The sequence below is a fragment of the Melospiza melodia genome, unplaced genomic scaffold (genome assembly GCF_035770615.1).
Source record: "Melospiza melodia melodia isolate bMelMel2 unplaced genomic scaffold, bMelMel2.pri scaffold_37, whole genome shotgun sequence".
In the NCBI taxonomy this organism is placed as follows: domain Eukaryota; kingdom Metazoa; phylum Chordata; class Aves; order Passeriformes; family Passerellidae; genus Melospiza; species Melospiza melodia.
The window spans coordinates 6,632,528-6,703,996 of NW_026948690.1; the positions used below are offsets into that span (position 1 = coordinate 6,632,528).

General features: G+C 49.4%; 2 protein-coding genes across 2 annotated transcripts; one reads left to right on the top strand and one right to left on the bottom strand.

The window, feature by feature from the left end:
- Positions 1–12,851: 12,851 nt before the first annotated feature.
- On the top strand, positions 12,852–13,390 carry LOC134434439 (olfactory receptor 14J1-like; the record flags this gene model as incomplete). The annotated part of the gene is made up of 1 exon (XM_063183096.1): positions 12,852–13,390. A coding segment is annotated over one exon (537 nt), but the record flags the coding sequence as incomplete, so codon positions are not given.
- A 27,235-nt stretch (positions 13,391–40,625) lies between these two features.
- Positions 40,626–40,904, bottom strand: LOC134434501 (olfactory receptor 14I1-like; the record flags this gene model as incomplete). Its single annotated transcript, XM_063183160.1, has 1 exon — positions 40,626–40,904. A coding segment is annotated over one exon (279 nt), but the record flags the coding sequence as incomplete, so codon positions are not given.
- Between the last annotated feature and the right edge of the window lie 30,565 nt (positions 40,905–71,469).

Consider the following 71,469-nt stretch of genomic DNA (forward strand, 5'->3'; position numbering starts at 1 on the left):
CACTTAGGATTTTCCACACCGGGGTTTACTCCTGAGTCAGGGGTCTCATCAGCCCGTCTAGAAATCACAGCCCTCATTCTAGAGAAGCAGCAGGCTGTATAGAGGAAGGTTACCAGATTGAATACCAGGAAGATGGTTTCTTTAAAATTGAGGGGAAACTGAAGATCCTTCACTAGTGATGCAACTGATTCATAGGAGAAGGAGGAAAGCAGAGGCTGAAAAAAACCTCATTCCCTCCTGCTCCTCCTCCAACAAACTGGATGCATAACCACAGCCATGAACCATTCATACCTGGAGCAGACCCTAGCATGTTTATAAACTTCTTGCACATCATTGCCACCAAGCCCAGCAGGATAGCTACTCTGGTCACTGCCCCTCTGATGTAAAAACTACGTATTAGGGGCAATACTAAAGCTATTTCTGGATAGGAAAATAAACCTAGGGACCAGAGAGGTATTAAAATCTCAAAAAACCCTAGGGACCAGAAATGCATGCAAAGCTTCACCCCAATAGACATTATGAATTCAAAAAGCATGGCTATTAGCTGATTTAAATGAACACAAAGTAATAGCAACAAAAATGCAGTCAAAATAGGGTTTTTCCACTCTCTCGAGCCCCCAGGATGGGCGCCAATATTTGTCCTGGTTTAGGGCAAATTTGTTAAAGAATCTGGAAAGGAGGGCCCCTCCAGAAAGCAAACCACACGGCCCTTCCCCTCAACTGGTTTGGGAAGAATTCCTCGGAGAGAGGTAGAAAGAACCTGTTTATTGACAGGCACAGCACCCCCCAGCACACAAAATGAACAATACCAGATGACACCACTCTGAGAAAGATGACAAAATCAGAAAGTCTCTTTCGGAGGTGGTTGCTCTGTTTTCAATCCCTCTGGCGCTGGGGCAGCTGCTGCAGCCAAACGGTGCCAACCCTCGGTGTTCCCAGGCCCCAGTCCGGAGCAGGTTCGAGATGGTCGAAGAAAAGGAGAAGAGAAAGTGTCCAGGAAGGAATTTGGACTGTTTAGCTAGAGCTAGCTAATAAGCAGAGGCCAAAGCAGAGCAGAAGCGAGAGCAGAAAGAGAGCAAGAAAAGCAGCAAGCCGAAAGCAAGAAGCAAAAAACAGCCCTATGTACTGCCTGTCTCTGTGTCCCTGATAAGAAAAACCCAAAAACAACTTCCGCTCTTCAGAGCCGGTCTTAAAGGCACAGAACAGATGAATGGGGATACAAGCATCATAATGTCACCCCAGGACAAGCTGTCACAAGGTGACAGGACAAGGACGGACAAAGAGAAAAATGATTCTCACATTTGACAAAGGCCCCCAGCCTGTGAAAGAGCAAAGGAGGAAGATCAAGGCAGTGAGAGGGACAGAGCACTCCCCTGACGTGGGTGCAAGTGTGATATTGTCCCCTGTGTGTGTGGCCTTCCCAGGGTGGGGGTTTACACCTGAGCCAGTTTGGGTAAGGGGGTGGTGTTCACCCCCTGAGCAGGGATTACCCCACTGTTTCAGGTTGAAATGTAAGATGTAACCAAATGCATGTTTTCAATTACCATCTTCATCAACTGTTATAAACAGGTGGGGCAGTGTTCTTTATCTCTTCCATGACTCAGCCCTGATAACGCCCTCCAGGGGACACATCTTCTGTGAATGGGCCATTGAATGCCACTGCAGGACTGATAAAATTCCATCATCCCATTGTGGGAGGCTCCACCCAGGCGGAGGATCCAAGCATTCTTACCTGGATATAAGCTGAGGCTTGAAGCACCAGGAGCACCTTGCCTACTGGATTCCCAGAGGACAAGAGCTCCATAACCACCACTGGACCTTGAGAGAAAGACCAGACCCTTCTGCAGGATCACTGCTTTGACAGAATCACCTTGATCACTCCAACAGGACTGCAGCCACCATTTAATGGGACTGCTGCCACCACCCTGACCAACAGGGTGTCAGGTTATATCCTGACTCTGTCAGTTTAAGGCAGTGTTTGTTTCTGTATCATTGTCTTGATCTAAATTTTTTTATTAAATTGTAATTCTGGTTTAGACCCTCCCCAGGTTTGCCTTACAACTAGTACAAAAAACAGTGTGCTCATCCCTTGTTTTCCTCCCGAAACAGGATTTCCCATCCCCAAACCTTTGCCAGATGGAGGAGGAGGATGCGAGGAACAGGAAGGAGCCCTGGGATACCCAGGCAGGTGAGGAGGAATTCAGTGCCCCTTTCCCTCTCTCTCCTGCTCCATCTCCCAGCCCAGCACAGCCCCCAGCTGCAGGACAACCCTGCTGCCAATGCCGTCCTCCCAGGGATGCACTGGGGGAATCTCGTTCCCCTTCCCTCTGGCACGGAGGCAAATCCCATTGTCTCCTTGTCCTTCCTCCCCCAGACAAGGAACTGGGCGTGGAGACTAGGCAGGACAAATCCCCATGGCAGAACCTCAAGGAAGAGGCTATTTTGAGTGACTCCAGGGAACCGGAATCCAACAGGGAAGAAAAGCCAAAGAGATCCTGCATGAGGGTGGGCTCCAAACCCAGCACAGGATGCTCTTAGGAGGAAAGACCCACCCTGAGCCAGGAAGGTGAAGAGATCTTCAGCCAGAGCTCAAAGCTGGTGGTCCATGAGCAGCTTCATCATGGGGAGAAGCCCCACAAGATCCTGGAGTGTGGGAAGAGCTTCAGGCAGAGCAGCACCCTGATCAGCCACCAGATGATCCACACCAGAGGATGGCCCTATGAGTGTGGGGAATGTGGGAAGGCCTTCAGCTACCGATCCATCCTCGTCATCCATCAACACATCCACACCAGGAATAGGACCCATGAATGTCCCAAGTGTCAGAAGAGGTTTCCAACCAGCTCAAATCTCCTCCTGCACCAGCGGATTCACACCAAGCAGAGGCCCTTCCACTGCCCCGACTGCAGGATGGGCTTCAAGCAGAAATCCCACCTTGTCAGACAGTGGCGCATCCACACTGGGGAGAGGCCATTTGAGGGTCGGGAATGTGGGATGAGCTTTAGCCAGAGCTCCAACCTTATCTACCACCAGAGGACCCACAGCAGTGGGTAATGTTGGTAAGAGCTTCAGGCAGAAGTCCCACTTGATCTGCCACCTAAGGATCCACACTGGGGAGAAGCCCTACAAGTGTCCCCTGTGTGGGAAGAGCTTCTCCATGAGCTCTCAGTTGACCAGACACCACGGACGCACCGGTAAGGGAAGCCCTGCAAATGCCCCAATAGCAGGGAGACCTCCATGCACCGCTCCAGCTCCATCCCCCATGGGAGGATCCACGTCAGGCAGAGCCCTGGTGACCTACATTCCCTGTGATTTGCACTGGGAGGACACTTGGCTGGTTATCCTTTTGGTTTGGCCCCAATTTTCTTCTTATTTTTCTTTATCACTTAAAAACACCTGAAATAGGACTAAAATGAAAGATATTGATCAAAGACATCTTAAGTTCCATCAGTTAACAGTTACTTGAGCAGGAATTTATTATTTTGGGGCATATTCTGGAAGATTTGTGGGTTCTTGGGGGATTTCAGGAAGTGTTCTCCATATCTTTGCACTCCAAAAGTCAAGATGAATTGATCTGTCACCTCAAAACGACTGAGTCCTACTGAAAACACCACAATCTTACCCCAAAGGACTCAATCCAACTTCAAATTGCCTTGTTCCCACCTCAAAAAAACTCTGTCCCATGCCAAAATTACTCAGTTCCATAGCCTCCAGGATGAGATGGGGTTGGAAGGAGATTGGGAGAAGTGGCATACAAATTTGAGGGTGTGGGATCAGGATTCTGTAGGTCTGGGTGTGTGTGATCTATTTTGATAGTAAATAAAACTTCCAGAATTATTGATTTCTGTCCCATTCCTTTTCCATCAATTCCGGTTTGTTTTTCAGAATGCCACCTTCTCAGCTGATTGTGTTTGTGCACTCCTTTCTCTCCTGCCTTTCTTTCCATGCTCTGTTTCTCTCTCATTGTCTTCCTTGACCAAGGGCAGCTCCCACAAAAGACCCTGTCCTGATTTATTTCCCAGTCCACGAGCTACAACAACCATGGGAGAAGTTATGAAGGCTGGCAGTGAAATATCACTGTAGGATCTTGCTCCACTTGGCTTTCAGCCCTTTCTTGAGAGCTTTGTCTTCAAGGGCAGGAAAATCTTTTCCTGGCTGGGAACTGGAATTCCAGCCCCTGGCAGTGTGTGAAATGGATCCCTTAAGGGCATTTCCGAGGCTGGGCATTCCCAGGGTGCTGCTCCGGCCATGCCTCCCAAGGAGCTGTGCAGAGCCAGGGCACAAGGTCCACAGCTCTCTTGTTCTGCAGGGCCACAACAGCCCCTGGTTCCATGAGTTTCCCTACTGCCAAATGCGGTTCCTTGGTTCCCATGGATGTGTCACCATGGATATTTGGTGCCATGAAGTTCTTCAGTGTCACAATGGCCTCCTTCGCTCCATGAGCTTCTGCAGTGTCACAATGGACTCCTTGGATGGGCAGTGTCACCATGGACCATTGGCTCCATGCAGCCCCGCTGGGTCCCCATGGACTCCTTGGTTCCATAAGGTTCTGGGGGTGTCTCCATGGTCTCCTTGGATCCACAGTGTCACAATGGACCACTGGATCCACGTGGCCCTGCTGTGTCACCATGGCGTCTTGGTTCCATGGGACTTGAGTGTCACAATTGACTCCTTCCTTCCACATCACCCCCTCACTGCAAAAAAGGGCCTCTTCGTTCCTTGAGGAACACAAAAGCTTTGTAGAAACAAGGGCAAATCCTGCTTAATACATATGGAAATATTTGTTTGTATTCAAGAGAGATGTTAACGGTGAGGATGGCACCAGCAGCTTCTATCTGCAACAGAGATCCAGGGAAAGGACAGGGACAGAGAATTCAGCTGCAAGACTCAGAGAATTCTTCTCCCAGAGATCATTTCTGCTCACACTTTCCCTTGGAGAAAGGTGACACCATTCCAGGTAGCCTGGACTGAGCAGGTGGTTCCTGAGTGGTGTTTGTTGCTCAGGAAACCTGCTCAGGCTTTTCCATTAGTTCTGGTTTGAAAGAAAAACCAGAGAGAGACTCTAAGTCAGAAATACAATTTATTAGGAAAAGAAATCAATAAAAGAAACTAATATGCATGTAATAATACAAAAGAAAACCACTCAAAAATCAGAATACAAGCTAAAACCCATTTGGTCAGGGTGTTGGTAACAGTCAGTTGGAATGGTGGCTGCAGTCCTCATGGAGGGGCAGATGTGGTTCTGTTGAAGCAGTGATCCTGGCGAAGGGTATAGTCCTCCTCTGAAAATCCAGTGGAAAACGAAATTTCTGGGAAATTTCGTGGAAAGGCAGCTTGTTCTGTCCCAAACCCCAGATTATATCCAGATGGGGATGCATAGCTCCTTCCCCTTGGGCAGAGCATCTCACAATGAGCTGATATCATTCTATGAGTCATGGGGTGGGTCCATTAAACAGAAATGGCTCCTGGAGGGAGTTATCTCTGAGTCATGCAGAATGACATTGATGGGCCCATTAACAGGAGATAAGGAATAAAACAATGCCCCTCCTGGTTTAAACTGCTCTTGAGGATGGGAATAGAATACATCTTTATATTGTAACCTATTGTATGCCACCCTTCCATCTATTACCAATTGAAGGGTGGAACGGAAGAACTTCATATTTGGTGTCATTTTGTGCTCTGCTGGGAGTTTCCCAAGGGCTGGTAGTGCTGTTGGCTTCAGGAACAGTTTGGGTACTGGCTGTGGGACTGAGGGCTTGGTGAAAAATGAGAACGGTTGTTATTCTTGTATTTACAGTCTTTTGCTACATGTCCAGTTTTCTCACAGTTATAACAGTTTCCACTGCCTTTATTAAATTTTGTATTGTGGGGAAGCACATTTGCTGCAACCAGTGCTTCCACTGCACCCTGGCTTGTGGCCTTTGCTAGGCTGGAGTCACGGTCTGAGACTGCTTGGCAAACGCAAGCATCAACCATCTGAGTGATGGTCGGCTCAGGGTCAAGGGGGAGGGCATGCAGAACCTTTCTTCAGTCAACACTGGCATTACAGAAAGCTAATTTGCTAATAAAATAATCACGGACCTTTTGATCACCTACCTGTTTTTCCAGTGCTTTCATAAGGCGATCTACAATCTTGATATAGCTCTTGTCCAGGCAGTGGCAAATGTCAGTGAAGTCACTGTTGGGTGTAGAAGCATCAGGTGTTTGGAGGAGGGTAGACCATGCAGCACCTTTGAGATCTTCCGGTATTGACTGGGGGAGGACTTCAGCCTGATATTTCAGTCTGGTATAGTCCCTTCCCTGGTAATGCGGTCCATTATGAGTTGTTGTTGCCCTTCTTCCTTAACATAACCTTTTGGTAACTCATTAAGTTTGTTTATCCAAAGTCCTTTCCACAAAATAAACTCGGCAGGGGACAATATAATTTTCGTACACTGTTTTAAATCATACAGTACCATCGTGTGGGCAGTAAATGTTGCATCCAGCAAATTGTTAAAATAGGGAGAACCCCTCCAATAATCTTTTGTGGCCTTTACTAAATCCTTCATTTCCCTGTGGGGAATAGATTCCCATTTAGGTTTTGGCCCCTGCTTATACTGCACAGGTGCCACCTGAATCTTGGATACTACCTCCCAGTCTCCCTCCTTTGCAGCTTTTCTTCGCATCCTCTGCCAAGAATCCTCGGACTCATCCTCACTCTCAGATAAGCTATCATTCTCTTCCGATGTGGAGGAAGCAGGTCTGCTGGCAGAGGCACAGGGCATTTGGCCAACTGGCAACACCCTGTGTTGAAGGCCTTTGGTAGCAAAACTGGCTTCCTTCCAGTTGGCCCCATGTCCAGTTCCAGGGGCGGAACCCAACGTCAAGGTGGGACCTGTCACAGGGGAGGTACCCGGAGCAAAGGCGGGAAATGGGGATGAAGGCCAAAGGGAATCTAAAATGGCTGTCTCTCTCATAGGAGCATTGCCATCTTGTGATTTATAGGAAAGGGGGATTAGGATCAGGGGATGAAGGAATGTGGACAAGGGAATATCTCAGGACAGCATGGCCACTATCACCCTGAGGTGAAGACAGAAAAGGAGAGGAGATGGCAGGCAGCAGATGGCTTGTCTGTTCCAAAGGATGGGCTCCATCTCCCATCCTGTTCTAAGGGAATGTGGGTTCGGGAACCTGGGGGGCGGGTTGAATAAACCAGGACAAAGGGTTGGAACCATGAACTCGTGAAACGATCCATTAAATTGAATGAAACAATGGATAAAATTTCCCACCTTTTAAAACCCCTTGTGTTTGTAAAATATAAAGATTTTCTTCAAGACAATCCCAAAACAGTAACTGATAGAATCAACAGAGATATCAGGAAGCTCCTCAAATAACCATGAACAATACCTTTTAAACTCCCCTCAGAAAATTAACTACCCTCTAAATTTAGAAGTCTCCAAAACTTTACAAAAACATCCTTTTCAGCTTGGGAATGAGTATTTCCCATAGCTGCCCCCAATGGAAGAGGGAATTCCCAACCACAGGAACAGAAAATCAACAGCTCAAACCCCTGGGAGCTCTCTGCTACTCAGTCACTCAGTCTCACAGGCACAATCTTCAGTCAAAGTGGAGCTTATGGGGCTGTCAGTGAAGTTGGTCCCATGGATCTTGAAGGGATGGTCAACTTCTACTTTAGTGAGATTTGATAAAACTCTAGTCTCACTTCAGTGTTGTGGCTGACCCAAAGGCGTACAGCTTCCAGTGACATCTGGCTGGCAGGATCACTGCTGAAGATGCTCACAGGAACCTCAATGAATCTGGTCACCGTTCGGGTGCCATGTGTAGAATTGTGACTCTACTGAGGCCCTTGGAGTGTCCAGCACTCATGAGCCCAAAGCTCACTGCTACCTTAGAAAGCTGATAGAATGGGTAGCATGGGCTTTCATATGATCTCCTGCAAACTGGGTTTATTGGTACAGGAACAGGGTACACAGCGGAACAGGCTCCAGGGACAAAGACAGGGTGTAGGCTGAGGGAACAGGGCCTTATATGGGGTAGTGAGGGTGGAGCTGAGGGTCAGGGTCCAATGGATATGGGGGAAAATGGTGCAGAGGAGGGGTCAGAGGTCAGGTCAGCCAATAGGGAAACAAGGGTGAAGGAATGCAGCAAACTAGGGTCAATGGAGGGACACAGAGAGAAGAACATTCTAGGACTAAACAAACATGGGCAATAGGAGTTGAACTAGGGTAATTACACCAATGGGCCAATGGGGTAACATAACATGCCATAATTCATGTGTCTGCAAAGATCAATGGGAGAAGAAAGCATCTCACCCTAACCTGAAAGCCTACTCCTCTTATCTGGAACCAGTCCTCCATGTCTAGGGGATTGAGACTCTGATGGTGGGCCCCTGGGCCTCCACACACCCTCACAGGTGGCCCAGGGCAGGTCTGGAGTGATCTTGGTGGCACGTGGGCTTGGCACACATGTGAGGAGGGTGTCTGTATTCAATGGAGAACTCAGGAGTTTTAGATTACTAAAATACAAAAAGAAAACTCCTCTTAGCCTGAGTGCAGCCAGTTCTCCAAGCTAAGCTGGCCTCAAGTAACAGAGGAGGGACAGGATGGGGTTGGCGAATGTGGAGTAAGGTGGTCCACACAGGGTCAGATCTCAAGGCACAGCTTCTCTGATCACGCCAGACCACTTGAGGAGAGCCCCTGCGTCACTATCAGTCACTGAGTGCTGCGATTACCTCTGCTCTAAAGAGAACAACATACCTTTAAAACAGGAATGTGGATTTATTAGAAGCTCTTTGAAATATTTCTCCATAACTATATAAGAAGAAATTCCTAGTGATTTGCACAACAGAAGATGGAAAACAAGGCAGAGCCATGGTTTGTGAGGACTTGCTTGATCCTCATGAGCCTCATCGTGCATTTGGAGCTGAGCCCTTGAACCTCAGGGTCTGAGAAGAGATTGCACAAACCTTTCCAGGAGTCAAAGACAGACAAAAACCCCAAAGTGTCTTCAGGCATGAATGTGTCCCTCTGAGGTCCATCCCCAACACAGGCTCCTCATAGAATCAAGAGTATTGGAGGCCAGGATGGCATGAAACCCTCTCAGAGACTCAGTGCAGAAAGGAAAATCCAAAGCACCTTAAAAACCTTGAGTATCTCAAAGTATTAATGAGCACTACTGGGTGTCAGTGCAAAGCTCTCAAGGGACTCGTTAAAGCAGAAAATTTGGGCTATGATTGCACAAAGCTCTCACAGACTTTGTATCAAAAGGGAAACACCAAGTACCTTAAAAATTCTGAAGTACCCTGAAGTATTAATGAGCCCCACTGAGTGTTGCTACTGACAAAGCCTCTCCAGAGACTAATTACAGCAGATAATTGGAGGCCATGATTGCACAAACCTTTCAGAGACTCCAAGACAAAAGCAAAACCTAAAGTCCTTTTAAAAACCTGCAGAGAGGCTCCTGGCACAGAGGCAGCTCCTGGCAAGGGCAGTGCTGCAGAGAGACAGCTCTGGCCAGGAGCAGCTCCTGTGCACAGCCCAGCAGGGCTGGGGCACTGCCTGCAGCCACCCCGGGCACAGCACAGGGGCACAGAGGGGTTAAACTCAGCCTGGGCTGGGAGCACAGAGCAGAGCTCACTCAGGGCTCACTAGAGCAGAAATCAGCCCAGGTTTGAAGCAGTCATTCCCTGGCTGTGGGAAGAGAAGCTGCCGTTCCTGCAGGGATCTCCTGGAGCTGGCACATCCCACAGCTTTGAGGACCTTTCAGGAGGACTCTCAGAGCTGCTCCAGGGCAGGGCTGTGGCCCTAGGGCAGGGCTGGCTTTCCCTGCACAGCCCAAGGCAGCTCCTGTTGCCAGGCTCTGCTGCAGGGCTGAGCAGCCGGGGCTGCAGCCAGGGGTGCCCAGGGCTGTCCTGCAGAGCAGGGTCCTGCAGCCCAGGGCGCTGTGCTGGGGCAGGGACTCTGCTGCCTGCCAGGGACAGCTCTCAGCCAGCCCGGGGAGCTGCTCCCAGCACTGCAGAGAAGCTGTGGGGGGAAGAAGCCACCCCGAGCAGGGCAGGGGCTGCTGCTGAGAGGGGCTGGGTGGCTCAGGGCTGCTCCCAGCTCCAGACCAGCCTGGGCACAGCTCCAGAGGACACTTCTTAAAAGAAGGTAAGCCTGGGATTGCTGGAAAAATCAGGAGCTTTTCTGAGAGTTTTCAATTTCCTACTTGGAGAAGAATGGGAAGGTTGGGGTGATGACAAAAAGATTTTTGTATTTTTTACATTTTATATATTCATAGCTCTCTAAATTACTATCATATAGTTACAATACTATAATCCTTACTTAACTCTATTAAACTCTTAACTCTATTAAACCACTATTATATTCTTATATAGCTTTAATCCTGAATTAAATCTAGTATGTTTCCTTACCTTTCTCTTAATAACCTGACTGTCTAAATATATTCCTAAAATGCTGTATAGTCCTATTCTTTTATATAGCCCTGAAATACTATATAGTATTCTAGGAACTGGACATATAGGAACATTTTGGGTTTTGAGAATGAGCAGAATATGAGCAGTCATTATAAAAAGTGAAGGCAAAGAAGCCTTTGGACCTACTCCAATGGGTTGACCAGGGGTGTGTAACTAGGGAAACTGAATCTCCTTTTGGATGTTCCTGTTAAATATCCTAATTAATCAACCTTAATAATTTGTTCAAATCAGGCCCCATCCCCACTGGGACACCTGGAAGCTTCCAATAAATGTCTGGTTTTTACTTTACTGTTCTAACACTGCTGCAAGGTTTTTTTTTTTTTTTTTCTCTCTTTGGATTATAGACAGCAGAGGGATGAGAGAAGCAGAACAGGAATTGTAATCTCAGAATCACAGAACATTTTGAGTTGAAAGGGACACATAGGATCATCAAAGGAATGTTTGAACATTTACACAGACTCCAGAATTGTAACTTTGGGTGGTCAGTCTCTCTGCTGGGAGCCTCCCAAAGGGCCCTCAGCCACTCCTCAGCCCTGGACAGCAGCAGCATCACCTCTGCAGGGCCCAGAAGGGCTCTCCTGAGCTGCCCTTGCCCAGCTGCACACAGAGCCTGCCCCAGCCAGGGCCCTGCACACAGGCAGGTTTCTGTAGGGCCCCGGCCAGGGCACACAGGCTGGGATGGGCTCTGTGAGCGCTGGCAGGGACAAGGTTCCTCTCAGGAGGGAATGTCCAGGCCCAGGGAGAGGCTCAGGGAAGGAGAGGGGGCTGAAGAGAGCAGTGCTGGGGGCAGGATGACAGCACTGTTGGTGTGTGGGAGGTGCCAGGCACAGCTGGGCACGGGAACACTGTCCTGAGTGCCCGGCTGTCTCTGCCCTGCCCTCTCAGGCACAGCACCACAACATCTTCTCTTGGTTCTGCCCTGCCCTGATATTGACCCTGTTATCTGCTGCTCTCAGGGAGACTCTGGCATTTGCAGCAGCTGAGTCAGGCACTGCCCTTGGCATTCCTGCCAGGCAGGGCTGTCCATGGGAATGGGGTGTCCAAGCTTCCCTGGCACCTGTGGGGCTGTGGGCAAAGCAGTCCATGGGAAAGGGGAATGAACTGAGCCCCTCCCTGAGATCCCATCATGGGCACAGCCAGGGATCTCCTTGCTGTGCCCTTCCAAGCTCTGAGCAGCCCTCCTGGGGGCAAATCTGTGCCAGAGCCTCTGGGAGTTCCCTGAATGTCCCACGGGGAAGGACAGAGCTGCCAGAGCTGAGGAAATGCTGCTGGGTTTGCCCAGGGAGCCGTGAGTGTCCTTGGCACAAGGGGGTGCTGAGACCTTGCCCAGAGACCTTGAGAGAGGGTGAGACATTCAGGGATCCCTCTGCTCTGGGCAGGGTCTGGTTTGTCCCAGGGTGATCCAGGAGTGTGACTGTGCTCTGATTGCAGCCTAAGGTGCAAAGCCAGGGCAGTTTGGAACAAGCCCATCCAGCCCCTCATCTTCCCTCAGCCACAGGGAATCCTTTGCCTCTCACATCTCTCAGTGGCAAACTCTGAGTGCAGCAGGAATGCTGGGGATTCCTGACCTCAGAGAGCCAGAAATGATGTGTGGGTAGGAAAACAATTCCTAAAAAAACCTTCTGCTATTCATGTCTTATAGGACTGTGAATGCAGATGCTACCAAGCCTGTCTGCATTAGAAGCGATTCCCCTGTCAAATCTTGAACATCCAGCCTTGTCCCTCTGCCACATGGCCACAAACTCAGGGCAGTGGGGCAGGGATGGCTCCTTGAGAGCCCCCAAGCACAGGCCTGGCTGCTCCTGGCACACTCAGCCAGCACAACTGGAGCTCAGGCAGGGACATGGCTGAAGGTTTTCCCAGAGCGGGAACAAGGCTACAGGAACAGTCTGCGGGGAATAGCCCAGGCTTGGCTCAAAGCAGCCTCTCGTGACTTGTCACTGCCCTTTCTCCATGAACAGGTCTCCATGTTCAGCCCCAGCAAATGTCCAACAGCACCTCCATCAGCCACTTCCTCCTGCTGGCATTGGCAGACACGCGGCAGCTGCAGCTCCTGCACTTCTGCCTCTTGCTGGGCATCTCCCTGGCTGCCCTCCTGGGCAATGGCCTCATCATCAGCGCCGTAGCCTGCGGCCACCACCTGCACACACCCATGTTCTTCTTCCTGCTCAACCTGGCCCTCAGCGACCTGGGATTCATCTGCAGCCCTGTCCCCAAAGCCATGCACAATTCCCTCTGGGACACCAGGGACATCTCCTACACAGGATGTGCTGCTCAGCTCTTTTTCTTTCTGTTCTTCATCTCAGCAGAATTTTGCCTCCTGACCATCATGTGCTATGACCGCTACGTGTCCATCTGCAAACCCCTACACTACGGGACCCTCCTGGGCAGCAGAGCTTGTGCCCACATGGCAGCAGCTGCCTGGGCCAGTGCCTTTCTCTATTCACTGCTGCACACAGCCAATACATTTTCTCTGCCCCTGTGCCATGGCAATGTCCTGGGCCAGTTCTTCTGTGAAATTCCCCAGATCCTCAAGCTTTCCTGCTACAAATCCTATCTCAGGGAATTTGGGCTCATTGCAGTTAGTGTCTGTTTTGGTTTTGGCTGTTTTGTGTTCATTGTTTTCTCCTATGTGCAGATCTTCAGGGCTGTGCTGAGGATCCCCTCAGAGCAGGGACGGCACAAAGCCTTTTCCACCTGCCTCCCTCACCTGGCCGTCGTCTCCCTGTTCCTCAGCACTGCAGCATTTGCACATCTGAAGCCCCCCTCCATGTCTTCCCCATCCTTGGATCTGGCCCTGTCAATTCTGTACTCGGTGGTGCCTCCAGCCCTGAACCCCCTCATCTACAGCCTGAGGAACCAGGAGCTCAAGGCTGCAGTGAGGAGACTGATCACTGGATGCTTTCAGGAACATTAAACTACTGGCCAATTTCTGCCAATCACTTGTACTAAAAGACGTCTTTCATACTTCTTGTTGCTTTGGTTGTGGTTTGTTTTTTTTTTTTTTCCTTTGTATTAGTTTTTCATATTGTCCACAAAGAAATGTCATTGTTTGTGCAATTTCTCATTTTGTTTCTCTCCACCTTCCATGTGGCCAGAGACTGTGGCAATGAGGGGCAGCACTCTTGGTGGCTTTAAAGGACCTAAAGGATCTCCCAGCAAAGTTTTCTGCAGTGATGCCCTTTTGTTGCCTTCTCAGGAGCTGCAGCAGCAATGTCTGTGTGCAGAGCTGGGGTCAGATCAGTGCTAGCACAGCATCTCTGGTACTGCTGGCCACACCATTCCTGAGCCAGGCCAGGAGCCATTGGCCTTCTTGGCCACCTGGTCACACTGATGGCTCATGTCCAGCCTGCTGTCCATCAGTCCCTGCAGGCCCTTTCTGCCTGGCTGCTCTCCAGCCACTCTGTCCCCAGCCTGTAGTGCTGCAGGGGTTGTTGTAACCAAAGTGCAGGACCCGGCACTTGGTCTTTTTAAACCTGACCTTGTTGGATTCATCCCCTGGATCCAGCCTATCCAGGTCACTGTGCAGAGCCCTCCTATGTTCCCACAGAATCAACACTCAGATCCAGCTTGGTGTCATCTGCAAAGACGTCCTTTGTTTCGTGGAGCCCCTCAGTGTCACAATGGCCTCCTTGTTACACCAGGCCCTGCACTGTCACACTGGTCTCCTTGGTTCCATGAGACCATGCAGAGCAACAATGGTGTCCTTGGTTCCATGGGGCCCCAAAATGTGACAGTTGACCCCTTGGTTCTGTGGGACTTCACAGTGTCACAATGTTCTCAATGCCCTAATACTGCCTTGTCACCCAGACCATGCCACTGAGTGCCACTGGAGAGGGACAGGGACTCTGCCACCTTCCCCCCTGGCCAGACCATTCCAATGCCCACTCACTCTTTCTGTGAAGAACTTCTTCCTATTGTCCAGCCTGAACCTCCCCTGATGCAGCTTAAGGCTGTGTCTTCCTGTCCTGCCCTCCAGCAGATCCACACTCACACCCAGCTTGGTGCCATCTGCAGTTTGTGAATGCTGGACTCGATCCCCTCAGCCAGATCATTAGTGAAGATATTAAACAGGACTGGGCCAGGCACAGATCCCTGGGGGACACCACCAGTGCCTGGACACCCAGTGGGTGCAGCACCATCCCCACCACTCTCTGGGCCCAGCCTCCAGCCAGCTCTTTACCCTGGGAAGGGTGAACATGTCCAAGCCATGGGCTGCAGTTTTTCCAGGGAATTCTGTGGCTCATGGCTTTAAAGGCTTTGAAGTCCAGGCACACAACATCCACAGCCTTTCCTGCATCCACAGGCAGGTCATCTGGTCATAAAAGGAGACCAGGTTGGTCAGGCAGGACCTGCCACCCCTAAATCCATGCTGGCTGGCTCTCATCCCTTGGCCATCCCATGGGTGCCCTGTGATGGCACTCAGGGTGATCTGTTCCATAACCTTGCCAGGCACCCAGGTCAGGCTGACAGGCCTGGAGTTCCCCAGCTCCTCCTTCCAGCCCTGCTTGGGGATGGGCTCACACTGGCACCTCCAGTGCTCTGGGACCTCCCTGCTGAGCCAGCACGATAGTAAATGATGGAAAGCAGCTTGGGGAGATCATCCACAGCTCCCTCATCCCCCTGGGGTGGATCCCATCCAATCCCATACACCTGTGAGAATATGAGAGGCTCAGCAGGTCACCAGCTGCTGCCTCCTGGATTCCAGGGGCTGTTCTGCTCCCTGTGGCCATCTAGACGCTCAGGAGAGCACTCGTCCTGAGGACAGCCTTTCCTAATATTGAAAATTGAGACAAACAAGGTGTTAAGTAGCTCAGCCTTGTCTTTATCTTTAGTTACTGTATTTCCTACTGCATCCAATAAATAGTAGAGGTTCTGTTTGTCTGGTGTTTTTTATAGAAGCATTTCCTCTTATTTTTCACAGAAGTGGCCAGGTTAAGCTCTAGTTGAGCTTTCACCTCCTTCCTTTTCTTGTTGCATAACTTAACAACATTCTTAAACACTTTCTGAGTTGCCTGTTCTTCTTTCCAAAAGTGGTGCACCCTCTTTTTACCCCTGAGTTCCCACAAAGGCTCCATGGGCAGCCAGGACAGTCATTTTCCTCACTAGATCATGTTTTGCCACACTGGCAGAGGCTCCTCCATCCCCTTAAGATTACTTTCATGAAGTGTGTCCATCCTCCCTGGACCCTTTTGTTTTTAAGGGCTGTTTCCCTTTAAAGAATCAGTACCTGATTTGGTACTCCCCAAATCAGCATCCTAAATAGGCCAAAGTCTGCCCTTCCTAATTCCAGTGCAGAAGTTTTGTTGCTGCCCCTCCTTCTTTCACAGAGCATTGAAAACTTGATTATTTCATGGTCACTGTGCCCCAGGCAGCCTCCGAGCCCCACATCTCCCACCAGCCCTTCTCTGTTTGTGAACAGCAGCAGACAGAGCTTTCCTTGGCAGTGGGAATGTTAAATTCTGTAAAACAGAAAAGTCCTTAACCCTAGTGTAGCATTTAGAAACACCATTATTTATTCAGCTGGATGCACGGGGAACAGCTCCTCTCAAAGCCGTGCATGCTGAGTACAGTAAAGTTTCTGTTTATATTCTGTATTTTGCACACATATTCATTGATTGCCCTGGACTAAACATGCATATGATAATCATTTCCACAAAATCATTAACATATTTCTTCTCCCCTTTACCCATGTGCTCTTCTGTCCTGGGGGTCTCTCTGGTGGTCTCTGGTGATCGTGGACCCCAATGTTCCAGTGGGCCTGGCTGAGCTGGCAGGACACTGAGGCTGCTGAACTTCCAGTTCCCCTTCTCACACAATGGGCATTGTGTGGTTTCCATAGGGCTGGGGTTGTGGAGAACAAGCTCCAGGTGTCAGCTCAGCTGCTGGAGACAATTGATCATCTGGTAACATGAGGTTACAGAGTGGGCTATGACATCACAGAGTGGGTTATGCGAGGTCACTGAGCAACTACAGCATCATAGACTGTCTCTGTGACATCACATAGCCAGTTGTGACATCACAGGGCAGAGGACTAACATCACAGAGCAGGCTGTGACATCAGAGACCAGCTGTGTGACATTAGAGAGCAGACTATGACATCACAGAGCAAGCTGTAACATCCCAGCAGGGCTGTGTGAGCTCACTGAGTTGGTCACTCTGCCCCAGCTCCCCCTCACAGTTTCTCCCAACAACTCCAATGCTGTCCATGACCAGCAGGGTCCCTGTCCCCTGGGATCCCCCTGGCCCACCTGGAGCCACAGCCTCCACCAAAGGATGTTCCACACGATCCACCCCAGAGCCTGACATGGGGACAAGGGGCCAGGGCTGTGTGACCAGGACATCAAGGACGGGGACTATCCAGGTCACTGTGGCCTGGGTTGGGTTGCCCAGGGCAGGAAAGATGTCTGGCAGCTGGAGCAGGGTCTGGGAAGGGCCTCCAAAGTGGGGCTGGAGCCCTTGGGCTGTGAGCAGAGGCTGAGGGAGCTGGGCTGGTCCAGCCTGGAGCAGGGAAGGCTGAGGGGCTCCTCATCCCAGCCTGGCAGTGTCAGCGAGGAGGGGATGGAGAACACAGAGCCAGGCTCTTCACAGGGGGCTGGGGGGAGACAAAAGCCAATGGGTGGAAGGGGAAGAGGGGAGATCAGCCAGGGCATGAGGAGATGAAATGAGTCAAGCTGGTTTCAGCATTTCCTCAACACCAAGAGCAGCCTGAGCCCCTTCTCCATCCATGACTGAAAGCTTTGCAAATCAGGAATTGTTCAGGCTGCTTTGCCCCCATTCCAGGATGGGCATCCTGATACAAGAATTTAGGTGTGTTTATATCCACCACAAAACCATATTTTTGTAAAAATAATTTTAATATGGAAATCACCTGTGGATTGCAGACTCATCAGATACTGCTGGGATGTTGCACATTGCTCAGGGAAGAGCTGTGATTGTTATTGAATTGTATCCTGTTCAACCATGGTCTGTTGGCCATGAAGAGAAACTTTCTGTGCCTCTGAGTCTCATCAGTTCCTGATCCCCAAAGGACACAAACCTGATGAGTTGTGGTTCCCACTCCAGTGGTGGCACCTGCACCTCCCTCTATTTCCAGAGCACAGCTCCCTTGTCCTAGAAAGTCCCTGGCAATGCAGGGATGAAGGAAACAAGACAGACTGTGGGGATCAGGGGCAGGGCACAGCCAGGGATTTGGGGTGGTTGTGAGCCCAGGGCAGGACCTGGCCCCTGGCCTTGGTGAACCTCATCCAACTGTCCTGGGCCCATGGATGGCTCCAGCCTGGACAGATCCCTCTGCAGAGCTTCCTGCCCTCCAACACAGCCACACTTCCACCCAACTTGGGCTCCCCTGATACTAATTTAAAAAGGGGAAAAATAAACTAAACAGGACAAAACAATTCTCCTTTCATTATTTTTAATGTAGTAGATTCACTTTGAATAAACTTCTGAAATCTGCCTGATTAACCACAGAAGAATTCAAGACTTGAATTATTCCCATGGGGTTCTCTTGTTTGGGTGTTTTGAACAAATGTTGATCAGCTTTTCTCACTGAATTTCTCAATTGAAGAGTTCAAGAATGAAAAGACCTCCAGAAAAGTAAACTTCTTCTCCAACCTCCAAGGTGCTGAGGATCCATCCCCATCAGAGCAGCAATGAACAGAAATGGGCACAGCTTTGTGGCTGCCCCAGCTTTGGCATGGGCCCTGGGCCTGGAGCAGGAGCAGCTCTTGAGGGCCCCAGGGCCAGGGCTCTTGTGCTGCCCTGGGCAGATGGGATGGCAGCAGGGGCTGCAGAGCTCTCAGCACCTCAGCCCGAGGGGATCAGGGCAGCCAGGGAGCCTCCTTTGGCCTTGGCCCAGCACCTTCCCCCATGGCTGGGGCTGAGTCCTGTGGGAGCTGAAGCTGCTGCTGCGCCCTTGCCAGGGGCTGAGGCCGTGGGGCAGTGCCCAGAGCAGCCTGGCCTGAGCAGAGCTGTGGGGCCAGAGCCGGCTGGACTGGGCTGGGGAGAGGCCCTTGGTGCTGCCCAGAGCTCAGGGCAGCTGGCAGAGCTTGCAGGGAGCTGGGCTTGGCTCAGAGAGTCTGGCCCAGAAACCATCAGTGTCCATGTAAGCCTGGCTGAGTGTGCAGGGGCCAAGAAGAGCAGCCCAGGGTCTGCAAGTTTTCTGGATGGGAGCTGAGCTTGTGAGCCCCTGATCCCTGCCAAGTGCTGGGGCTGCACTTCCAGCTCCAGAGGAGATGGGACAGATGGAAGCACAGACAAATCATTCCTGCTGCATTCTTTCTTGTGTTTGCCTGTACAGGTGACCTGGATCCATATCTAGACAAGGTGTTTTGTGTAAGATAACACAGGTAGAGGGATAAGAATAATATTATGTAGCTGAAAATAATATTTCACGCATAATACACCATGAGAAAAAAAGGCATATATTATTAGAAGAGCATCTGAGTTTTTCAGAGGAGGAGAGATTCATTGATGTTGCAGTAGTTAAACCTGTTCAAATACTTTCCTCAGGGCTTCCTTCAGTTTAGAGGTGACCACCAGAGGCCAAGGCCAGCCAGAGCTCTCTGTCCTGGCAGCTTTTGCCTGGGAGAACCCTTGCATATAGGGAATTTTCAGGGGGAATATCAATTTTGGCCATGGGTACCTGGACCGATGGATAGTTCTTTTCCATAGGAAGGAAAGCACAGAGCCCCAGTTCTCCAGGGGCTGATGAGAGGCAGGCCTCAGCATTCCAAGATCAGCTGGACCTGTCAGGTGGCCCCTGAGGGGCCAAACCAGCCAGATCTGTTCCATGTTCCCTTGCTTTCATGGCACTCTGCAGTGTCACAATGTCCTCCTTGCTTCTGCAGTGTCACAATGGCCCCGTGCTTCCATGTGGCCCTGCAGGGTCACAGTGGCCCTTTGGTTCCATGGGGCCCCACAGTGTCACAATGGACTCCATGATTCCATGGGGCCTTGCAATGCCACAATGCTCTCCATGGATCCACGGTGCCCTGCAGGATCACAACGGCCCTTTGGCTCCACGAGGCCCTGGAATGCAGCAATGGCCTCTTGGTTCCACAAAGCCCGGCTGCTCCACACTGGCCCCTTGGGACCATGCGGCCCAGCAGAGCCACAGTGATGGCCTTGGTGCCACGAGTACCCACAGTGTCACAATGATCCCTTGGTTCAACATTATCCCACAATGTCACCAAGGTCTCCACAGGAAAGAAACCACAGAGCCCCAGTGTTTCAAGGGCAGATGAACCATAGTCACCAGAGGCCAAGCCGAGAAAAACCAGTCGATCCTGGCAGCTTTGTCTCGGAGCAACACTTGGATATTGGAAATTTTGCATGTGGAATCCCAATTTCAGCCAGTTTCAGCCTGGAGGAGAAGGTCAGTTCTTTTCCACAGAAAGGAAAGCACAGAGCCCTTGTGTTTGGAAGGCAGCTGAGAGCCAGCCCTCAGGAGGCCAAGGCCAGCCCGACCTGTCTACAATTGCAACTTTTGTGTAGGGGCAATCTTTGGATATGGGACTGTCCTGGGGTGACGTTATGATGCTTGTATCCCCATTCATATGGTCTGTGCCTTTAAGACCGGCTCTGAAGAGTGGAAGTTTTGTTTGGGTTTCTCTTATCAGGGACACAGAGACGGACAGTACATAAGGCTGTTTTGGCTTCTTGTTTTCAGCTTGCTGCTTTGCTTGCTCTCTTTTCTGCTCTCGCTTCTGCTCTGCTTTGGCCTCTGCTTATTAGCTAGTTCTAGCTAAACAGTCCAAATTCCTTCCCAGACTGTTTCTCCTCTCCTGTTTCTGTGACCATCTCGAACCTGCTCCGGACTGGGACCTGGGAACATCGATGGTTGGCACCGTTCGGCTGCAGCAGCTGCCCCAGCGCCAGAGGGACTGAGAACAGAGCAACCACCCCCGGAAGAGACTTTCTGATTTTGCCATCTTGCTCAGAGCAGCGTCATCTGGTATTGTTCATTTTGTGTGCTGGGGGGTGCTGTGCCTGTTAAATAAACAGGTTCTTTCCACCTCTCTCCAAGGAATTCTTCCCGAACCAGTTGTGGGGGAGGGGCCCTCCTTTGCAGATTCTTTACAAATTTGCCCTAAACCAGGACAGGGACTTATAGAGGTGGAGTCCTGTTGTGGTGTGCTGTGATGTCCCATTTTGGCCTTCCAGGTCACTTTCCCAAGTGTGCCTATAAGTCTAATCCCTTTCCCCTTACCCCTATGCTGAGTGAGTCCTGTCAATCAGGCTAAACGTTCCAGCAAGGCGTCGTGTGGTTGGTCAAGTTCAAAAGATGCCCCTATGCCCAGAGGTCATTGGCCTGTCTGGGTGTCATCTTCCCCTGAGACCCTGCCCCTCTCACCTGGTTGGTGGCTCACCTGTACCTCCCTTCCCCCTGTCCCTGAGCTTAAAAAGGTGATCAGACCATGCGGTCAGGTTCTGTTGGAGCAGGTCCTCACGTTCAGACCTCTGTAACCATGGAATAAACCTCTGGACATTAAACCCTCCAGCAGAATCCTCTCCTTTTCTCTTCACCATCGCCTGAAGCTATTCCTCCTGAGGAAACGGGGTTCCTAACAAGCCTGGACTTGTTCAGTGCCCAGCTGCAACCTCCAGCAAGCCAAGGTATCTCTGGGGTGACACACCGCAGTTGCTGCCTTTGGCCCAGCAGCGAGGGTCAGACTGGCCCAGGGACAATCTAACTAGTAATATTGGGAGCTTTTATTTTCCAATATCTGGCGTCCCTGGGTGGGCTAAGCGACTCTGCAGCCCAAGACAGACCCGCAGCACCTCGGAGAACCTTCTGGCAGCCGTGCATCCAGCTGAAAGGGGCTTTGGTTGCAAGGCCCTCGGCTAGAGACTTAGGGAATATTCCCAGAAGAAGTTTCGTGGACTGTTCGGCGCCTCTGGAAAGCCCAGCTCCTTTCTGGTGAGCAGATTTTCCAGAGGAAGAACAGGGGAGCCTCTCTCACCCAAGAGAGGTCCTGTTCCGGTGAAGAGACCTGCCTGTACCCAGCCGGCTACAACTTCCATTTTGGGTGAGTATCTCTGCTCTTGGTAGGGCAGGAGCTCAAAAACAGACTCTGCCGTGAGTTCTGTTCCTTTTTGCATTTGCATTTTTGGCTGCGCAGCCCCACAGACGGGAATTCATTGATTTCTAGCTATTAGCTTTCTGCCGCGTGTTTTGCTGTCTTTCGGAATTCGCGCGGGAGCTCTCTCTCTCTTCCTCTTGCTCTGCAGGCTCGGCTCTCTGCACGTGGTCGGGAGATCTTTCTCTCTCTCTCTGTGCGGGGGAGGGGGGGCTCTCGGCTCTCTTGCCGCGGGGGACTCTCTTTCTCTCTCTCTGTGGAGGAAAGGGGGTTCTCTGCACACGCGGTGCGGGGGGCCCCGGTTTCGGCTTGCCACGTGGCGTAGCTGCTCTCTCTGCTCCGCGGGGGGGTGCATTCCACGGCGGGGGAGGCTTTGTTTCTGCCTCAGCTCAGCAGGGCGTGCCCTGCTGCTGCTGCCCGGGAATTTTAAAAGCAGTATATACAGCTGCATTGTGAAGCTTTTGTCGGCTCGTTATCGCTTTCCATCTGTGGTTTTTTTTTGAAATCGGTAGCTGATTTTGGCTTTGTTTTTGGTCAGGCAGGATTTAGTACTTTGCTTTTTACATCTAACATGGGTTTGAAACTCAGCATTGTACAAAAAGGAGTGTTTTATAATATTGTTAGCATTTTAGACAGTAGTAATGTGAAGTTCTCAAAGGGAAAATTGAAACAGTTTGTAAGATGGCTTTTCCTCCACTTCCCACAAATCTCCCCTGAAGAAATCCACAATATTCAATTCTGGGATAAAGTTGGAAATGAATTGATATCCTTAGGACAATCTGGCAATGCATCCTCAGCTAAATTTGTGTTTTGGAGTTTACAAATTCGAACAGCATTGCTCAAACAAAAGGAAATGGAGAAAAAGCCAAATGTAAAGCCATGTACCTCTACTCTCCCTGTTTCTCCCTCTCCTAGTTCTAAAACCCCTAAACCTCTTTCCCCAAAACTTGGTATTTTAAACAGATCAAACTCATTGGGAAGTCGACGCCCAAAGTCTGTTGAAATGCCTGAGTTGCCCTGTCCACAAGGCCCTGACCAGGCTGCGTGGAACCTTTCCCAATCCCCTGTGTCCCATCCTCAGAAACCAACAGCACGTGTTAGCTTTGCAGAGAGTAGTGTTACCCAAAATGGCCCCCAGCCCCTAGGGGGTCCACAAGATGGTGGATGCCACGTGGCATCTTCCCAAACCTGGTCTTCTTCTTCCCAAAATCCTCTTAAGCATCCTGAAACTCCAGCCCCATCCCCCTCTCCTTCTGTTCCTCGTGATACCTTCCCCCCTCCCCCTCCCTTTCCTGCAATTCCCTCAGCTCCGCCCCTCTACTCCTCCCAGGGGGCGTCTGCTGACGTGGTGTCACCAGGTGTCCCCGCCCCCTGCTTTCCCCCTGACCCCGCCCCCCTGTTCCCACGGTTTCCCCGCCCCTTGGCGGCCCCCTGTACCTGTTGCGTCTCCGCCCCCTCCCCGGGTTCCCACGGTGGGAACACACCCACTGCCATCCCCCAAACCTGTATCTGTGATCCCAATGCTTCTGTTTCAAGGGATACAGAGCAGGGAACAGCAGATTCAATGCATAGTCCCATGTTGTCACTGGCTCCTGTTACCTTTCAGCCTGCAGCTCAGGGGGGAGCAACTCCAACTGCTAATTGGAGTTCTTTTGGACGGCAAATGATTAAAGAGATCTGTAAGTCTCATAAAGAATATGGTCCACACAGTCCATATTTCCGTGGCCTTTTAAATTCTGAATTGAGTAGGACTGTAGTGATTCCACATGATTTAAACCAGCTTTTTTCCTGTCTCATGACCTCCACGGAATTCAAATTATTGGAAATAGCATGGAAACAAATGCTGAATGATGCTCTCCCAGGCTTGCATGCTGATCCAAACACAGCCAATGACAACAGTGGTAACACTATCACCATTGAGCACCTCTGTGGTGAGGGCCAATGGTCTTCTCCCTCAATCCAAGCTACTGCAATTCCTGCAGAAACACTCGAAAAAGTAAAGGAAGCAGCTGAAAAAGCGTTCTTTTCCCTACAACCTGAGGGGCCTTTTGAACCCTATAGTAAAATTAAACAGCTACCATCAGAGCCTATTTTGAAATTTGTAGAAAGGTTAACTAGAGCTATTGAAATACAAGTTAAAAAAGAGAATGCTAGGGAAGCAATTTTAGAAGAAATGGCGTTTACAAATGCAAATGAACAGTGTCAAGCGGCAATCCTGAGCCTTCCTATAGAACCTCCCCATATACTAAAAGATATGCTTCTAGTGTGTAACAGGAAAGTGCCTCTGATGAGTGTGGCTGAAGACACCAGACCAAGGCTGCTGCCAAGACTACCTCAGCGTGTCGCCGTTGCCAGCCCTGCGCCTTTCCCCTCAGCACATCAGTACCCTGGGCAGCAGCGGAGACCAGCAATGGTTGAGCCCACAAAACCATGCCTGCTTTGTAACAACCTAGGGCACTGGAGTAACCAGTGCCCCCTGAAAAGGGAATTTGATGAATTTAGAAATGGCAGGGGAGGAGAACTACAAGCCCTCCCTGGGGGTCAGCAACAACAAAAAAACTGAAAAGGCAGCGCCGGCCGGCCAGGCGCGCAGACACAAAAAGAGCAGGCCAAGGTAATAAGGGTAGCAAAACAAATCAAGCGCGCGATAATATTAATGTTTGTGTAAGTGAAGCAGGTGCTTCAAAGACTGTGTATGATTTAAGTGATCCTGTGTTAACCACGTCTTCTGTCAATGAGCCTTACAGGTTGCAGCTGACTGAGTCACTCCATCTGGAGGACACTGATTGGCATTTTGTGTCTGTAAATCCTGAACAGAAAGGTACTTGGAACCGGATTCGTTGTAAGTACATCGTCATTGGGGACACCAAACACACACCACAAGAGATCAGAATTGCTCCGGGAATGACAACATCAGATCCTGAGCAATTCGTTCTCGGCCTGCATTGTTTCCACCCACCCCTGTTTCTTCCCAAGGGACAAATTGTTGCACAAGCTATCCCTGTGCCATCTTTACCTGAAAATATCAAAAAACAAGGGCCCACAGTCGCCCGGGTCCAAGTTATTGGAAAAGACAAACCCAAATTATGGTGTAATGTCAGTGGGGGTGGGGAGTCTAAACGCATTGAGATGCTTGTAGACACAGGTGCAGACTGCACAGTAATTCCAGTACAAGACTGGCCAGCACATTGGCCTTTGCAAAATGTTGCAGGTCATCTTCAAGGTGTAGGAGGTTTGCAATTGGCAAGACAATCCAAAAGCATTATTCAATTTGAGGGACCAAACGGACAATTGGCAAATATCCGTCCGTTTGTGTTGGATTATTCGGAACCTTTGTTAGGGAGAGATTTAATGGCCCAGTGGGGTGTCACAATTGATATTCCAGACTCTCCACAGCATATTTGTACAGCAGCCATTGAACAACAGCGCCCCACCCAAAAACTGAAGTGGAAAACAGACAAACCAGTTCAGGTAAAACAGTGGCCGCTCAGTAAACAAAAAAAAAAGGATCTTCAGGAACCAGTGGAAGAGCAACTAAAAAAGGGCCACATTGTGGAGACCATGTCCCCATGGAACTCTCCAGTGTTTGTCATCCAAAAAGCTGACAAAAAGAGATGGCGGCTCCTCTGCGACCTCCGACAAATTAATAATGTAATTGAAGATATGGGTTCTCCCCAACCTGGTATGCCATCCCCAACAATGCTTCCCCAAGATTGGAAATTAGCTGTTATTGATATTAAAGATTGTTTTTTCCAAATCCCCTTGCACCCTGGCGATGCACCGCATTTTGCATTCTCCGTCCCTTCCATTAATATGGAATCTCCTATGAAAAGGTACCATTGGACCGTTCTTCCTCAGGGATTGAAGGTATCTCCAGCTATCTGCCAGTGGTATGTCTCTTCCCTGCTTTGCCCAGTACATGCAGCCGCAGAGAAGGCCATTATCTATCATTATATGGATGATATCCTTGTGTGTGCCCCCAATGATGATTTACTCACGCATGCGCTTGACCTAACGATCGATGCATTGATTGTTGCAGGGTTCGAGCTCCAGGAAAAGAAAATTCAAAAGATGCCACCTTGGAAGTATTTGGGCTTATAAATTGGAAATAGGACCATTGTTCCTCAAAAACTAGAAATCAATCCAAGGATCAAGACCCTTGCAGATGTCCACAAGTTGTGTGGGTCTTTGAATTGGGTAAGACCATGGCTCGGTCTGACTAATGAAGACCTTGCCCCTCTTTTCAAGTTATTGAAAGGGGGAGAGGACCCAGGTGCTCCTAGGTCCATTACCCCAGAGGCACGGAAAGCTCTAGAAAAGGTTCAGATTGCAATGTCCACAAGACAGGCCAACCGATGCCGGCCTGACCTGCCATTCAAATTTATCATCCTAGGTAAGTTGCCACACCTCCATGGAATTATTTTCCAGTGGGAGGAAAAACAAACACCTAAGGCAAAGAACACACCAAAAAAGGACCGGGACCAGAGGGACCCTCTCTTGATCATAAAATGGGTTTTCCTCAGTCACAAAAGGTCCAAGAGACTGACAAAGCCTCAGGAGCTGGTAGCAGAACTGATCCGAAAAGAAAGGACCCGGATCAGGGAGTTAGCAGGATGTGATTTTAAGTGCATTCACATTCCAGTTAAGTTAAAATCAGGTCAAAATACTATGAAAATGCTGGAGCAATTGTTTCAAGAAAATGAAGTGTTGCAGTTTGCTCTGGATTCCTACTCAGGACAAATTTCGGTAGCGCGGCCCGCTCACAAATTGTTCGAACAAGATGTTCAATTTACCTTAAAACTGAGAAGTGCTCTAAGTAGGAGACCTTTAAAAAGGGCTCTGACTGTCTTCACAGATGCATCCGGGAGGTCCCACAAGTCCGTTATGACTTGGAGGATCCTCAAACCCAGCAGTGGGAGACAGATATTGCTGAGGTGGAAGGTTCACCTCAGGTTGCTGAATTGGCTGCAGTTCTTAGGGCCTTTGAAAGGTTCTCAGAACCATTTAATCTGATTACAGACTCTGCATACGTGGCAGGAGTAGTATCCAGGGCAGATCAAGCAATAGTGCAAGATGTGTCTAACATCACACTTTTCAAATTGCTCTCAAAACTGGTAAAGTTAGTCACTCACCGAGAGCAACCATTTTATGTGATGCATGTCAGGTCACACACTGACTTGCCAGGGTTTATCGCTGAAGGCAACAGAAGGGCAGATGCTCTTGCTGCACCTGCAGTGATGGCTACTCTCCCAAATGTTTTTGAACAGGCAAAAATCAGCCACCAGCTTTTCCACCAAAATGCACCTGGCCTGGTTTGTCAGTTTAACATCAGTCGAGAACAGGCCAAAGCGATTGTGGCCACATGCCCAAATTGCCAACAACATGCACTCCCTACAGTGAGTACGGGAGCAAACCCAAGGGGACTGAACAGTTGTGAACTGTGGCAAACAGATATAACACACATACAGTCTTTTGGACGGCAGAAATATTTTCATGTTAGTGTAGATACCTTTTCTGGAGCGGTCTATGCTTCTGCCCACACAGGAGAATCATCTATTGATGCTATTAAGCACCTCTTACAGGCTTTTGCTTTCATGGGCATCCCCAAGGAGCTGAAAACTGATAATGGGCCTGCTTACAAATCCAAGGAATTTGGGAGCTTCCTGCAGCAATGGGGAGTAGAGCACAAAACTGGCATCCCCTACTCCCCTACAGGTCAAAGCATTGTAGAAAGAACTCACCATGATATTAAAAGGGTCCTGGACCAGCAACAACAGGTTCTGAAGGTAGAACCTCCCCACATCCGGTTATCCAGAGCACTATTCACAATCAATTTTCTGAATTGTTCTTTTGACAGCCTGAACCCACCCATCCTACGCCACTTTGGGGGGAGCAATCATAGGTTAATTAAAGAAAAACCTCCAGTTTTAGTAAAGGACCCTGAGACTTGGAAAATGGTGGGACCCTACAAATTGGTTACTTGGGGACGTGGATATGCCTGTGTGTCCACCCCCTCTGGTTTAAGGTGGGTTCCTTCCAAATGGGTAAAGCCCTATGTTCCCAAGGTCTCAGAGAAATCTACAGAAGCACCCCAGGTTGCTCATGCTGCCTGGAGAAGAAAACGCCGCACGCGTTCTCTGGAGGAAATTCCATTTAAGCCTCCTATCTGGAATAGTTTATAATATATATTTGTTTCAAGTTTTTGTGCCAGTTTAGATCCCACTGTTCGTGTGTAGCCTCGAGACACCATGAGACCGAGCCTGCTTCTCGTCCTACTCGTGATCATCCCACCTGTGACCTCCTGCATAGTGCCTCAGCCCAAACCACATATGGACTTTCTTGACAAAGGCTCTCGGACATCAACAGAGAAACTGACAACTGGCTGAATGGACTGTTCAAAGGCTGGGGACTCTTGGGCTGGTTGGGATCTATTCTGAAAACTGTGTTTTTAGTGCTGTTTATTTTAGTTATAGTTATTGTAGTTGTTAGCATTGTTTTTGGACTAATCAAACACATGGTTCTCAAGTTAATTTCAAGCTCATCTCCCCCTCCTGAGGTCTACCATTTGGAAGCCCTCAGTGCTCCAATGGATGACCTAGAAGCCTCAGTGGAAAACACTGACCCTCCTGTAGAGGAAGAACTGATTTACCAACCATGGTTTGGCAATCATTCTTCACCACAAACACAGTCCTCTTCTTTTTAAACAAAACTAGGGGGAGATGTTGTGGTGTGCTGTATTGTCCCATTTTGGCCTTCCAGGTCACTTTCCCAGGTGTGCCTATGTCTCTCTCCCTTCCCCCTTACCCCCATGCTGAGTGAGTCCTGTCACTCAGACTTAACATTCCAGCAAGGCGTCGTGTGGTTGGTCAAGTTCAAAAGATGCCCCTATGCCCAGAGGTCATTGGCCTGTCTGGGTGTCATCTTCCCCTGAGACCCTGCCCCTCTCACCTGGTGGCTCACCTGTACCTCCCCTCCCCCTGTCCCTGAGCTTAAAAGGTGAATCAGACCATGCGGTCTGGATTCTGTTGGAGCAGTTGCTCACGTTATGACCTCGGTAACCATGGAATAAACCTCTGGACATTAAACCCTCCAGCAGAATCCATCTCCTTTTTCTCTTCACCATCGCCTGAAGCTATCCTCCTGAGGCTTGCTGCAACCACCAGCAAGCCAAGGTATCTCTGGGGTCATACACCGCAGTTGCTGCCTTTGGCCCAGCAGCGCGGGTCAGACTGGCCCAGGCACAATCTAACTGGTAATATTGGGAGCCTTTTTTCCAATACAGCTGACACTGAATCCAAGTACTTCCTCATGCAGTTTGAATAGATATGAAAATCAAGACCCTTCATGGCTGACAGTGAATCAGACTCTGTCCCTACCCCCACCCCACCATTTCCCCATCCAAGCCCTGGCACTCAGAGCAGCCTTGTGCAAATCTGAGCTCCCTCCAGCCCAGGCTGCACCTCCAGCTTTCAGCTCCTTGGCTCCAACTCCCACCTGCTTTCCTTGGAGAAGGAGCAGCCTGAGACACAGAGGGCTGTTCATTTATTGTCAGCCAACAAAGCCAAGGGAAGGCACAGTTCCATCAAATGCAAAAGTCATTCCTCTGCTGGATATTAAATCCACTTTCCACAGCAGACAGCCTCAGAGCAATGGAAAACACCTTCTGTGCCCAGCACAGATCTCAAGGTCCCCCCATATCCTCCCTGCCCCAATTCTGCCCAGATTTTCTCTTTGCACACACTAGTCACAGGCTGAAGTCAGGAGCTCCCTCCATGCCCAGAGGGAGGAAAAAAATGAAAGGGGATGAAGATTTCTCCTGTGCAGCGCCCCTGCAGTGGGAACCACAACTTACCAGGTTTGTGTCCTTTGGGCTCAGGAACTGGTGACATTCAGAGGCACAGAAGGGTTTCTTGCCAAAAAAACACAATTTGAACAGGATACAGTTTAACATTGCAGCAAACAGAGTTCTCCATGATGTCCCAGCAGCATCTGACATGTCCACCATCCCCCAGGGATTTCTGTACAGGAATAGTTTTAGACAAAGACATAAGAAAAGGCAGTTCTGTGATAGATATAAATACAATAAAGATGTTGACTATTGATATATTTATTTGCACTTCAGAATGATTGGGCAACTTCCTGCAGCTCAAAGCATGAAGCCAGTCAGTTGAGAGGCATGACCAGAGAGCATCTGGATGAGGAAATCTGGGAGCAATGGGAAGCATAAATATCCAGCTCATCTAGTGAAGAGATGTCCTTAGACATGGCCATTTCAATAGGAGAGCTTGAAACCCCAAATGGAAAAGAGAGATTTATATAATAGAATGAATACTGGTGACACCAGTAGAAGGCAAGATCAGTATTCTTCTCCTGCTATCTGTACACCTCCAGGAAAACCCTGTTCCTGGTGGGAAAACTTTGCCATTTTATAACAGTACTCAAATGACCCAGATGATAAAGTTGTGCCTGTATATGATGAAACTAACAGGTATTAAAACCTGTGCCCCTTTCCAGGCAGACATCAGCTGTGTGCCCGTGAAAAGGCAGGGCCACTTGTACCCTGAGGTGCCCAGCTGGGATTGGATCACTCCAAGAGCACCTGAGGGAGAGCAGAGCACCTTGCAAGCTGCAGGTCCCTGACAACCCCACAGGGCTCCTCACCCATCAACATCTGCTCTGCTCCAGTCTCAAACAGGGCTCAGCACGGTGCCGGGATCATCAGAGAGCTGAGGTATGTGCTGGAATTCAATGCCCTTCCCATCCCACAGCAGCCCTGCATTTCCCTGCTGCAGCCTTGGACTCCAGCACAGCCATGGAGGCTTTTTGGGCTCAGGACTGTTCCTGCAGCCCCTAAGGGCAGCTGAGCTCTGCCTTTGGCACAGTCAGGCCTGGCCAGCGCAGGCCGTGCTCAGCAATTCCCTGTGTGTGCCTGGCCTTGCTGTCAGCCCCAGCAGCGGCTGCGTGGCCCCTTTGTGGCCCTGTGCTGGCCCAGCCATGGTGGCCCAGCCCCTGTGCAGGCCCAGCCCAGGCCAGGAGCATTGCGGCTGGGAATGGCCCCTGTGCCATGGTGCCCACAGTAGCCTTGGGGCTCTGTGCCCCATGGCCTCCCTTCTGGGCAGCCTCTGCCAGCTCCTGCAGAGCCCCTGGCACCTGTGGGGCTGCACAGACAGCCCTGCCCTGGGCTCTGCCGGCCTCTGGGCCAGCAGAGAGGCAGCCAGGGCTGGCCATGGCCGGGAACAGGCTTTGAGTCCTGCAGGAGGATGGAGCTGGGCCACAGCCAAACTCAGCCCAGGCCAAAGCTGGGCTCAGCAGCCAGGCCTGCCAATGCATTGGCACAGAGGCTGGTGCTGGCAAATGTCCTGGGCCCCCTCCCTGCTCTGTCCATGCCACCAAGGACACAGAGCAGCCTCCTCTCTGGGCCACTTGCCTGTTTGCAATGCCTTGCACAGGTGCTGGCCCTGCCCCACAAGGCCTGGCCTGAGTCCTGCTCCTGCACGCTCAGCCAGGCTGAGATGGACACTGATGGTTTCTGGGCCAGGCTCTCGGAGCCCAGCCCAGCTCCCTGCAAGCTCTGCCAGCTGCCCTGAGCTCTGGGCAGCACCAAGGGCCTCTCCCCAGCCCAGCCCAGCCGGCTCTGGCCCCACAGCTCTGCTCAGGCCAGGCTGCTCTGGGCACTGCCCCACGGCCTCAGCCCCTGGCAAGGGCACAGCAGCAGCTGCAGCTGCCACAGGACTCAGCCCCAGCCATGGGGGAAGGTGCTTGGCCAAGGCCAAAGGAGGCTCCCTGGCTGCCCTGCTCCCCTCTGGCTGAGGTGCTGAGAGCTCTGCAGCCCCTGCTGCCATCCCATCTGCCCAGGGCAGCACAAGAGCCCCAGCCTTGGGGCCCTCAAGAGCTGCTCCTGCTCCAGGCCCAGGGCCCATGCCAAAGCTGGGCCTGCCAAAAAGCTGTGCCCATTTCTGTTCATTGCTGTTCTGATGGCAGTGGATTCTCAGCCACTTGGAGGTTGATGATGAATTTTATTTCTCCAGAGGCCTCTTTGTTCTTGAGGTCTTCTGTTCAGAAATTCAGTGTAAAAGGCTAATAAATATTTGTTCCAAACACACCTGAACAAGAAAAGCCCTTGGAAATAATAAACGTGGTTTTTGGTTAATTAGACAGATTTCAGAAGTCTATTTAATGTGAATATACTGTATTTAAAACAATGCAGAGAGAATTGTTTTTTCCTGTTTTCGTATTTTGCTCATAGATTGATATCAGCAATGTCCAATTGATATTGACCTCCAGCACCTCTTCATGCAGTTTGAAGAGATATGAGAATCCAGACCCTTCATGGCTGACAATCAATCACACTTTGTCTCTATCTCCTCCTCACCATTTCCCTCATCCAACCCCTGGCACTCAGAGCAGCTGAGGAATGGAGTCACATCCAGGGGTGTCCCCAGGTCTCTGAACTGGGGCTAGGTCAGTTCAATCTCTTTATTGCTGATATGGATGAGGCCATCGAGAGTACCCTCAGTCAGTTCCCAGGTGAGCCCAAGCTGGGTGGGAGTGTGGCTGTGCTGGAGGGCAGGAAGCCTCTGCAGATAGATCTGGACAGGATGGAGCCATGGGCCCGGGACAATTGGATGAGGTTCACCACAGCCAAGGGCCGGGTCCTACCCTGGGCTTACAACCGCCCCAAATCCCTGGCCCTACCCTGCCCCTGATCCCCACAGCCTGTCCGGTTTCCTTCATCCCTGCATTGCCAGGGACTTTGTGGGATAAGGGAGCTCTGCTCTGGCTATAGAGGGAGGTCCAAGTGCTACCACTGGAGTGGGAACCACAACTCTTCACGTTTGTGTCTTTTGGGGGGTTTAGAACTGGTGACACTTTGAGGCACAGAAAATTTCTCTTCATGGCAAACAGGCCCCAGTTGAACAGGACACCATTTCATAACAATCACAATCCTCCCTGAGATATGTGCAACGTCCCAGCAGCATCTGATGAGTCCACCATTCACAGGTGATTTCCATACTAAAATTAATTTCTGACAAAAGAACAATTAAGTTCTTGTATCAGGATGCTCGTCCTGGAGTGGGTGCAAAACAGCTCCAACAATTCCTGATTTGCCAACCTGTCAGTGGTGGATGCAGATTGGAGGTCAGGCTACTCTTGCTGTTGAGGAAATGCTGAAAGCAGCCTGACTCATTTCATCTCCTCATGCCCTGGCTGATGTCTCCTCTTTTCTTCTACCCATTTTGGCTTTTGTCTCCCACCAGCCCCCCGGTGAAGAGCCTGGCTGTCGACGGAAGGGAACCAGGACATCAGTTTGATCATCACAGGCTCAATTTTATTGATCAGTACGGCGGGTTAAATACAGTTAATAATGAGCTTCATACGTATTGCAAAAGTTGAGCTCAGGATTGGTCAGTTACATATCAGCACCTACGCCTACTTCTACATTCCTATGGTTCTACTTTTGATACTTTCTACATCTTCTCAGGATGTATTCAGGACTAATCTCTACTCCCTATCCTCATGTTGCAGCAAGGTCACTGCTGACTTTTCCTTTCAGCTTGCTGACTGCTGACTTTTCTCCTTCAGCTTAACCAGCGGCATTATGTCAGTATGGCCTTTCTCAGCTAACCAATTATTAATAATACTGTCCACACCTGGCTCTGTGTTCTCCATCCCCTCCTCACTGGCACTGCCGGGCTGGGATGAGGAGCCCCTCAGCCTTCCCTGCTCCAGGCTGGACAAGCCCGGCTCCCTCAGCCTCTGCTCACAGCCCAATGGCTCCAGCCCCACCTTGGAGGCCCTTCCCAGACCCTGCTCCAGCTGTCAGACATCTTTCCTGCCCTGGCCAACCCAATCCAGGCCACAGTGACCTGGATAATCCCCGTCCTTGATGTCCTGGTCACACAGTCTTGGCCCCTTGTCCCCATGTCAGGCTCTGGGGTGGATCCTGGGGAACATCCTTTGGTGGAGGGTGTGGCTCCAGGTGGGCTGGGGGAATCCCGGGGGACAGGGACCCTGCTGGGCATGAACAGCATTGGAGTTCTTGGGAGAAACTATGAGAGGGAGCTGGGGCGGAGTGACCAACGTAGTGAGCTGACACAGACCTGCTGGGATGTCACACAGCCCCTCTGGGATGTCACAGCCTGCTCTGTGATGTCACAGCCCATTCTCTAATGTCACACAGTTGGTCTCTGATGTTACAGCCAAATCTGTGATGTCACAGTCGGCTCTGGAATGTCAGACCTCTGCCCTGTCACAGCTGGCTCTGTGATGTCACAGAGGCAGTATATGATGTCATAGCTGCTCAAGCACCTTACCTAACCCACTCTGTGACGTCATAGCCTCATCTGTGACCTCATGTTATGGGATGATAAATTGTCTACACCAGGTGAGTTGACACCTGAAGCTTGTTCTCCAAAGCCCCAGGCCTATGGAAACCACACAATGCCCATTGTGTGAGAAGGGGAACTGGATGTCCACCAGCCTCAGTTTCCTGCTAGCTCAGCAAGGCCCACCAGAATATTGGGGTCCACAACCACCAGAGACCACCCCAGGATAGAAGAACACATGGGGAAGGGGAGGGGAAATATGTGAATGATTTTGGGGAAATGATTATCATATATAGGTTTAGTTTAGGACAATCAATGAATAAATGTGCAAAATACAGAAAATAAACAGAAACTTTCCTGTACTCAGCATGCACAGCTTTGGAAGGAGCTATCCCCCATGCATCCAGCTGAATAAAGAATGCTGCTTCTTAATGCTGCATTGGTGTTAAGGAGTTTTCTGTTTTACCAAATTTTTGGTGACACTCACACTGCCAAGGAAAGCTCTGTCTGCTGCTGTTCACAAACAGAGAAGGGCTGGTGGCAGATGTGGGGCTTGGAGGCTGCCTGGGGCAGTGACCATGAAATAATCAAGTGTTCAATGTTCTGTGAAAGAAGGAGGGACAGCAACAAAACTTCTACACTGGAATTAGGAAGGGCAGACTTTGGCCTGTTTAGGATGCAGATTTGGGGAGTACCAAATCAGGTACTGGTTCTTTTAAAGAGAAAGAGCCCTTAAAATCAAAAAGGTTCAGGAAGGACTGACACAGTTCAAGAAAATAATTTTAAAGGGGAAGGAGCAGCCTGTAGCAGGGAGCCAAAAAATGATCCTAGTGAGGATAATGACTGGCCTTGCTGCCCATGGAGCTTTTGTGGGAACTGAGGGGTAAAAAGGACTGGCAATGCAGGAAGTGTTTAAGGATGTCCAAAGATTATCTGAAAGAAAATTAGAGAGGTGAAAGTTCAATGAGAACATAACCTGGCCCATCCTTTAAAAAAAAAGTTTGTGAAAAAACACATAAAGCAAAAGGAGGGAGATGATGAACCTCTACTCTTTATTGATTGCAGTGGGGAATATAGTAACTAAAGATAAGGGAAAAGCAGAGCTACTTAACAGCGTGTTTGTCTCAGTTTACAATATTAGGACAGGTTGTCCTGAGGAGAAGTGTTCTCCTGAGCTGGTAGATGGGTACAGGGCAGAGAACAGACCCCTAGAATCCAGGAGGAAGCAGCTGGTGACATGCTGAGAAATTCAGATGCTCACAGGTGTCTCTGGGAGCAGATGGGATCCATCCTAGGGGGATGAGGGAGCTGGTGGATGAGCTCCCCAAACTGCTCTCCATCATTTACCATCAGTGCTGGCTCAGCAGGGAGGTCCCAGGGGACTGGAGGTGCCAATGTGAGCCCATCCCCAAGAAGGGCTGGAAGGAGGAGCTGGGGAACTCCAGGCCTGTCAGCCTGATCTGGGTGCCCAGCAAGGTTATGGAACAGATCACCTTGAGTGCCATGACAGGGCACCCACAGGATGGCCAAGGGATCAGAGCCAGCCAGCGTGAATTCCAATGTCTGCATGGAATGGTCTGGATGAGGGGATTGTGTCCAAGATCAGCAAATTTGCAGATAACACCAAACTGGGTGTGAGTGTGGATCTGCTGGAGGGTAGGAGGGCTCTGCAGAGGGCGCTGGACAGGCTGGATCCAGGGCCCAAATCCAACAAAGTGAGGTTGAACAAGACCAAGTGTTGGGTCCTGCACTTTGGCCACAACAACCCCTGCAGCTCTACAGGCTGGGGACAGAGTGGCTGGAGAGCAGCCAGGCAGAAAGGGACCTGCAGGGACTGATGGACAGCAGGCTGGACATGAGCCAGCAGTGTGCCCCGGTGGGAAAGAAGGCCAATGGCTCCTGGCCTGGATCAGGAATGGTGTGGCCAGCAGGAGCAGGGCAGTGATTCTTCCCCTGTGCTCAGAACTTGTGAGGCCACACCTTGAGTGCTGTGTCCAGTTCTGGGCCCCCAATTTAGGTAAGCCATGGAGGGGCTGGAGCGTGTCCGGAGAAGGGCAACAAGGCTGGGGAGGGGTCTGGAACACAAGTCCTGTGAGGAGCAGCTGAGGGAGCTGGGGTTGTTTATCCTGGAGAAGAGGAGGCTCAGGGGAAACGAGGTGCTGTCATGACACAGGTTGGATCTCATGATCTCCAATGAGATGATCCTGGAGATGATCTCCAGGATGACCTGGAGATCAGCCAGCCTGGCCTGGCTGATTCTGTGATTCTCTGAAAGCACCCTTGGAGCAGTTGCAGGAGGAGCCCTGGGCCTCCTCTTCAGGAGCTCCAGCAGCCCAGGTCCCTCAGCTTCTCCTGCCAGCCCCAAAGCCCATCCTGTCAGTCCTGCAGAGCCTCTGCAGCTCCTCCTCACTGCCCAGAACAGGGAGCCCCAGAGGCAGACACAGCAGCCCAGATGTGCCCCCCTGGCCTGGGGTGCCTCTGGCAAGTGTTGGGAAATTTAGGTGACTAGAGACTGGAAAAATACAAAGCCGTGGCTAATTCCAAGTTTTGCACCTGCTAGACAGTGTGTCCTTGGGCCTAGCTGTAGTAGGATAACAAATAGTGAAAGAGACATGAGAAAAGAGAGATGTAACCCCTAAGGAATGAGGAAGGGTTCATGGTATAGTTTAACCAATAGATTGCTTGGCTTACAGAATATTCATAAGATTATTATTTGCTGTATAAGTGTTTGATGCTTTCTTTAATAAACTGGACCTGTGATGAACCATCTGGTGTCCTGGTCCCCTTCCTACGACAAATGATGACCTCGAATGTTGACTCCTCGTCTCGCACTAAAAGAAAAAGAGGGAGAACATGCCACGGTCGAGGAAGTTGGAGTTGGGTCCTGTTTGCAGCTGGGACAGTGCCGGAATTTTGAAGCACCCTCGGGGTTCACATCGGTGACTTGAGCCATACGTGTCTGCTGGAGCCTGGAAAGCTGCAAAGAGCGCTCACGAATAGGTATGGATAGGCAGGCAGCACATAATTTATTCGCCGCGTAACTAGAATGGCGAGGGGTAAAGGGGATAGATTTGTTATTAGCCTATGGATACGCTAAAGAAATTTTCCTTAACCCACATACGGTCCATGAACTCTCGGAACAGAGAAGATTTGGGGATATACTCTGAGAAGCGGTGTTAGAAGATGATAAGACGGCAAAGAAACTGAGCAAGCCATGGCGGGTAGTGCACCATACACTGCTTCGGCATGTCTCTGAGCGCAAGGCAGCAGCCGCGGCTCGGGGCGCCTGCGGGGCTGTGCTACTCCGAACTCGGCATGGGTGCAGCGGCGGTAGTGGCGGCAGCCGCAGGGGGAGCGGAGCCTCCACGGGGGGAGCGATCCACGCCGCGACGGGTGCAGCGCACGCAGTGAGTCAGCCTGCCGGCGAGTCTCGCGAAACAAGGAGCCCAGCGCAGGGGGGTCGCCCGCTGCGACACAAGCGCCGCAGGACCAGAGCGCTTTTCCAGTGGGAGCGGTTCTCCCTCCGCCCCGCAGCCGGCAAAAGCTTCATTTTTAGACCTAACAGCCGTAATAAATGTGACTCTTGCCAACAAAGAAGAGACCCCTACTGCAATTAAGAAACCAGTGAAAATAAACAAGTGACACCAAGGACCATTACTATCAAGACGTTTCTCGCCTAAGTTAAAAAGACTTTTTGTTCTTCCTGCAGAGACTGTAAAAGAGCAATCAGCATAGTGTGAATGCATGGGTCAAATTTTGGCCGATTTGGCTTAGCATCCATTATGCTGGCTTAAAATCACTTCTATTATCACAGACTTTAAACACCAGAAGCCCAAATAATTTAGTCAGTAGAACATCAAACTCTGAAGTTGTATTTTGAAAAATTTAAAAATGTTAAAGATGTGTTAAAAAAATTGTATAAGCAAGATGTTATGACTGTGCTTTTTGGTATAAAAATGCTGCAGCAAATATGTGAAGAAAGTTGTTTTAGCTTAGTATTTTAGAATCAGGCCTGTAAGTAAGTTATAGTAAATGCTATATTCTATTTCTATAGTAAGTTTAATTTGTTATTAAGTAGTTTAGGTTAAATTATCTGTTAAGTGCCATTAAATGTTCAATATTGTTAAGGTCTGTTAACTTTAAATCTTTTAAGTTTAAGTATTTTAAGTGCTATTAACGTTAAGTGATGTTAGATAGATTTATGCTTTTATGCCAGACGTTTATTTTATGACTTGTGTGTAAAGTGTTGTTGTGAACATCACAGAAACTTTAGTTAAAAAGGACAATCAGAAGCATTTATGAGTAGAGCCGTTCCTGTTTGAAATATATCTGCTGTTTGAAAATAGAAAGCAAACTTACCAGCCAATCGAGGCACATGAAACCTGCACACATGTTACTCCTTTAGCTTATTTTTGTAGGTTGTATTAGCACATCTGAGTTTTGTTTGAGCCTTGTAGCACATAGAATTCTTTTTGTATCTGTTGTATAGCATATCCTATAAATAGTGACAGCCTTTTTGGTTTGTTTCCCTGGCTTAGATCCCTTATAAGAGAGAAAACTTGCTAGCTGAGAATATTGTTTAGTTTTTAGAATTACCTATTTTTGTGTTGCAAAGAGTGTGACACAGTTAGCCCATAGAATTTTGCTTCTCATAAAAAATAAAAACAGAGGAAGTGTTGGGAAATTTAGGTGACTAGAGACTGGAAAAATACAAAGCTGTGAGTAATTCCAAGATTTGCACCTGCTAGATAGTGTGTCCTTGGGCCTAGCTGTAGTAGGATAACAAATAGTGAAAGAGACATGAGAAAAGAGAGATGTAACCCCTAAGGAATGAGGAAGAGTTCATGGTATAGTTTGACCAATAGATTGCTTGGCTTACAGGATATTCATAAGCTTGTTATTTGCTGTATAAGTGTTTGATGCTTTCTTTAATAAACTGGACCTGTGATGAACCACCTGGTCTCCTGGTCACCTTCCTACGACAGGCAAGGGAGCAGGACCAGGCACTGCAGGAGCCTGCAGACAATTCCTGAAGTCACACCAGGACAAAAGACAAAGGTGAAGCAGAGGAAATGCTCAGGGCAGTTTGGGGGTGCCTGCCAGGCAGCCCTGGCTCTGAGCAACAGCGTCTGCAGTCGGACAGGAAACTCCCAGCTGATGGGAGCAAACTTTCTGGCTGACTGCAGAGGCCAGGACAAAGCTGAGTGGTTTCCCTGGTGTCCCCCAGCCCTTGCTGGCCCCAGGAGCTGATGGCATTTGTGCTCCCTCAGGTTCATGTCCCCACACCAACAGCATGGGGGTGCTCCCCCTGCTGTGTGCAATGCAAACAGGGGCTGCTGAGCCAGTGCTGTCGTGTCTGTGCCTGCAAGGATGGGGCACCTGTGTGAGCTGGAGAAGAGGCCAAGGCTGCAGAGGGGGAATGTTGTTGGCAGCTCCATCAGGACGCTCTGGGACGCTGCCCTGGGCTGTGCAGCGCACTGGGGATGGATCAGCCCCTGCTCTGCTGCTCCTTCCCACCTGCCCCAGGGCCCTTGCAGAGCCCCAGCCATGCTGTTTGCCCCCAGCCTGCCCACGGCCAGCCTGGGGCTGCTCATGGGGATTTCTGTGCTGAGCATTGGCCTGGGCGTGTTCTTGAGACAGCCTGGGCAAGGAGCCTGGAGCCCGCAGGGCCTGGGCTGAGGCGTCAGCGCTGCCCCAGCAGTGCCCATGGCCTGTCCCTGCTGCAGCCCCGGCACTGCCACCCCCAGGGCTGTGCCCAGCCCCGAGAGCACTCAGGCCCTGCAGCAACACCAGGGCCACCAGGGCAGCGGGGCAGGGCCACGGCAGCAGCACTGGCAACACCAAGTGCTGCTGCTGCTGCTGGGCACAGCTGCTGGGCCATCACGGTTCTGCCTCCAGCTCTGCACACAGACATTGCTGCTGCAGCTCCAGAGAGGCAACTAAACGGCATCTCTGCAGAAAACTCTGCTGGGAGATCCTTTAGTTAATTTAAAGCCACCTAGAGTGCAGCCCTTCATTGACAGTCTGTGTCCACAGGGAAGGTGGAGAGAAACAAAATGAGAATTGGTACAAACAATGAAATTTTTTGTGGGCAATATGAATACCTAAAACAAGGGAAAAAATATCACCACACCAAACCAAAAAGAAGTATCAAAGATTACTTTTATTACAAGTGTTATGCAGTAATTGGCCAGCAGTTTAATGTTTCTGAAACCATCCAGTCATCAGCCTCCACACTTCAGCCTTGAGCTCCTGGTTCCTCAGGCTGTAGATGAGGGGGTTCAGGGCTGGAGGCACCACCGAGTACAGAACTGACAGGGCCAGATCCAGGGATGGGGAGGACATGGAGAGGGGCTTCAGGTGAGAAAACAATGCAGTGCTGAGGAATAGGGAGACCACAGCAAGGTGAGGGAAGCAGGTGGAAAAGGCTTTCCACTGTCCCTGCTCAGAGGGGATCCTCAGCACAGCCTTGAAAATCTGAATGTAGGAGAAAACAATGAACACAAAACAGCCAAAAGCTAAACAGGCACTAACTGCAATGGGACCAAATTCCCTGAGTTGGTATTTGGAGCAGGAGAGCTTGAGGATCTGTGGGATTTCACAGAAGAACTGGCCCAGGGCATTGCCATGGCATAGGGGCAGGGAAAATGTATTGGCTGTGTGCATGAGAGCATTGAGAAAGGCACTGGCCCAGGCAGCTGCTGCCATGTGGGCACAAGCTCTGCTGCCCAGGAGGGTCCCGTAGTGCAGGGGTTTGCAGATGGACACGTAGCGGTCATAGCACATGACGGTCAGGAGATAAAACTCTGCTCCAATGAAGAACATAAAGAAAAAGAGCTGAGCAGCACATCCAGTGTAGGAGATGTCCCTGGTGTCCCAGAGGGAATTGTGCATGGCTTTGGGGACAGTGGTGCAGATGAAGCCCAGGTCGCTGAGGGCCAGGTTGAGCAGGAAGAAGAACATGGGCGTGTGCAGGTGGTGGCCGCAGGCTACGGCGCTGATGATGAGGCCGTTGCCCAGGAGGGCAGCCAGGGAGATGCCCAGCAAGAGGCAGAAGTGCAGGAGCTGCAGCTGCCGTGTGTCTGCCAATGCCAGCAGGAGGAAGTGCCTGATGGAGCTGCTGTTGGACATTTGCTGGGGCTGCATTTGGCGACCTGTTCATGGAGAAAGGACAGTAAAGACTTAGGGGAAGTACCTGTAAACAAAATCAAGGCCATTTCCCATACATCCTCCTCTGTAACACACAGACATTGTCCTTAATTTTTAAGAGTTCTGAGGTTTTCTTTATAAGCTCCCCCCGTGTCTCTGCTGGTAGTTTTGGATATAAAAACATAAGCATGTCTGAGGCCCTCAGAGAGAACAGAGTGACTTCCCTGGGTCAAGGTGATGAATGCAGACTGAGGAGAGATGGTCTGTAATTCTGACCTGTTCAGAGTTTCTTTGGGCTTTAAACTTTCTTAGGTGGAAGGTGACCACCTTCTTATGCTTCCCTTAAAATGCCACCACCTACTGCTGAGAGCAGATGCATCCACCACAGCCCAGCTCCACATTTGTAGCCAAGGACTCACTTTGCTCATTTCACCAACCCAGCAGCATTTTCTGTGTCACAACACCTCTGCCTTTCCCCATCAATCTCATAACTCAGAGATGCTCTAGGACAGGTTGGCACCCTGGATTGAAGTTCCCAGCTTGGACTGAAATCTCAGGGACACTTCCAAGTGTCCTTATGATGGCACTGGATGGAGGAAGATGCAGCTCCTTCCCTGGCTGCACTGACGGCATTGCCCAGAGCCGGGCACTGGGGACAGCGTCACCCTGAGCCAGCTGTGCCCCCTGCCAGAGCCCCCAGGACCGGGCAGCTGCTCCCAGCCCTGTGCTCTGCAGAGGGAACTGGGCCCGGGGCTGCAGAGCTGCCCCACAGCTCTGCTGCAGCTCTGCCTGCACAGGAGGGGCTGCAGGCCTTGGAGCCCTGGTCCTGAGGGCAGAGGCTTGGCTGGGGGTACAGGAGGGAGGGGACTTGTTCAGAGGGAGGGGCTGCACTGGAGGGGATCCTGTGGACATCTCTAAACTCTCCCTGCCACAGCATTGCTGGGTTTGTGTTCTCTCCTTGCCTGATCTTCCCTCTGCTTCCTGGAGATTTCCCTCCTGCAGGTGTTTCCCTGTGCCTGATCACTCCTTGACAGCACTCACAGACCCCAAATCTCTGTGAACTTATTGATCACTAAAAGTAACAGTTCAGATGTCTCAGGAATTTGTCAAAATTCATAATCAACCTTTAATATTTATCTCTCTTCCCTACCATTCTCCACTAGTAGGAAACTGAGTACAAAGTATTAGGAAATGTGCTTTTTTTTGCCAAAATCTTTATCTTGGAAATATTGTATGACTGATCAGAACGCCTCAGCATTTTAGACCTTCACGAGAATTTCACCTCCCCTGCACCAGAAATACCCAGAGTTGTACTCACAGAGTCTGTAGGCAGTGGGATGTTTCAGCTTTAGGAGTTCACTGCAGGTGCTGCAGCTGCATTTTCCTGCAGCCAGAGGTTCCTGTGCCAAGGGCTGGCAGTGATTCTGCCCCAGGCACTTCTCAGCCCCTTCCCAGCCCTGACTGATTGAAGCTCTCTGTGCCTCTGTGCTGTGCCCGGGGTGGCTGCAGGCAGTGTCCCAGCCCTGCTGGGCTGGCAGAAGAGCTGCTCATCAAGAGAAATGTGCTTTTGAAGCTCCTCTTGGTTACCAGGAACTGCCTCTGTGCCAGGAGCCCAGTCCAGCTCAGCAGCACAGACACAGCACCAGGACCTTAATGAGCCTCTGAGGCTTTGTGCTCAGGCCCTGAACATCAGTCCCTGAGAGGGAGCTGAAGAAACCTCACCAGAACTCCAAGACAGAATCCAACTCCAAAGTTTCTTGGACTTTTAATGGGTCCCACTGAGGGACAAAACTGAGAAAGTGTCCCCAGGCCCCAGGCAGAGCAGAGAACTGGAGGCAGTGATGACAGGTGGGGACAAAGAGAAGCCAAGTCTTGGTGCCCTGGGGCACAGCAGGGTCTGTGCCAATAAGGGCTGTGAGGAGACACCTTGTCCTGAGGCACTGGGGCCTCCTGGCACAGCCTCAGCCGGGCTGGGCACTGTCCGCCCCTTGTTCTGCCCTCAGCATCCCCACCAGCACACATCCCAGTGGCCTCAAGGATCTGCTGGAAGGAGTCCCTGGGGAGTCTTGCTCAGCAATGGCCCTGGGGGCTCCCTAATGCTCCCTCTAGGGACTGCAGGTTTTTGAAAGGACTTTGGGTTTGGCTTTTGCCTTGAGTCTCTGAGATGTCTCTGCCATCCTGGCCTCCAATTATCTGCTGTACTTAGTCCCTGGAGAGGCTTTGTCAGTAACAACACTCAGTGGGACGCATTAATACTTCAAGGTACTTCAGTTATTTTAAGCTACTTGGTATTTCCCTTTTGATACTGACTCTGAGAGAGGTTTGTGCAATCATGGCCCCAATTCTCTGCTTTAACGAGTCCCTTGAGAGCTTTGCACTGACACTCAGTAGGGCTCATTAGCACTTTGAGATACTCAAGGTTTTTAAGGTACTTTATGGATTTAAGGATACTTTTAGGTACTTTTATGGATTTTTCTTCCGACACTGAGTCTCTGAGAGGTTTTTGTGCCATCCTGGCCTCCAATTCTCTTGTCCAAGGAGTCCACGAGGATCCTGTGTTGGATATCTTCCCCCTTTTCTCTTGTACAACAAAGATGGAACTGAAAGAATTTTGTAAGACTTTCTAAAAGCATTCAAACAAACACGGGACAATTAACAACACAACAACAACTAAGAGAATGAATAGTCCTCTTTTAGGTAGACATCACCTAACCCTTTAGTCCTCAGGATTGGAAGAGTTTATTGAACCAATCTTTGTTTTCCGCTTGAAGCTTCTTGAACCCTTCCTTCAGTACCTGAATGCTCTTGTGGATTGACTCACTGTGGATGGAGAGGTTCATGCAACACATGTCCTCAGAGTCTACACAGCCATGTCCATGTGCGCAGAGTAAAAACTCTATCGCTGTTCTGCAAGGTGGCGTGTTTGATGAACTCTTTGTCTGAGAGCAGACCACTCAATGTGAGGGAGGTAGCATTGGTTTGCTTACTTAACAGGCACCCAACATGGTCTAATTGTCCTAAAGCTTTAGCTGCAGCCACCCAGGGTAGTCCAAATTGGGGTTGCTACCATCCGATACCTGGATTAAAGCTTGCAAAGCCATCTCTTTGATATCATCCAATACTTCTCTCAGGACACCTGCTGCTTGATCATCTGGTAGGCTGTGTTGTCCTTCTCCAGCTGGATGATTGTTTGTCAATTCCGCCCTTGCCTCATTACTAGCATAGTCTGCTATTAATTGATTTACTAAACATTTCCATCCCTCTTCCCAAAGGGTGTATTCTGTAGGTGACAACAACATGGTCCTAATACATTTTAAATCATATGAGGTTGAGACATGTGTTGTAATTATGGGCCTCATTAGTCCATTAAAACAAGGTAAGTCCTTCCTATGGTCTTTAGCTGCCCTACACAGATCCTTGACTTCCCTGTAAACCAATGGCTGATAGCTGGGATTCTGCCCCCTTCTTTCATAACATACCAGGGCAACGAGGAGTTTCGAGACTATTTGCCAGTCTCCTTCCTTTACTGCTTCTTTCTGGATCCTTTCCTGGGGATCTTCTGGGTTTGAGGGGCAAGGTGCCTCTGGGGAATCCAAACTGTTTACTAAGGAGGAAGAATAACTTTGAGGAGAAACATTTGGATTAGAAATAGTGTGACAGTTGGGCTTAGTATTTGTGACCATGGAGTTATATTTTTGCCGGAGAGTGAGGCGAAGGGTGCTGCCATTTTGTCAGGTGTTGGGGAGGAAGGGTCTTGATTTAGGATGGCATACCCCTGGGCTGGCATTCTGGAGGCATGGCCCAGGCTGAAGGTGGAATGATTGAAAGTGAGGGCGTGACCTGCAGTTCTGGGGGTGGAGTCTGGAGGTTCATTCAGGGTGGAAGAGAAGGTTGTGGTATCAGGAAGTGGAGGAGCCAAGATGGAGGGAGGACAGTCAGGCTCAGGGGCATCTGGAAAATTTTTAATGATCCACCTCACAATTGATTTTAATTTGTTCTTTGAAGATATTTGGTCATGATCAGTGAGAATTAACTTAGAGCATCCATATATGCACCTTTCTACTTTGGAGATTCGGCTGCCCATTTTTCTCTTTCTCCACCTTAGGTGGAACAGCCACTGGAACACCCCAAACCAATAATGGGACGTGGGTGCATATTGTAAAAACACAGTGGCAAAATGGGCAATAATTGTCCTGCATTTCCCTAAACCCACCTGCAATCCTACACAGGTGAAACTGTCGTTCCTGGGGATCCTAGTGAAGATCCCTCAAAACAATGATGAATCTGCCAGCCTGACACAATCCAAAATCCCGGGGAGCACTGGTCTATCCATCAGCCAACCACTCTGACGAGACTAAATGTCATGGTCTCGGTTTGGGCGGCAAAGGTCGCAATGAGGGTGGCTGTGACAAACCTTTCTGGTTCCCCAGCTTCAGGGCAAAGGTGGTGAAAACGAAAAGAAGGAGATGCTGGGGAAGATGAAACAGGAAAGCCTTATAAATATGATTGCCTGGCAAAAGACTTTGAGAATATGGAAACTATAAGTGAGATTAAAATGAAATCAAACTTTGAGACACCAAGCCTTAGTTACTGAACAACTGGAAAACAATGGTATGACCAGCTGAAAGTAATCTTCCTTTGATGAAACAATACCCTCTGCTTGCAGACAGGTCCAAGTGTCAGAGCAGACTGTACTAGCTTGTCAGGAGTCCAAAGAGTAGTTTTTAGGGTTTAAAATGTAGCACAGTATGGTAATGTAATCATTCTTATAGGCTGTATATAAATGCTATAAGATTTGTATCTTGTACTAGATTGGTTAGTGAAAATTAGAATATACAGCACAGAAGAAGATTTATTGTATAGTAATGGGAAGTCCCCTCCTCTTTCAGCCTTCTCTCAGTGCCTGAGGGTCCTGGACTCAGCCCCAAATCCACTGTGGCAATCATCAAAATACAGACAGCCCTCAGGAGCTCTTTTCCTTCTTTCTTTTCCTTCTTTTCCTTCTTTCTTTTCCTTCTTTTCCTCCTTTTCCTTCTTTTTTTCCTTCTTTTCCTTCTTTCTTTTCCTTCTTTTTCCTTCTTTTTCCTTCTTTTTCTTTCCTTCCTTCCTTCCTTCCTTCCTTCCTTCCTTCCTTCCTTCCTTCCTTCCTTCCTTCCTTCCTTCCTTCCTTCCTTCCTTCCTTCGCTTTGGGAGCTGATTGGAGTCAGTTTGGAGTTCTGCTAAGGAGGAAGATTTCAAAACGCACCACATACATTTTTCTTTAATCAAGTGAGTATTTATTATTTTCCAGATCAGAGAAGAGCTGAGAGAAGCACTACCCAGGTGATCTTGATGCTGAATGTCTCCTTAGGAGGTCTGGGCACAGAGAAGAATGAGCCCTTGAGGGCTGACCCTGTTTGGACAAGCTGCTCCTCACCCCCAGCCTCACCATGTCTGACATGGCCCACCTGGCACTGACATCCCTGTGCCCTGCAGCAGAACCTTGTCCCCTGAGCTCTGCAGCTCCATGTCCCAGCCCATTGCACCATGCCCCACCTGCTCTCCTCAGAGCTCTGCCTGCACACAGGCCCAGGAGAAGTTTTCCTGTTGGGAAGGAAAGAATGGAAAAGCCTGAGCAGGTTTCCTAAACAACAAACCCAGTCAGGAACCACCTGCTCAGTCCAGGCTGCCTGGAATGGTGTCACCTTTCTCCAATGGACAGTGTGAGCAGAAATGATCTCTGGGAGCAGAATTCTCTGAGTCTCCCAGCTGAATACTCTGTCCCTGTCCTTTCCCTGGATCTCTGTTGCAGATAGAAGCTGCTGGTGCCATCCTCACCGTTAACATCTCTCTTGAATGCAAACAAATATTTCCAGGTGTATTAAGCAGGATTTTTCCTTGTTTCTACAAAGCTTTTGTGTTCCTCAAGGAACAAAGAGGCCCTTTTTTGCAGTGAGGGGGTCAGGTGGAAGCAAGGAATCAATTGTGACACTCGAGTCCCATGGAACCAAGGGGCCATGGTGACACAGCAGGGCCACGTGGATCCAGTGGTCCATTGTGACACTGTGGATCCAAGGAGACCATGGAGACACCCCCAGAACCTCATGGAACCAAGGAGTCCATGGGGACCCAGCGGGGCTGCATGGAGCCAATAGTCCATGGTGACACTGCCCATCCAAGGAGTCCATTGTGACACTGCAGAAGCTCATGGAGTGAGGGAGGCCATTGTGACACTGAAGAACTTCATGGCACCAAATATCCATGGTGACACAGCAGGGCATCATGGGAACCAAGGAACTGCGTTTGGCAGTAGGGAAACTCATGGAACATGGGGCCCTTGTGGCACTGCAGAATCAACAGAGCTGCTGAGCCTTGTCCCCTGGCCCTGCACAGCTCCTTGGGAGGCACGGCAGGAGCAACACCCTGGGAGCCTCAGGAATGCCCTTCTGGGATCCACGGCACACACTCCCAGGGGCTGGAATGGCAATTCTCAGCCAGGAAAAGATTTTCCTGCCCTTGTAGACAAAGCTCTCAAGAAAGGGCTGAAAGCCAAGTGGAGCAAGATCCTACAGTGATATTTCACTGCCAGCCTTCATAACTTCTCCCATGGTTGTTGTAGCTCGTGGATTGGAAATTTACTCAGGACAGGGTCTTTGGTGGGAGCTGCCCTTGGTCAAGGAAGACACTGAGAGAGAAACAGAGCATGGAAAGAAAGGCAAGAGAGAAAGGAGTGCACAAACAGAATCAGCTGAGAAGGTGGCATTCTGAAAAACAAACCGGAATTGATGGAAAAGGAATGGGACAGAAATCAATAATTCTGGAAGTTTTATTTACTATCAAAATAGATCACACACACCCAGACCTACAGAATCCTGATCCCACACCCTCAAATTTGTATGCCACTTCTCCCAATCTCCTTCCAACCCCATCTCATCCTGGAGGCTATGGAACTGAGTAATTTTGGCATGGGACAGAGTTTTTTTGAGGTGGGAACAAGGCAATTTGAAGTTGGATTGAGTCCTTTGGGGTAAGATTGTGGTGTTTTCAGTAGGACTCAGTCGTTTTGAGGTGACAGATCAATTCATCTTGACTTTTGGAGTGCAAAGATATGGAGAACACTTCCTGAAATCCCCCAAGAACCCACAAATCTTCAAGAATATGCCCCAAAACAATAAATTCCTGCTCAAGTAACTGTTAACTGATGGAGCTTAAGATGTCTTTGATCAATATCTTTCATTTTAGTCCTATTTCAGGTGTTTTTAAGTGATAAAGAAAAATCAGAAGAAAATTTGGCCAGGGGCCAAACCAAAAGGATAACCAGCCAGGTGTCCTCCCAGTGCAAATCACAGGGAATGTAGGTCACCAGGGCTCTGCCTGACGTGGATCCTCCCATGGGGGATGGAGCTGGAGCGGTGCACAAAGCTCTTCCTGCAACTGGGGCATTTGCAGGGCTTCCCTTACCGGTGCGTCCGTAGGTGTCTGGTCAAGTGAGAGCTCATGGAGAAGCTCTTCCCACACTGGGGACACTGGTAGGGCTTCTCCCCAGTGTGGATCTTTAGGTGGCAGATCAAGTGGGACTTCTGCCTGAAGCTCTACCAACATTACCCACACTCTTAGGGACGTTCCCTGCTGTGGGTCCTCTGGTGGTAGATAAGGTTGGAGCTCTGGCTAATGCTCATCCCACATTCCCGACACTCATAGGGCCTCTCCCCAGTGTGGATGCGCCAGTGTCTGACAAGGTGGGATTTCTGCTTGAAGCCCATCCTGCAGTCGGGGCAGTGGAAGGGCCTCTGCTCGGTGTGAATCCGCTGGTGCAGGAGGATATTGGAGCTGGTCGGAAACCTCTTCTGACACTTGGGACATTCATGGGTCCTGTTCCTGGTGTGGATGTGTTGATGGATGATGAGGATGGATCGGTAGCTGAAGGCCTTCCCACATTCCCCACACTCACAGGGCCATCCTCTGGTGTGGATCATCTGGTGGCTGATCAGGGTGCTGCTCTGCCTGAAGCTCTTCCCACACTCCAGGATCTTGTGGGGCTTCTCCCCATGATGAAGCTGCTCATGGACCACCAGCTTTGAGCTCTGGCTGAAGCTCTCTCCACCTTCCTGGCTCAGGGTGGGTCTTTCCTCCTAAGAGCATCCTGTGCTGGGTTTGGAGCCCACCCTCATGCAGGATCTCTTTGGCTTTTCTTCCCTGTTGGATTCCGGTTCCCTGGAGTCACTCAAAATAGCCTCTTCCTTGAGGTTCTGCCATGGGGATTTGCCCTGCCTAGTCTCCACCCCCAGTTCCTTGTCTGGGGGAGGAAGGACAAGGAGACAATGGGATTTGCCTCCGTGCCAGAGGGAAGGGGAACGAGATTCCCCCAGTGCATCCCTGGGAGGACGGCATTGGCAGCAGGGTTGTCCTGCAGCTGGGGGCCGTGCTGGGCTGGGAGATGGAGCAGGAGAGAGAGGGAAAGGGGCACTGAATTCCTCCTCACCTGCCCGGGTATCCCAGGGCTCCTTCCTGTTCCTCGCATTCTCCTCCTCCATCTGGCAAAGGTTTGGGGATGGGAAATCCTGTTTCGGGAGGAAAACAAGGGATGAGCACACTGTTTTTTGTACTAGTTTTAAGGCAAACCTGGGGAGGGTCTAAACCAGAATTACAATTTAATAAAAAAATTTAGATCAAGACAATGATACAGAAACACTGCCTTAGACTGACAGAGTCGGGATATAACCTGACACCCTGTTGGTCAGGGTGGTGGCAGCAGTCCCATTAAATGGTGGCTGCAGTCCTGTTGGAGTGATCAAGGTGATTCTGTCAAAGCAGTGATCCTGCAGAAGGGTCTGGTCTTTCTCTCAAGGTCCAGTGGTGGTTATGGAGCTATTGTCCTCTGGGAATCCAGTAGGCAAGTGCTCCTCGTGCTTCAAGCCTCAGCTTATATCCAGGTAGGAATGCTTGGATCCTCCCCCTGGGTGGAGCCTCCCACAGAGGGATGATGGAATTTTATCAGTCCTGCAGTGACACTCAATGGCCCATTCACAGAAGATATCTCCCTTGGAGGGCGTTATCAGGGGTGAGTCATGGAAGAGATAAGGAACACTACCCCATCTGTTTATAAATCTTGATGAAGATGGTAATTGAAAACATGCATTTGGTTACATCTTACATTTCAATCTGAAACAGTGGGGTAATCGCTGCTCAGGGGGTGAACACCACCCCCTTACCCAAACTGGCTCAGGTGTAAACCCCCACCCTGGGAAGGCCACACACACAGGGGACAATGTCACACTTGCACCCACGTCAGGGGGGTGCTCTGTCCCTCTCACTGCCTTGATCTTCCTCCTTTGCTCTTTCACAGGCTGGGGGCCTTTGTCAAATGTGACAATCATTTTTCTCTTTGTCCGTCCTTGTCCTGTCACCTTGTGACAGCTTGTCCTGGGGTGACATTATGATGCTTGTATCCCCATTCATCTGTTCTGTGCCTTTAAGACCGGCTCTGAAGAGTGGAAGATTTTTTGGGGTTTCTCTTATCAGGGACACAGAGACAGGCAGTACATAGGGCTGTTTTTTGCTTCTTGCTTTCGGCTTGCTGCTTTTCTTGCTCTATTTCTGCTCACGCTTCTTTGCTCACGCAGAGGCTCTGCTTTGGCCTCTGCTTATTAGCTAGCTCTAGCTAAACAGTCCAAATTCCTTCCTGGACTCTTTCTCTTCTCCTTTTCTTTGACCATCTAAAACCTGCTCCAGACTGGGGCCTAGGAACATCGATGGTTGGCACCGTTTGGCTGCAGCAGCTGCCCCAGCACCAGAGGGACTGAGAACAGAGCAACCACCTCCGAAAGAGACTTCCTGATTTTGTCATCTTTCTCAGAGTTGTGTCATCTGGTATTGTTCATTTTTTGTGCTGGGGGGTGCTGTGCCTGTCAATAAACAGGTTCTTTCTACCTCTCTCCGAGGAATTCTTCCCAAACCAGTTGGGGGGAGGGGCCGTGTGGGTTTGCTTTCTGGAGGGGCCCTCCTTTGCAGATTCTTTAACAAATTTGCCCTAAACCAGGACAAATATTGGCACCCATCCTGGGGGCTCGAGAGGGTGGAAAAACCCTGTTCTGACTGCATTTTGGTTGCTATTACTCTGTGTTCATTAAAATCAGCTAATAGCCATGCTTTTTGGATTCATATTGTCTATTGGGGTGAAGGTTTGCATGCATTTCTGGTCCCTAGGGTTTTTTGAGATTTTAATACCTCTCTGGTCCCTAGGTTTATTTTCTTATCCAGAAATAGCTTTAGTATTGTCCCTAATACGTAGTTTTTACATCAGAGGGGCAGTGACCAGAATAGCTATCCTGCTGGGCTTGGTGGCAATGATGTGCAAGAAGTTTATAAACATGCTAGGGTCTGCTCCAGGTATGAATGGTTCATGGCTATGGTTATGCATCCAGTTCGTTGGAGGAGGAGCAGGAGGGAATGAGATTTTTCAGCCTCTGCTTTCCTTCTCCTATGAATCAGTTGCATCACTAGTGAAGGATGTTCAGTTTCCCCTCAATGTTAAAGAAACCATCTTCCTGGTATTCAATCTGGTAACCTTCCTCTATACAGCCTGCTGCTTCTCTAGAATGAGGGCTGAGATTTCTAGACAGGCTGATGAGACCCCTGACTCAGGAGTAAACCCCGGTGTGGAAAATCCTAAGTGGTGTGGGAAATGGGAGGATATGGGCCAAATCCTGAGGGAATTCTCTGACCCTATAGTCTGGGATTTTCCCCATGAACAAATTCAGGACCCACCTGCGCTGGCAAATATCTGAAAGAGAAGTACCAGGATGAGCCTAAGGAGAGGAAGGTCATTGCAGTGAGCTGGGCCCTGGCATATGCTTATCTCACACTGCTAGATACTGTCAGGCAGCAGACAGAGGCAGAGGGGCAGGGAGATAAATCAGCAACTATCCCGGTGACTCAGGCTGCAGCTAACAGCCCAGGCTCAAAGCCAGCATCTAAACCCATGGCTGTTGCTACCAGCACTAGAAGTGGGAAATGCACGGACAAGACCAATTGACCAGTGGATGATGATGATGATGACGATGAAGGAAAAGGAACCTCAGTGCCTCCTGACACAAAATCAGGAGTCAAAGCAGCAGGTGCAAGATCAGATGCCAATATTGAGTCCTTTTCCCTGAAGGACCTTGGTGGCCTACGGGAGGATTACACTCGAAGGTCTGATGAATCCATAATTAGTTGGTTGGTCCGTCTCTGGGATGCTGCAGGCGAGGCTACAATTCTGGATGGCACTGAAGGCAGGCATTTGGGATCCCTGTCACAGGATCCTGTCATAGACCAAGGAATGATGAGGGGGGCTAACTCTCACAGCCTCTGGGAACGGGTCCTAAGAAGTGTAGCAGAAAGATACCTGTGTGCAGACGATCTCTATATGTAGCAAACTCAGTGGAAGACCATAGAGCAAGGGATCCAACGCCTGAGAGAAATGGCAGTGGCAGAGATTATCTTCTCAGATGATGTAACAACTAGGAACCCAGACTTGGTACCATGCACGTCTGTGATGTGGCGAAAACTTGTACGACTTGGGCCACACGAATATGCTTCTGCCTTAGCCATCATGAAGAGGGATGAGGCTGTGCTTGACATGGCAAGGAAGCTCTGAGCATATGCAGATGCTGTACATGGCCCGACACATGCCTAAATTGCAGCGGTAGAAACACGACTGCAGAACTTAGAGGATAAGATAGAGGAGAACTATAAGAAGCTCAGAGAGGAGATTAAAGAAGACCTTCTCCAAATTTCAGCAGTACAGATCCGAGGTTCCGGTATCCAAGGCAGATGTTTTCCAGATGGTGAGAGAAGGTACACCCCACGAGCTTAGCTGCGGTTTTACCTGTGTGATTGTGGGGAAAACATGAGAAGGTGGGATAGGAAACCTACTGCTGTTCTGGCACGACGGGTGCGTGAACTGAAGGAAGCCACCAGAAGGAAAGCAGCTCCAGTTGCCCGTAGCCGAACAGCCAGGTATGATGATGATGACATGTCTGATCCCCTCAAAGGAACATCCAAAACATACGCCCAGGCAAAGAAGGATAACCAGGCTTAGAGGGGCCCTGCCTCTAGCCAGGTAAAGGCCAGGGAAAATCGTGTTTTCTGGTCTGTGTGGATTCGTTGGCCTGGCACATCTGAAACACAAGAGTACAAAGCTTTGGTCAATACTGGTGCGCAATGCATATTGATCCCATCAAGACATGTGGGGACAGAGTCTGTTTCTATTGCTGGTGTGACAGGGGGATCCCAGGATTTCACTTTGGTGGAAGCTGATGTGAGCCTACCGGGAAATGAGTGGAAGAAGCATCCTATTGTGACTGGCCCAGAGGCCCCATGTATTTTGGGCATAGACTACCTTTGGAGTGGATACTTCAAAGACCCATAAGGACTCAGATGGGCATTTGGAATAGCTGCTGTAGAGACAGAGGGCATCCAGCAATCGAACACCTTGCCTGGGTTGTCTGAGAATCCATCTGCAGTAGGATGCCTGACGGGAGATGAGCAACGAGTGCCAATTGCCACTTCCATAGTGCATCAACGGCAGTATAGGACCACTCGAGATGCTGTGATCCTCATCCATAAGATGATCCGAGAGCTGGAGAGCCAAGGGGTGGTCAGCAAGACCCACTCACCCTTCAACAGCCCCATCTGGCCTGTGCGAAAATCTGAAGGAGAATGGAGATTGACTGTAGACTACCGTGCATTGAATGAAGTGACTCCACCACTGAGTGCTGCCGTGCCAGACATATTAGAGCTCCAGTATGAGCTTGAGTCCAAGGCAGCAAAGTGGTACGCCACTATAGACATTGCCAATGCATTTTTCACCATTCCTGTGGCAGCAGAATGCAGGCCTCAGTTTGCCTTCACATGGAGGGGAGTGCAGTACACCTGGAACCGACTGCCTCAGGGATGGAAGCACAGCCCCACCATCTGCCATGGACTGATCCAGGCTGCACTAGAAAGGGGAGAGGCTCCGGAACATCTGAAGTACATTGATGACATCATTGTGTGGGGGAACACAGCCGCGGCAGTGTTCGAGAAAGGGAAGGAAATCATCCAGATCCTCCTGGGAGCTGGTTTCACCATTAAAAAGAGCAAAGTAATGGGACAAGCTCGTGAGATTCAATTCCTGGGAGTGAACTGGCAAGATGGACGGCATAAGATTCCTACAGATGTCATCAACAAGATCACAGCAATGTCTCCACCCACCAATAAGAAAGAGACACAAGCTTTCTTGGGTGCAATAGGTTTTTGGAGGATGCATATTCCTGAGTACAGTCAGATTGTGAGCCCTCTTTACCTGGTCAGCTGCAAAAAGAACAATTTCCAGTGGGGCCCTGAGCAGCAACAAGCCTTTGCACAGATCAAGCAGGAGATCGCTCATGCAGTGGCCCTTGGCCCAGTCAGGACAGGACCAGAGGTAAAGAACATGCTCTACTCTGCAGCCGGGAAACATTGGCTTGTCCTGGAGGCTTTGGCAGAAGGTGCCTGAGGAGACTCGGGGTCGACCACTGGGATTTTGGAGTCGAAGCTACAGAGGGTCTGAAGCCAACTACACTCCAACAGAGAAGGAAATCTTGGCTGCCTATGAAGGAGTCCAGGCTGCCTCGGAGGTAATAGGCACTGAAGCACAACTCCTTCTGGCACCCCGACTACCAGTGCTGGGGTGGATGTGCAAAGGTAAGGCTCCTTCCACTCACCATGCCACCAGTGCTACATGGAGAAAGTGGATTGCTCTCATCACTCAGCCTGCCCATACAGGTAAACTGAATCACCCTGGGATTTTAGAGGTCATTACAAATTGGCCCGAAGGTGAGAATTTTGGTTTCACAGATGAAGAGGAACAAGAACCAGTGACACGTGCTGAAGAGGCTCCTCCCTATAACCAACTGCCCCCAGAGGAAACACGCTACGCTCTTTTCACTGATGGTTCCTGTCGCATCGTAGGGATGAACTGGAAGTGGAAAGCAGCCGTATGGAGCCCCACACGACAGGTTGCACAAGCTACTGAAGGAGAAGGTGGATCAAGCCAACTTGCTGAACTCAAAGCTGTTCAACTGGCCCTGGACATTGCTGAGAGAGAGAAGTGGCCAAAGCTGTACCTCTACACTGATTCATGGATGGTAGCCAATGCTCTGTGGGGATGGCTGGAGAGGTGGAAAGAGGCTAACTGGCAAGGTAGAGGGAAGCCACTTTGGGCTGCTGATGAGTGGAAAGACATCGCTACCAGGGTAGGGAGGCTACCTGTGAAAGTCCGCCATGTAGACGCCCATGTACCCAAGTGTCAGGCCAATGAGGAGCACCAAAACAATGAGCCAGCTGCAAAGATAGGGGTGACCAAAATAGACCTAGATTGGAAACAAAAGGGAGAGTTATTCCTAGCTTGATGGGCCCATGATACCTCAGGCCATCAGGGCAGGGATGCCACCTACAAATGGGCACGAGACCGAGGGGTGGATCTAACCATGGACAGTATTTCTCAGGTTATCCATGACTGTGAGACTTGTGCTGCCATCAAGCACGCCAATTGAGTGAAGCGCCTCTGGTACGGTGGGCGGTAGTCCAAGTACAAGTATGGGGCGGCCTGGCAGATTGACTACATCACACTGCCCCAGACACGCCAGGGCAAGCGCTATGTGCTAACCATGGTGGAAGCCACCACTGGATGGTTGGAAACCTACCCTGTGTCTCATGCTACAGCCCAAAACACCATCCTGGGCCTGGAAAAGCAAGTTCTGTGGAGACATGGCAGCCCTGAGAGGATCGAGTCAGACAACGGGACTCATTTTAAGAACCACCTTATCAACACCTGGGCTGGGGAACATGGCATTGAGTGGGTGTACCATATCCCCTACCATGCACCAGCTGCAGGAAAAGTGGAGAGGCACAATGGACTACTAAAAACCCAGTTGAAAGCTCTGGGTGGGGGATCTTTCAAGAATTGGGAGCAGCATTTATCAAAGGCCACCTGGTTAGTTAACACCCGAGGTTCCACCCACCGAGCAGGTCCTGCCCAGTCTGAGTCCCTGAATGTAATAGAAGGAGACAAAGTCCCAGTGGTACATATCAGAGGTTTGTTAGGGAAGACTGTGTGGATCAATTCTGCCTCGAGTACAGACAAACCCATTTGTGGGGTTGTCTTTGCTCAGGGACCAGGTTGCATGTGGTGGATAATGCAAAGAGATGGAACAACACGATGTGTACCTCAGGGAGATCTGATTGTGGGGTAAGCATGATATGCAATATCACTGTTCATTGGATGTTACTGCCATTGTCTGTACATTAAACCATACAGACATGAGATAGAGGGAAATGTGTAAATGTTGAAGGTCTGGGCAAGTGGAAGATGGAGAAGGAAATGTGTAAGTGTCGAAGGTCCGAGCAAGTGATAGATGGAGCTTTAAGTGACTGAAGTGAAAAGGGGGAATCCTGCAGCTCTGTAATATAGGGCCTGGATTCAGTGGTCCAGTGTGGGGATGTGATGAAGGCATGATGGGTATTGCTTGTAATTTTGGGGGAACAGATGGAAATTTTGTATGAATAATGTATGATGTGTTGTAGAAAGTTGATGATATGGGGATAAGGGGTGGAATGTCCTGGGGTGACGTTATGATGCTTGTATCCCCATTCATCTGTTCTGTGCCTTTAAGATCGGCTCTGAAGAGTGGAAATTTTGTTTGGGTTTCTCTTATCAGGGACACAGAGACGAGCAGTACATGGGGCTGTTTTTCACTTCTTGCTTTCAGCTTGCTACTTTGCTTGCTCTCTTTTCTACTCTCACTTCTGCTCTGCTTTGGCCTCTGCTTATTAGCTAGTTTAGCTAAACAGTCCAAATTCCTTCCTGGACTGTTTCTCCTCTCCTGTTTCTGTGACCATCTCGAACCTGCTCCGGACTGGGACCCGAGAAACACCGAGGGTTTGGCTGCAGCAGCTGCCCAGTGCCAGAGGGACTGAGAACAGAGCAACCACCCCCGAAAGAGACTTTCTGATTTTGTCATCTTTCTCAGAGCGGTGTCATCGGGTATTGTTCATTTTGTGTGCTGGGGGGTGCTGTGCCTGAAATAAACAGGTTCTTTCCACCTCTCTCCAAGGAATTTTTTCCCAAACTGTTTTGGGGGGAGGGGCCGTGTGGGTTTTGCTTTCTGGAGGGGCCCCCTTTGCAGATTCTTTAACAAATTTGCCCTAAACCAGGACAGTCCCCAAGGTTCCCAACATCCCCAGTGCCCCCAAGGTCCCCAGTGCCCCAACATCTCCAGTGCCTCCAATGTCCCCAAGGTCCCCAAGGACCCCAGTGCCCCAACATCTCCAGTGTCCCCAAGGTTTTCCAAAGTCCCCAAGGTCCCCATCACCCCAACATCTCCAATGACCCTAGTGTCCCATCACCCCAACATCTCCAGGGTCCCCAATGTCCCCAATGTCCAACCATCTCCAAGGTCCCCCAGGTTTTCCAATGTCCCCAAGGTCCCCATCACACCAACATCTCCAATGTCCCCAGTGTCCCATCACCCCAACATCTCCAAGGTCCCCAACATCTCCAATGTCCCTAATGTTCCATCACACCAACGTCTCCAAGGTCCCCAATGTCCCCAATGGCCCCAACACCCTCCATGTTCACAAGGTCCCCAAGGTCTCCAAGGTCCCAAACATCTCCAGTGTGCCCAAGGTCCCCATCATCCCAATGTCCCCAGGGTCCTCAAGGTCCCCATTGCTCCAACATCCCCAATGTCCCCAGTGTCCTCCATACTCCCAAGGTCCTCAAGGTCCCCAACATCTCCAATATCCCCAAGGTCCCATCACCCCAACATCTCCAAGGTCCCCAGTGCCCTCCATATTCCCAAGGTCCCCAAGGTCCCCAACATCCCCAGTGTCCTCATTGTCCCCAGGGTTCCAAAACTCTCCAGCATCTCCAATGTCCCAAAGCCTCCAATGTCCCCAAGGTCCCAAAGGTCTCCAAAATCTCCGATGTCCCGAAGGTTTCCAATGTCCCCAAGGTCCCCATCGCACCAACATTTCCAGGGTCTCCAGTGTCCCCAATGTCCAAACATCTCCAATGTCCCCCAGGTTTCCAATGTCCCCAAGGTCCAATCACACCAACATCTCCAAAGTCCCCAATGTCCCCAACGGCCCCAACACCCTCCATGTTCACAATGTCCCCAAGGTCTCCAAGGTCCCAAACATCTCCAGTGTGCCCAAGGTCCCCATCATCCCAATGTCCCCAGGGTCCTCAAGGTCCCCATTGCTCCAACATCCCCAATGTCCCCAGTGTCCTCCATACTCCCAAGGTCCTCAAGGTCCCTCTTTTTGTCAGCTTTTTGGATGACAAACACTGGGGAGTTCCATGGGGACATGATCTCCACAATGTGGCCCTTTTTTAGTTGCTCTTCCACTAGTTCCTCAAGCACCTTTATTTTTTGTTTACTGAGCGGCCACTGTTTTACTTGAACTGGTTTGTCTGTTTTCCACTTCAGTTTTTGGGTGGGGCGCTGTGGTTCAATGACTGCTGCACAAATATGCTGTGGAGAGTCTGGAATATCAATTGTGACACCCCACTGGGCCATTAAATCTCTCCCTAACAAAGGTTCCGAATAATCTAACACAAATGGACGGATATTTGCTAATTGTGCGTTTGGTCCCTCGAATTGAATAATGCTTTTGGATTGTCTTGCCAATTGCAGACCTCCTACACCTTGAAGATGACCAGCAACATTTTGCAAAGGCCAATGTGCTGGCCAGTCTTGTACTGGAATCACTGTGCAGTCTGCACCTGTGTCTACGAGCATCTCAATGTGTTTAGACTCCCCACCCCCACTGACATTACACCATAATTTGGGTTTGTCTTTTCCAATAACTTGTACTCGGGCGACTGTGGGCCCTTGTTTTTTGATATTTTCAGGTAAAGATGGCACAGGGATAGCTTGTGCAACAATTTGTCCCTTGGGAAGAAACAGGGGTGGGTGGAAACAATGCAGGCCGAGAACGAATTGCTCAGGATCTGATGTTGTCATTCCCGGAGCAATTCTGATCTCTTGTGGTGTGTGTTTGGTGTCCCCAATGACGATGTACTTACAACGAATCCGGTTCCAAGTACCTTTCTGTTCAGGATTTACAGACACAAAATGCCAATCAGTGTCCTCCAGATGGAGTGACTCAGTCAGCTGCAACCTGTAAGGCTCATTGACAGAAGACGTGGTTAACACAGGATCACTTAAATCATACACAGTCTTTGAAGCACCTGCTTCACTTACACAAACATTAATATTATCGCGCACTTGATTTGTTTTGCTACCCTTATTCCCTTGGCCTGCTCTTTTTGTGTCTGCGCGCCTGGCAGGCCGGCGCTGCCACTTCAGTTTTTTTGTTGTTGTTGATCCCCAGGGAGGGCTTGTAGTTCTCCTCCCCTGCCATTTCTAAATTCATCAAATTCCCTTTTCAGGGGGCACTGGTTACTCCAGTGCCCTAGGTTGTTACAAAGCAGGCATGGTTTTGTGGGCTCAACCATTGCTGGTCTCCGCTGCTGCCCAGGGTACTGATGTGCTGAGGGGAAAGGCGCAGGGCTGGCAACGGCGACACGCTGAGGTAGTCTTGGCAGCAGCCTTGGTCTGGTGTCTTCAGCCACACTCATCAGAGGCACTTTCCTGTTACACACTAGGAGCATGTCCTTTAATGTAGGGGTTGGTTCGATAGGAAGGCTCAGGCTTGCTGCTTGACACTGTTTATTTGCATTTGTAAATGCCATTTCTTCTAAAATTGCTTCCCTAGCATTCTCTTTTTTAACTTGTATTTCAATAACTCTAGTTAACCTTTCTACAAATTTCAAAAAAGGCTCTGATGGTAGCTGTTTAATTTTACTATAGGGCTCAAAAGGCCCCTCAGGTTGTAGGGAAAAGAATGCTTTTTCAGCTGCTTCTTTTACTTTCTTGAGTGTTTCTGCAGGAATTGCAGTAGCTTGGATTGAGGGAGAAGACCACTGGCCCTCACCACAGAGGTGCTCAATGGTGATAGGGTTACCACTGTTGTCTTTGGCTGTGTTTGGATCAGCATGCAAGCCTGGGAGCGCATCATTCAGCATTTGTTTCCATGCTATTTCCCATAATTTGAATTCTGTGGAGGTCATGAGACAGGAAAAAAGCTGTTTTAAATCATGTGGAATCACTACAGTCCTACTCAATTCAGAATTTAAAAGGCCACGGAAATATGGACTGTGTGGACCATATTCTTTATGAGACTTACAGATCTCTTTAATCAATTGTCGTCCAAAAGAACTCCAATTAGCAGTTGGAGTTGCTCCCCCCTGAGCTGCAGGCTGAAAGGTAACAGGAGCCAGTGACAACATGGGACTACGCATTAGGTCTGCCGTTCCCTGCTCTGTATCCCTTGAAACAGAAGCATTGGGATCACAGCTACAGGTTTGGGGAATGGCAGTGGGTGTGTCCCCACCATGGGAACTCGGGTAAGGGGTGGGGACAGGGGGCCGGCAGGGGGCGGGGAAACTGTGGGAACAGGGGGCGGGGTCAGGGGGCAAGCAGGGGGCGGGGACACCGTGGGAACAAGGGGCGGGGTCAAGGGGCAGGCAGGGGGCGGGGACACCTGGTGACATCACGTCAGCAGACGCCCCCTGGGAGGAGTTGAGGGGTGGAGCTGAGGGTATTGCAGGAAAGTGAGGGGGAGGGGGGAAGGTATCATGAGGGACAGGAGGAGAGGGGGATGGGGCTGGAGTTTCGGGATGCTTAAGAGGATTTTGGGAAGAAGACGACCAGGTTTGGGAAGATGCCACGTGGCATCCACCATCTTGTGGACCCCCTAGGGGCTGGGGGCCATTTTGGGCATCACTGCTCTCTGGAAAGCTATCACGTGCTGTAGGTTTCAGAGGAGGGGACACAGGGGATTGGGAAAGGTTCCACGCAGCCTGGCCAGGGCCTTGTGGACTGGGCAACTCAGGCATTTTAGCAGACTCAGGGATTCGACTTCCCAATGAGTGTGCTCTGTTTAAAATATCAAGTTTTGGGGAAAGAGGTTTAGGGGTTTTAGAACTAGGAGAGGGAGAAACAGGGAGAGCAGAGGTACATGGCTTTACATTTGGCTTCTTCTCCATTTCTTTTTGTTTGAGCAATGCTGTTCGAATTTGTAAACTCCAAAACACAAATTTAGCTGAGGGTGCATTGCCAGATTGTTCTAAGGTTATCAATTCATTCCCAACTTTATCCCAGAATTGAATATTGTGGATTTCTTCAGGGGAGATTTGTGGGAAGTGGAGGAAAAGCCATCTTATAAACTGTTTCAATTTTCCCTTTGAAAACTTCACATTACCACTGTCTAAAATGCTAACAATATTATAAAAGACTCCTTTTTGTACAATGCTGAGTTTCAAACCCATGTTAGATGTGAAAGGCAAAGTACTAAATCCCGCCTGACCAAAAACAAAGCTAAAATCAGCTACCGATTTCTAAAAAAAACCACAGATGGAAAGCGATAACGAGCCGACAAAAGCTTCACAATGCAGCTGTATATACTGCTTTTAAAATTCCCGGGCAGCAGCAGCAGGGCACGCCCTGCTGAGCTGAGGCAGAAACAAAGCCCCCCCTGCCGTGGAATGCAGTCCCCCCGTGGAGCAGAGAGAGTAGCCACGCCACGCGGCAAGCTGAAACCGGGGCCCCCCGCGCCGCGTGTGCAGAGAACACCCCCCTCCCCCACAGAGAGCTGAGAAAGAGAGTCCCCCACGGCAAGAGAGCTGAGAGCCCCCCCTCCCCCGCACAGAGAGAGAGAGAGAAAGATCTCCCGACCACGTGGAGAGAGCCTAGCCTGCAGAGCCGAGAGGAATGGCAAAGAGCTCCCACGCGAATTCTAAAAGACAGCAAAACACGCGGCAGAAAGCTAAAAGCGAGAACGCATTGAATTCCCGTCTGTGGGGCTGCGCAGCCAAAAATGCAAAGGCAAAAAGGAACAGAACTCACGGCAGAGTCTGTTTTTGAGCTCCTGCTCTACCGAGAGCAGAGATACTCACCCGAAATGGAAGCTGTAGCTGGCTGGGTACAGGCAGGTCTCTTCACCGGAACAGGACCTCTCTGTGGGCGAGAGAGGCTACCCTGTCCTCCCTCTGGAAAATCTGCTCACCAGAAAGGAGCTGGGCTTTCCAGAGGCGCCGAACAGTCCACGAAACTTCTTCTGGGAATATTCCCAAAATCTCTACCTGAGGGCCTTGCAACCAAAGCCCCTTTCAGATGGATGCACGGCTTCTAGAAGGTTCTCCGAGGTGCTGCGGGTCTGTCTCGGGCTGCAAAGTCGCTTTGCCCATGCAGGGACGCCAAATATTGGAAAAAAGGTTCCCAATATTACCAGTTAGATTGTGCCTGGGCCAGTCTGACCCTCGCTGCTGGGCCAAAGGCAGCAACTGCGGTGTATCACCCCAGAGTAACCTTGGCTTGCGGGTGGTTGCAGCTGGGCACTGAACAAGTCCAGGCTTGTAAGGAAACCCCGTTTACCTCAGGAGGAATGGCTTCAGGCGATGGTGAAGAGAAAAAGGAGAGGATTCTGCTGGAGGGTTTAATGTCCAGAGGTTTATTCCATGGTTACAGAGGTCTGAACGTGAGCAACTGCTCCAACAGAACCCCAACCGCATGCTCTGATCACCTTTTTAAGCTCAGGGATAGGGGGAGGGGAGGTACAGGTGAGCCACCAACCAGGTGAGAGGGGCAGGGTCTCAGGGGAAGATGACACCCAGAAAAGCCAATGACCTCTGGGCATAGGGGCATCCTTTGAACTTGACCAACCACATGACGCCTTGCTGGAATGTTAAGTCTGATTGACAGGACTCACTCAGCATGGGGGTAAGGGGGAAGGGAGAGAGGTATAAGCACACTTGGGGAAATGACCTGGAAGTCTAAAATGGGACATTACAGCACACCACAACATGGGGGATTTTGGGGTCCCAAATTTGGGGTTCAAAGAGGGGATTTGGGGTCCAAGATTTGGGGGGATTTGGGGTTTTGGGGTCCCAATTTTGGGGCATTTTGGGGAATTTTGGGGTCCAAGATTTGGAGGATTTGGGGGGGTCCCAAATTTGGGGGAATTTTTGAGTTTTGGGGTCCCAAATTTGGGGATTTTGGGATTTTTGGGTCTCAAATTTGGGGATTTTGGGGGGTCCCATGGGGGTTTTGGGGGGGTCCCAAATCTGAGAGAATTGGGGATTTTGGGGTCACAAAGTTTAAAAAATATCCCCCAAAAAATTGGAAAATATAACCCAAAAAATAACCCAAAAAATCTCAACAAAAAGTAAAAAAAAGATCAAAACAATGGCCAGAATACCCCAAAATATCCGAAAAAATCCCCAAAATTTAAAAAAATATCCCCCAAAAATACGAAACTATAACCCCCCCAAATATGGAAAATATAACCTAAAAATCCCCAAAAAATAACCCAGTAAAATCTCAAAAAAAACCCCAAAAATCGAGAAAAATACCCCAAAATATCCCAAAAGAATCCCAAAAATGTTTTTAAATCCCCTAAAAAAATTGGAAATTATAACCCAAAAAATCCCCCCAAAATTAACCCAGAAAAATATTAAAAAATATTGCAAAAATACCCCAAAATATCCTAAAAAATCCCCAAAAAATTTAAAATAAAATATCTCCCAAAAAAGCGAAATTATAACCCCCAAAAAATCGGAAAATATAACGAAAAAAATCTCAAAATATAACCCAGAAAAATCTAAAAAAACCCAAAAAAAAAGGAAAAAAATACCCCAACATCTCCTAAAAAATCCAGAAAAATTAATATCAAATATCCCCCAAAAATGGGAAAATATAACCCCAAAAAATTCTCCAAAATGTCTCAAATAATCCAAAAAACAATCTGAAAACATTCCAAAAAACATCCCCAAAAAATTAAAAAACCCTAAAATATTCCCCAAAATTCCCCTCAAAATTCCAAAAAATAACCTTTAAAATCCCCCCCAAAACCTCAAAAGAATCCCAGAAAATAACTCGAAAGTTCTTTCAAAATCTCCCCCCCAAAAAAAAAAAAAAAAATCCCAAAAAATCCCCTCGAAAATTCGCCAACAAATTCCCCAAAATATTAAAAAATATCTGGAAAAAATCCACAAAAAAGCCACAAAAAAATCCCCCAAAATTCCTGGGAAATTAAAAACAATCCCCCCAAAAAATCCCCCCCCAAAATCCTAAATATTTCTCAAAAATCCCTCAAAAATTCCCCCAAAATCCCGAAAAAAATCCAAAAACTTTCACAAAAAGCCCCAAATTTTGGGGCTCCACCTCCCATTAAAAATCCAACAAAAATTCCCCTGAAAACCCCAAAAATTACAAAAAATAAATTTAGAAATTAACCCGGAAAAGCTCCCCAAAATGCCCAGAAAATTGAGACTTTAAAAATCAAAAAGTTCTCACAAAACCCACAAAATACCAAAAAAATCCTAAATACAACCAAACAAAAACGCCCAAAACCCACAAAAAATGCCCAAAAAACTCCACCAAAAACTCAAAAAAAACCCCAAAAATACAAAAAATCCCCCAAAACAGTCCATAAAAAAACCAAAAAACCCCAAAAAATTTAAAATAAAGAAAAACCCAAGGAGCCCAAAGCCCCCTCAAAAAAACCCTAAAAACCCCTAAAATAAACAGAAAATAAAACCTAAAATCTCCTGAAAAACACCTTTAAAAGGCCTTTAAAAAGCCAAGACAACCCCAAAAACGACCCAAAAACCTCAAAAAAATCCTAAAAAAGAAACAGAAAAAAAAAAAAAACTTCTAAAAAACACCGGGAAAAGTCCTAAAAAACCCTCAAAACCCTAAAAAAAACCACCAAAAAACCCAGAAAAACCTCAAAAAAACCCTAAAAAATAAACGGAAAAAACCCTAAAAACGCCTAAAAAACGCCTAAAAAACTCCATAAAAATCCCTTAAAAACCTCCAAAAATCATAAAAAACCAACGGAAAAAACCCTAAAAACCACCTTGAAAAGTACTAAAAAAACCCACAAAAAAACCCCCTAAAATAACCCTAAAAACAAACGGAAAAGAAACCTAAAAAACGCCAAAAAACGGCCTAAAAACAACCCCAAAAACGCCTCCAAAAAACCTTAAAAAACCCTAAAAAACCCCCAAAACCCTCAAAAAAAATCCTAAAAAAAAAAAGAAACAGAAAAAAAATCCCTAAAAACCCCCTAAATTCCTAAAAAAACCTAAAAAACACCCTAAAAACAAATAGAAAAAAAAAAAAAAACCTAAAAAAGCGGATTTGGGGATGAATTCAGGGACTTTGGAGCCAATTTTGGGGCTGATTTGGGGATTTTAGAGCCGATTTTGGGGCTGATTTTAGGGCTAAACCTGGAGGATTTGTGGCCAAATCTTGGTGATTTTGAGCCAAATTTTGGGGCTGATTTTGGGGATTTTAGAGCCGATTTTGGGGTCAAATTTGGGGCCAAACTTGGGGATTTTGGGGCTGAATTCAGGGACTTTGGAATTTTGGGGCCCAATTTTGGTATTTTTGGGGGCCAATTTGGGGCCGATTTTGGGGCTGAATTTGGAGACAAACTTGGGGATTTTGGGGCCAAATTTGGGGATTTTGGAGCAGAATTTGGGGCCAGCTTTTGGGGTGGAATTTGAGGATTTTAGAACCAAGTTTTGGGGTTTTGGGACAGACTCTTGGGGATTTTGGGGCCAAATTTTGGGGATTTTAGAGCCAATTTTGGGGCTGATTTTGGGGTTGATTTTAGGGCTAAACCTGGATAATTTGTGGCCAAATTTTGGGGATTTTGGGACCAGATTTTGGGGCCAAATTTGGGGATTTGAGAGCAAATTTTGGGGTCAAATTTGGGGCCAAACTTGGGGATTTTGGGGCCAAATTTGGAGCCAATTTTGGGGCTGAATTTGGGAACAAACTTGGAGATTTTGGGATATTTTAGGATGGATTTGGGACATTTTAGGTTATTTTGGGATATTTTAGGGATATTTTAGGATGGATTTCGGATAATTTAAGATGGATTTGAGACATTTTAGGATCATTTGAGACATTTTAGGATCATTTGGGACATTTTAAGGATATTTTGAAAATATTTTAGGAAGGATTAAGGATATTTTAGGGCGGATTTTGGGGATTCAGGATAATTTTGAATATTTTTGGCTCCTTCTATGGGGTGCTCTCTTCTCAGCGGCCGAGTGATCCAGTCCCATTCTGTCATCCATTGCAGGACCCTGGGCACTAACTTGCTTGTCTCCACCTTTGCAGACGATGTCAATAATGCTTCCTGTAAGTCCATTGAATTAACCAGGTACCAGTCCAGCGTCTCTTTTTCCATGAGTAGCCCAATGGTGGCAGGTTCTCGACCGTCCACATCAGTAATTCTGAGACGGCCTTTTTTGATCAACACAGCCAACTGTTCGATTTTTGAGAATATTGTTCTTTTATGTTGTAGCGGTGGTGACAGCCATTCCAACACCCGTATCTCCCCCGTTTTGTTTTCGCATTGGGAGAGAGCGCCAAGCAGGTGACAAGGACTATTCCAAACAGTGAGGTCAATAGGGCAATCTAGCTGTCAACAGGATACATATCCTTGTTGTACACAATTACTGATTTGCTTTAGGGCGGTGTGCTGTTCCTTCATGAGGCACACAGGGGTAGTGGGGTCAGTGCCCTTTAACAAGGATCGTAGGGTCTCCAACAAGTGATTTGGTACTCCCACAATGGGTTTTAGCCACTGTAAGTCTCCTAGCAACTTTTGAGCATCATGTAAAGTCTTAATGTCCAAGTGTAGTTTTAATTTTTGGGGTACCACTCTTTGGTCCATTAGAATCCATCCCAAATACTTCCATGGTTTCATGGTCTGAATTTTCTCTGTGGCAATAACAAGTGAAGATGCTGCAAGAGTGTCTCTGATGCTGTCAACCTGCAAAGGGGAAAATGGCTGTTGTTGCGCAAACAAAATATCATCCATGTAATGATATATTATGGTAGCTGGCCACTGCTGACATAATGGCTGTAATGCAGCGTCAACATAAAGCTGGCACAACATGGGGGAATTGCGCATGCCCTGCGGCAATGACGTCCACTCAAATCTTTTGTCTGGTTCCCCACAATTTGTTGCTGGTAGGGTAAAGGCAAACCTCTTCATGTCATCGGGATGCAGCCCAATAGTGAAAAAACAATCCTTTAAGTCGATGATTAGAAGCGGCCAATCTTGAGGTATCATGGCTGGATTCGGAAGACCAGGCTGCAAGGCCCCCATCGGTTCCACCTCGTCATTCACAGCTCGTACATCGTGTACCAGGCGGTATTTTCCTGATTTATTCTTAATCACAAAAATGGGCGTGTTCCATGGACTCGCTGAGAGTCATAAATGTCCTTGCTCGTATTGTTCCTTCACCAATTCATGGGCATGCTTAAGACTCTCCCCTTTCAAGGGCGATTGCTTAACCATCACCGGTGTATCTGTTTTCCAGGTGAGTGGAATGGGGAAAGTCCAAGCAATGGCAATTACCCCAAAGGGTGGTGATTGGCCAACACCACCCCCAGCTGTGTTAAAATGTCCCTGCCTATGAGGCAAGAGACTGTAGGGGGCAACTGAACAACTGAAAACACCACAGATACCTGTTGCCCATCAAATCGCACTGACAGGGGCGGTGTTCTGCTTGCCAAGGTAAGTCCTCCTTCTCCTGTGAGCATGTTTGTTGATGGGAGCAAGGGCCAATGCTGTGGCCATGCTTCCGGAGATATAATGCTGGTGTCTGCTCCCGTATCCAATAGTCCATAAAGGGTTATACTCTGATGTCCATGGGTGATCTGAACTCTCTGTTTTGGCCTCTCCTGTAGATCTACAGTCAGGACTGTAGTGCCTGTGGAGCCAAAGCCCTTTCCATCACGCTTCTGTCCAGTAAGCGATGGAAGACCCGATGTCATCTGCGGTAACGGTACCAATTGAGCAACGCGTTGACCTTATGTTATCTTTAGCGGGGGATAAGGGGTGTAAGCCATGATTTGTATTTCTCCTGTATAGTCTGCATCTATGACCCCTGGAAATACAAATAATCCCAGCATGGATGTCGAGGACCGTCCTAGTAATAATGCTCCACATTTTTGTCCTTGTAGCGTGAGAGGACCGTTTACTTCAATTGGTATCCTTGCAGGCTGGTTCATCATTAATGTGACATCTACTGCATCTGCTATATCCAAGCCGAGGCTTCCTGCTGTTGTTGGCTGCAGACAGGAGGTGGCGCTGATGTCGCGGCGGCAACTTGTGTCTGGGTGCGGCCGGCGATTGGCGCCGGCAAGCCGCGGTGTTTTGGGAGCTGGATTGGCAGCTTTGGCACCACACGCCAGTCGCTCTGCATTCTCGGCGCATGTGTCCCCCATTGCCGCATCGGTAGCACATGAGGTGTGATCTCGAGCCTCCCTGCTTGACTGCCATTGTGCCATTTCAGAGAGGAGCAAGAGCAGCTAACACCTGATTGTGAGTGGATTCTGCTTGCTTTTGCAGCCCTAATCCTAATTCCTTTAAGGCATCTACTAAAAATGCTTGTGAGACTGTTGGCTGTAATGCCATTCGCTCTAGTGCTTCCTCAATGGTCCAATTTGCTCCCAGAGTGGCTAGCACCCTTTGCGTGGCCGGATTGCTATTTTGTAAGGTGCACTGCTTTAATAGTGCCCCCTTCATATATTCTGCAACTCCCGCCCGGTCTATGGCCACAGCTGCTTTGTCAATAAAACTCCCAAATGATTCCTCTCAACCTTGTTTTATGCCCATGTACGCTGGCAGCCCTCCTGGCTCTTTACCCCTCTCTATGGCAGCACGTACCAACCGCATGGCTTCTCTAATCTTATCTGCTCCTGATATCAACTGTGCCTCCGTGTGCAAGTATGCCCTTAAGCCCATGAGCTCATCTATCGTCACTCCATGCAGCGGATCCCCCTGAGCTCGCTGTGTTGCAACCGACTCAATAACCAAGGCTTGCCAATGCGCATTAAACAACAATTGCTGATGCTGAGTAAATATTAACTGTACTATTCCCCTCAAATCATTTGGGCACACAATCTGCGTATTAAAGAGATAATCCAGCATCTGCCTAACAGGTTCGCTTTTTACACCGAACTGGCTAACTGTGGACCGCAACTGGGATAACAACTTCCAGTCTAAAGGGGTATACTCCGCCAGATCCTGTGTGTGGTTCCCCTGAGCATCCTACTGTGGTGTGTATGTAACCGGACAGGCAAGAGCAGAAGCGGCCTCCATTGCCTCACCATCCCCCGTTTGCATTGCCTCTTTTGCCAGAGCAGCCCAAGCCTCCCTCCTCTGTTTAGCCATCTCCTCCCACAGGTCACTGAGTGCCCCGGGATAGGATCTGACTCTCCGAGAGTTCTGCGCTGTTGGCGCTTCTGCACAGGCCATTCAGGTGGGGGAGGCGGCAGGCTCAGCTCGCTCTCTCTGCGGGGAGGCGGCGGGCTTAGCTCACTCTCTCTGTGGGGGGGCGGCGGGCTTAGCTCGCTCTCTCTGCCGTCCTCCAACTCGTCCTTCTCCTCTGTGCAGATGGTCCCCCCGCGCCTGTAACAAAATCCTCCATACCACACTGTTGTAAACCCTTTGGTATTAACACCTTGTTTACTGAAGTCGCAAGAGGATCGTCCTCACAACCATACCCTATATTCCTCTTATGAGCTTCTGTCACCCTTTCTGCTGCCTTGTGCTCAGAGACATGTTGAAGCAGTGTATTGTGCACCACCCACCATGGCTTGCCCAATTTCTTTGCTGTCTTATCATCTTCTAACACCGCTTCCCACAGTATATCCCCAAATTTTCTCCATTCCGCGAGCTCATGGACCGTATGTGGGTTAAGGAAAACCCCCTTAGCATAGCCGTAGGCTAACAAACCTGGTAGCTCCTTTTTTAGATCTATCCCCTTTACTCCTCACCTTTCTAAATACGCGGCAAAAAGATCATATGCTGCTTGCCTATCCATACCTATTCGTATACGTCAGCGCTGTTGCGGCTTTCCAGGCTCTGGCAGACATGTATGGCCCGAGTCACCGATGTGAACTTCGAGGGTGCTTCAAAATTCCGGCACCGTTCCGGCTGCGATCAGGACCCAACTCCAACTTCCCTCGACCGTGGCGTGTCCTCCCCCCTTTTCTTTTTCAGCAAGACACGGAGGCAGACGTCGAAAGAAGGAGACCAGGACACCAGATGGTCATCAACAGGTCTAATTTATTGATTGATTTGGCAACCTAAATACAGTCCATAATGAGCCTCATACATATTGCAAAAGTTGAGCTCAGGGTTGGCTATTCAGCTACATGTCAACCCCGCCTAATTTAGCCTTTAGCTACATTCCTGTGGTTAGCAAGAATAGCAACTTCTGCATTCCACATCCTGTTCTTATATAACTTCAGCACCTTCTTTGTGAACAAGGACACCCTGCCCGCGAAAGGGCCTCTGCCCTAGTTAGGACATCTTTACCAAATTGATTCGGCTGTGTCCCCTCTCCTTGAGCCACTCTTTGACAAAACTCTCCACAGGATTCCACCTCCAAAATTCTGTATATCCAAGGGTTGCTCCCAGGTAAATCTGTCAGTCTGGCTGGCCTTGGCCTCTGGTGAATGCCCCTGCAATGCTGGGGTTGAGTTCCTTCCTTCCCATGGAGATCCCTGGGACACTGTGGGGACCGCATGGAACCAAAGGGATCCTTGTGGCACCACTGGAGCCCATGGAACCAAGGAGATCATTGTGGCACCACTGGAGCCCATGGAACCAAGGAGATCATTGTGGCACCACTGGAGCCAATGGAACCAAGGAGATCATTGTGGCACCACTGGAGCCCATGGAACCAAGGAGATCATTGTGGCACCACTGGAGCCCATTGAACCAAGGGGCCATTGTAACACAGCAGGGCTTCATGGAACCCAGAGACCATTATCACTCTGTGGGGCCTGATGGAACCATGGAGACCATTGTGACCCTTCAGGGCCTCATGTCACCAAGGGGACATTATGACACCTCAGGTCCTCATGGAAGCAAGGGACCATTGGGACACTGTGGGGCCCCATGGAACCGAGGGAACAGGGAGCAGGTCTGGCTGCAAGCACTGAGCCTGGCCGGAGTCACGGAACCATCTGCAGGCCCCAGGTGAGATATGAACTCTTTCAGTGCTTCCATCCTCCCTGGAGTGAGAGAAAAGGACAAAGTGCAGGCACATAGAGGAGCAACATGAAGACACCGAGGTCAGTGAAGAGGAAGTTGAGTCCCAGATGGGAGGGATGAGGAGATGTCCTGATCTTGGGGCTGAAATCCTCTTGTAAAGCTATGGAGAAGGATGCAACTGATACATCAGACTCTCTTTTTCCCCGTATCACATTGAAAAGTACGAGGAAATGACTTGTTCAGCAAAGGCCTCCGTGCTAAAGTAAGCAAATGTTGAAATAGCTGTGATCCCATGAGA